Here is a 72,089-nt window from a genome sequence, read left to right as displayed (position 1 = left end):
AGCTTTATGATGTGGGAATGTCATTGTCAAGAACCTGGGAGCCATCTCTGTGAAATGTAAACATTAAGGAAGACAGCAGTCCCACCTCCGGTTTCTGTGGGAGAATAAGAGCCTCACTTGAGGGGCGTCTTGTTCCAAATTGCAAAACTACCTCCTGTCATAAAGATATGAAAAGTCTGTTTTTCCTCTGGATAAAGCCAACTAGCTAATATAGATAGTTACTGCCATTACAAAAAAAAATTGGGATATACTCTGTGGCAAATGATGCTGTCAAGCCCTCTTGCAGACTAGTTATTGCTTATCTGGAAAACATGTATGTAAATGATTGTAAGTGCTTGGCTATTTAAAAGGGTGAGATTTCTTTCTGTCTTTACAGTCTCTTAATGAATTGCCTGTGATGCACATCACACCCTGGTTTAGTGCTTATTCAATAATATAAGGTGTTTTCTTTCTCTTCCACCTTTGTGGAGGAGATTTCTGGGTTGGGAGATTTTATTTGTAATTATATATCCCTAACACTATAATTAGTCTTCCTATCTTCCCTTCTTTCTTCTTCCTTACTTCTTACCTTTTATCTTTCCTTTTGTACCTTCATATATTGAGTATCTATATGTTCCCCAAATTGCATAAAAGAAAAGAGATAATTAACGTTTGTTTAAAATTTAATTCAATTTAGCAAACCTTTATATTGCATTGATTGAGAAATAACTACCATGATAGAGACTTACATGCACAAAGCTGAGTAAGAACAGCCTTTGTCCTCAAGAAATGACAGAGGAGGAAGATAATGAATAAATAATCTTAATGCAATGGGGTTAAAGTCATGATAACATTGTACACAAGATCCTCTGCACCTCTGCAATGCAGTATTTACATGAAGAGATCCTTGCTCCAGGCTCTCTGAATTCAAACCAATCTTACCACTTATAAGACCAATGACTTTGGCCAAACTTCTGTGTGCCTCAGTTTATTATCTATAAATGGGATAATATTATCTACCATGGACAGACATTATGAGAATTAAATGATTTTATGTACATAATGTCCTTTATAAGTTGAAGCCATTTACAGGAGGTTGTAGGAAGAGCACTAATATTTCATCCTGAACAGTGGCTTCCATGGATTCAAGGATAGACAAAGTGAAGGTGTGAGACAGTACTGTGCATTTGGAGAAACATTTTCAGCTCGGGATTTGGGAGAATTAAATTGCAAGGCATAGAGTGGGGTCATCATGAGGACTATCGGCCATATTTTAGAAACCATTCTCAGTATGAGTTCCAGGAGTTTAGCAGGACAGTACAATGACTAGATTTGCAGTTAGACATAGCATAACACCAATTTATTAGAAGATGGATTTTGAATCATTGAAAAGTGATAATAATAAGATAAGACCATTTGCCTGATGACCTTATGCCTTCAGACTCCAAACTCCTAAATATACATTTAAATAACAATAATTAATAGTACAGCCTATAAATCCAATTTCCATTAAGGCTTCTGCTTCTTGGCATTAAGAATATTGTATCTTTTCTGTTTTACATGTTTAATTTATATGTGATACTGTAGTTTGTCAATATTAATGTTAATCATCAAATAGTTGTGTCCAGTTGTTTTATCTCTAAAAACAGATAATTTTTAGGATAATTTTATTGTGTATATTTAAGGTAAACAACACGATTTTATGAGATACATATATATCGTAAAATGATTATTGTAGTGAAACAAATCAACACATCCATCATCTCACATAGTTACCTAATTTTCCTCTTGGCAAAAGCAGCTATAATCTACTCATTTAGAAAAATTCCTGAATACAATACACTATTATTAATCATAGTCTTCACGTTGTGCACTAGATCCTTAGACTTGTTCATCTTAGGTGTCTACTACTTTGTATCCTCTGACCTACACCTCCCCAATCCCTCCGCCACTATCCTGGCCCTGGTAACCACTGTCTTATCCTCTCTGTATATTTGACCTTCTTCTCCTCCTCCTCCTCCCCATTTCTTCTTCTCCTTCTTTTTCTCCTTCTTCTTTTTAGATTCCACATATAAGTGAGATCATGCAATATTTTTATTTTTTTTTGTCTGGCTTATTTCACTTAGCATAATGTCCTCCAGATCCATCTATCTTATGGCAAATGGCAGGATCTCCTACTTTTTTAAGTTTAATAATATTCCATTATGTATGCATGTGTGTGTGTGTGCATGTGTGTGTATAGACACACAACACAGTTGGGTTTTTTTTGTTGTTGTTTGTTTTTTGCTTTTTTTCTTTAAATCTATCCATCCATTGACAGACACTTAGGTTGTTTCTATATTATGACTATCACGAACAATATTTTAGTGAACATAGAAGTGCAGATATCTTGAGGAGGTGATGACGGAGTTTGGATGTGTTGTTCCCTCCAAAACTCATGTGGACTTTTGATCTCCAATGTGGCAGTGTTGGAAACTGATTGAGTCGTGGGGGCGGGTCCCTCATGAATGGATTAATGCTCTCCCTGGGGGAGGGGGGATTAATGAGTGACTTCTCGCCCTATTAGTTCCCGCGAGAGCTCGTTGTTTAAAAAGACCCTGGCACCTCCTCTCTCTCTCTCTCTCTTGCTTCCTCTCGCCATGTGATCTGCTTGTACCCTCCAGCTGCCTGCCGCTTTTCCACTATGAGTAGAAGCAGCCTGAGGCCCATGCCAGATGCAGCTGTCCCAGGATTGTAAGCTAAATAAACCTCTTTCCTTTGTAAATTACCCATTCTCAGGTATTTCTGTCATAGTAACACAAAACTGACTAAGACAGGTGGTCATGTGATTCTTTTGGGTATATTCCAAGAAAAGGGATTTCTGAGTTTTATGGTAATACTATTCTTAATTTCCTTAGGAACCTTCATACTGTTTTCCATAATGGCTGAACCAATCTACATTTGCACCAACAGTGCACAAGTGTTTCCTTTTGTGTACACCCTTACTAACACTTATCTCTTGTCTTTTTGATAATAACTATCCTAACAGGTTTGAGGTGATATCTCATGGTGGTTTTCATTTGTATTTGGTTGATAATTAGTGATATACCTTTTTCATATACCTGTTGGCAAGTTTTACATAGTCTTTGGAGAAATGTTTGTTCAGGTCCTTTGCCCATTTTTAAATTGTGTTATATGTTTTCTTGCTATTGAGTTGTATGAATTCTTTATAAGTTTTGGATATTAATCCTCTTATCAGATATGTGATTTGCAATTTTTTCCCCAATCTATAGGTTACCTTTTCATTTTGTTGATTATTTACTTTGCTGTGTAGAAGCTTTTTAGTTTGATGTAGTCCCATTTATTTAATTTTGCTCTTGTAGCCTGAGATTTCAGAGTGATATCCAAAAAAATCATTGTCAAGGCCAATGTCAAGGAGATTTTCCCCATTTTTCCTCTAGGAGTTTTATGGTTTCAGGTCTCACATTTGGGACTTTTTAAATTTTTTTATTGAAACATTGATTGTACATATTTGTGGGGTACGAAGTTGAATATAAATAAATTTATACAATGTGTGGGATCAAATCAGGGTAATTAGCATATTCATCATTATAAAACTTAATCATTTCTTTGTAATGAGGACATTCTATCACCTCTCTTCCAGATATTTGATAACATGAAGTAAATTGTTAATTGCTGCTGTCTAGCTCAACTCTACACTCGTAGAATTTATTTTTCCTACTGAGCTGTTATGTGTCCATTAACCAACTTCTCACTGTCCTCCCTATCCCTCTCCCTTTCTCCCCTCTAGTAACTGCAGTCCTATTCTCTTCTTCTGAAAGTTCAATGTATTATTTTTTCCTTCCTTCCTTCCTTCCTTCCTTCCTTCCTTCCTTCCTTCCTTCCTTCCTTCCTTCCTTCCTTCCTTCCTTCCTTCCTTCCTTCCTTCCTTCCTTCCTTCCTTCCTTCCTTCTCTTACATTTAGTACTATTTGAGTTGATTTTTGTGTACAATGTAAGATAAGAGTCTAATTTTATTCTTTTGAATCTGGAAATCCAGTTTTCCCAGAACCATTAATTGAAGAGATGATCTTTCCCTCTTTGTTTCTTTTTAGTGCCCTTACCAAAAATTAGTGGATTATATACGTTCAGATTTATTTGGGGGCTCTCTATTCTGTTCTGCTGGTCTATATGTCTGTTTTTATACCAGTAACATAATATTTTGATTACTGTAGCTTTGTAGTATAATTTAAAATTAGGAATTGTGATGCCTACATATTTGTTTTTTTCTTTTTCAGAATTGGTTGGGCTATTTAGGGCCTTTTGTGGTTCTATATGAATTTCAGGATTATTTTTTTCTATTACTGTGAGTAATACTATTAGGATTGTGATAGGAATTATGTTGAATCTGTATATTGCTTTGGGTAATATGGACAATTTTGGACAAGGAAATGGAAACCCTATCAAGATTTCCATTCAATTTTACTGTATATTTATATATAATATATGATTTTTTTCAATATTAATATACATATATATTTGAAATGTAAAGTGTCCTAACTACTAACATTTTCTTGTATTCGTGTCCATACATTTAAGTATGAATATTGTTATTATCAGTGAATATCTACTTGATCAAACTTTTCTCTAAATGATAAGATGACTTTCTGATTTAGGAGAACATAAAGAGTATGAAGAAGGATTTGCACAAATGTCAGATTATTAGGCTTATTTAAGAAATTTACACTACCAATTAGACATGCTGTTTCATTGATTCCACATGTCATAGCCAAGCAACTTCTTATCTATAGCCACATAAAAATAAAGAAGAGCTCTAGTTCTGTCCTTTGCCACATTATGGAGTCTTTGGTCCTACATCTAACCAGCCCCTTTATGTGCAAATGTACAGCTGGTTGATGGCAATCACTCTCCTGCTATGGCATTACTTGTCACATGTTTCCAAGAATTTTTGGCATGCATATATTATCTTAGCCAAATGAGGACACTGTCTGTGGTCATTCAGTAGATATTACGTGACTTTTTTCAAACATTTAGGAGCAGCCACCATTCCTGGTTCCTGTGTAGTCAGTTGTCGGGTCCGCCGCCGGCCTACCCGAACAGCCCTAGCCTCGCTCCTTTTGGTGGGCGAGCGAATTGCCTGGATTCCTCTTTCCCTCCCGTCCCCGTTAGGAGGAGACAGGGGAAGAGAGCCATGAAGAGAGGTAAGCACAGCCGCTGGCCCCAACCAGCCCGTTAAAGGACACTCAGACGTGGTGGGGGTTCTGTCGAGAGGTTGCGTTTATTATCACACAAGCACTTGCTTTTATAGGCAGATGGGGAGGGAGGTTTTAACATAATCCTATCAGCTTAATGGTCAAGAGCTTGCATCCTGTCTCAAGGCCTAGCTATTGTAATCAGGCAGTGTTCATGAGCCCGGAAGCATGTATTTGGCCAATAAGGGCTAAGGCAAGGTTCCGGCAGACACCCCCACCCTACTTCCTCCTGGCGCTGTCTTAGGCTGCCACATTAATACACCCTTGTGGGCCCATAATGGCGCTGCTTGTAATGTCACTTAAGGTGGCGTTAATTTTTAAGGCCTGACAGTCAGCCACCCCTCAGTGAGTATTCACCTACCACATCTTGGCAAAGAAGAGCTTTTCTCTTAAGACAGCACACACACACACACACACACACACACACACACACACACACACACACACACACACACACACACACACACACACACACAACATACAGACATAATTCAATTCACAGATAATCAAGAAACCCAGAACAGCAGACATACATGCTTAAATGCATGCGCATTCTTTATTGTCTTCAGAACACTTCGATTTTTGACTGCTATTTTATGTATTTAGAAAAATTTTGGCCTGGAAAAATGAATAACTAATATAATTAAACTCCTAAATGTATTAAAAATTATAATGAATTCCCTCAATGATTTACAAGTATTATGTCTTTTAAATTATATAAATCTGCTTACTGTGAACATTGTATCTTGTCAGCTTTTGCTAATTCAAAAATGTCTCCAAATCTTTGACTTGCTATATTTTTTTTAAAGAAGAAAGCAGGACAATTGTACATGGTGAAATATTAAACAATAAGGAGTGCAATAAAAATATAATAACTTACAGGAACCCAAATAGAGACATATGGAAAGGAAATGGAGATAAACAAGGAAAATGGACTCAAACAGTTGAAGAATACTGTACAAATACCGAGATATCACAGAAGCAAATAGGTTTGTTTCAAAATGCCCACATTATTAGCAAACAAAAAAAAAAAAAAAGGAAAGAAAAAGAAAAACACGTTGAAAGTAATATAAGCTGTCTTCTGAAATTCATATGTAAGACTGTGACAACTTCAGAAATGTAAACAGTTCTCTTGGTAGTCAAGGTTACTTTCACCTTTTCTACTACCTTATTTTTAGAATTTCATACAGAAAAGGTGGGGTACATTTTTTTTATAAGCAAAGCTAATCTCAAACTGATCAAACAAAGAAAACTAGAAAAAATTAAAGTACATTATGTCTCAGGTAGTGGTGCGTTTTTGTGTTTTTAGTATTAAAATTTTATGCTTGAAAGCATTTTCATTGTTATAGGCTCAGTATTGTAAATAAGATATATTCATCTATCTTGAAACAATATACTCTCTACTCATTTGATTCTTAGAAATTGCAAACTTAATATATTTATATAACTACTACTGAGTATATGTTGAAAAGAATAAATTTTCATATTTTTAAAATTTGAACAATAATAAATTCTTCCATATTATGTTGTGTGGTAATGACTATTTCAAATCAATTGAATTCCTCATATGCTCCCCAGACCTGTTCATTTTACAATCTTCCCTATCTCTGATAGTGACAGTTATATTTTTTGTTTTTTAAGCCAAAAATCGTACTATCATTTTTAATATTTAATTTCTCTCACACTCAATAACTAATCCATTAATCCTGACTCCTTTACCTTTTGAATACATTCAGAATACCACCACATCCAATCATCCTTCTGGAACTAGTCTAACACAAGTCATCACCATCTTTTATATGTTATTGCAATAGGCTCCCACAAGGAGAAGGATTCGATGATTATTTACTGAATAAATATATTAATTAATGAATATAAACTTCCTGGCCAACTAACATTTTTCACTTCAGAAATACCTTACTTTATTTGCATCAAATATTGAAATATCATGTGTTCACTTACATGTAGGTCATCTCTACCACAATAAAAAAGCACAATTACTCCAGATAGCTGCTACTCTGATTTAGTAGTGCTGCTAAACATAATGCTGTATTGCTCTGTCACAGTTGAGGTTAGTTAAAGCTGACAGCAGATTAAGTAACTATTTATCACTGATTGAATTCAAGATGTAGGAGAATTAAAAGCCTGCAAATTCACTCTCAATCAAACATAAGTGAGAAAGCAAGAAGAAAAAACTACAAAAGGCATTCTAATTTTTTCCCTGGCTTCTTGAGGATTATTTGTATACCACATTGCAAAAGAGTATGTTTTCTGTAGAGCTGACAAGGAGATATGGTGTTATTTGTATTCATATAATCTGTTAGTTTAATTTTTTCTTGAGAAATATGAGAAAGTTTTACCCTAAATAAGATATTTTAAAATGTAACACATTTTATATTTAAAATCATTTGTGAAGAATTTGCATTAAATAATTTGCTTCATTAAATAATTGTTGGTTGATTATCAGATTAAACTGTGGTTAGAGAAGTGTAATTTTAATGTTTAGACATTCAGAGAAAAATAAAGTCAAATTTGTTTAATTATATTGCCAACATTACTAAAGTAGAATTTTTTAAAAAAATAGGTTTGAATGAAATAGGAGGTGCAGAGTTGTTAATATTTTGTATAATAAAATTTGAAAATTAAGCCCCCCCCAAAATTAAAGAATATGAGAACAGAAAGAAATTTTCAGATATTCTGAAATCTGGCCTTTAGTTTTGTAAACTGGTCTCCCTCTGCTCAATCTGAAATGGTAGTAGGTTTTAAATACATGTAATTTTAACCCGTTAATATTTGATTTGAAGTCTTGAACTAAAAGCATAGTTTCTGAAATGTTTTTTTCTCGTTTTTCTGTTTCCCAGTAAGATTTGCTTATTCTTTTATCTTTACACTATTCTCCCTTAAATAGAACTTATTCATAATCTTATGGTTATGTTCCTACTACAAGAAAGTTAATCAGCCAAAACTGTTTGTTTGTTTGTTTCTCACTTAAGTGTCCTGTGCATAGTAGGTGTTAAGTAAATATTACTTAAATGGAAATGGCATTGAATGTTTTAAAAAAGTCATTTTGAAGATGGTACTTTTATTTTAGGTAGGGGCTTATTGAATTCAGAGCCACTTTCCTACTGTTGAAGGTGTACCTGTCAGCAGGATGTGTATATCTTAAAAATTGCAGACTGTACTTATACAAACTTAATCACTGAGCCTGCTGTCCTCCCTGTACTATTTGAAGCTTTGAAAGTCAAAAGCGGAGCTGGACTCCTCTAGGTGATCAATGGTTGAATTGCTCAGAGAGTTTTCACGTTCTTTTCACATTTGCTTGGCTAATATTTATAGAAGTGTCCCTTATGCATTTGCTCTCCAGCATAAATAACACAGTTAATCCAATTCCATGTGTTATATGCAAGCTTAAAGAAATAGTAGTGCAGAGGTGTCACTGTGCCATTGTTAAAAAAATAGTTAATGTTACAAACTTCTCAAATAGACTGATTATTTAGCAAAATATACACATGCTACAAGAAAATGTATAATAGGTTTGGAATTGCAATGTCAGTAATAATAAGTGCTAATGTTACTAAGTACACAGACCAGCTGTACAAACTTGAAATTTAAACAAAAGCTTTTTAGAATGTAATCTCAAGCTGAAATGATAAGCAGTAACAACAGTTAAATTTTTATTGAAAGCTATCTCTAATATGTTGTAAATTTAGATTAGGAAGTATTTTTTTTTTTTTTTTTCAGAAGTAATACTCCAAGATTAGGGAAATTGTGGGTGGTAATTGTGTAATGCAAATAAGTGCTTAGCACTGAGTGACCAGTAAGAAGTTTTTTATTATTATTAATTTTTATCTTTTTCTAAGGTCTTAGCACAGTGACTGAAATTTACATGTCAGGCAATTATTTCTGATAATGTCCCAGAGGTTTCTGTTAACATAAAATTGTTTTATAAAAGGAAAATTAATAACATACATTTTAACCATTAGTGTTTTATCTCAATTTAGACTAATTTCTACCTTCTGCACACTGTCTCCCAAAGTCAATTAAAAGGGGCCTGATCTGAAGCCACAGTGATCCCCCAAGCCTCCGATATGCATTGAGTGCTTTGAAGGTATGGGATGAAGCAATTACCATGCACTGTGGAAGCCAAGTGGCAATGGGGAGATATTTGCAGAAATTGCCTTTGCACATGCAAGCCACCCACATCAACTCTAGTAAATTATGGTGTGCCAGCTGCATATAGAAAGATTCAAGATGTCATGCCATTAGCCGCCATATCACATCTTGTGGTTCCCAAGCTGTTTGAGGCCTCCATGAGAGATGGGTTCTGGAGCCCTTACTGTCATTCCAACAAAACTGGACTTGAATAATAATTAATGCCAAGATCCAAAGAGTATCTTGGAACATGATATGATACACAAATATTATTCAAAAGTATGATATTGCTATGATGGCAGCACACCACAGTCAGAAAAAGTGTGATAATACATTTGGTCAAAATTTCAACATTACAGGATTATGAAATGATGAGGAAGAAACAAAACTAGTGCTGACAGGTAACTGTTTTAAGTAACTATCATAATATTTAGAAGTATAAAAGTCTCATTGTGGAAAGAACAATATAAAATCAAAAAATTCATGGAAAAATGTACTCTCATATAATCTGTTGCACTGTTTTCAGAGTTCAAAATTGTCTAACACAACTAGTGAACAAGAGAAACAAAATTATAAGTCTACATGAAATTATTTTTCTCTCCCACCAAGTAAATAACTCAGACCATCATGAACATAAAGAGAAACTGTCATAAATTATGCTTTTGAAAAGTAGCTCTAAATCCCCTTCAAAATTATGTCTAATATAGCTGACTTTTTGAAGCTTTTCTATGTCTGATACATTCCGATGGTCAGAGCAGCAAGGACACAAAATTACCATTAGTTCCAGCTATTAAAGAAAAGAAGCAATAAACTGCCATCTTCATTAATCATTTCTAAATCTCTCCTCATAAAATAGGGGTTATCAGAAGGCAATCATCAGTTTAATAGTTTGAAAATTTCAATTTCTTTTAGTATATAGCACCAGAGAATTGTTGGAAGCAAATACTTTAACTAATATAAAGTGAGCATCAATCACTAATTTTTGTAGAGAAGATTGGCGTCCACATTCAAATCAAAGCCAGATTCAGAATGGCACTCTGCTCGCTATGAGCCCTGAAAGATGATGTTAAAGGGATTTATGATACACATAGAGAAATACATTCTGACAAGTCATGTTTGTGGCTTTTTTTTCCTAAGTACTAAAAAATCCATTTAAATTTTTATCAAATTAGGCACAAATGACAATGGCAAAGTACTGAAAACTGCTCTAAGATATTTACTCTGTGTTTGAGCAAAACCCAACTAAAAGATACCCAGAGGGGACTCTGTGGTTCTAATCCCTAATTCTTAGGGAAGTGAGACTCAATTTTGATATTTTTTATATCATTCCTTTAATGATTTCCATTCCTGGGGCCGAGCCCGTGGCACACTCGGTAGAGTGCTGCGCTGGGAGCGTGGCAACGCTCCCGCCGCGGGTTCGGATCCTATATAGGAATGACCGGTGCACTCACTGGCTGAGTGCCGGTCACGAAAAATAAATAAATAAATAATGATTTCCATTCCTGAAACTGACTCTATTGTTCAAGGAACACTCAGACTTTCAGGACTCAGTGAGGAAAAAATGGCATTTTTAGGTACCCTATTTATCATTTTTGTAGCTAAGGAATGAGGAAAATCCAAGAAAAATACAAAATGTTTTCCCCCTCTTTTTAAAACAAATAACCACATATGTACATTGTAGTGGATGAAAGCACAGACTCTGGGGCTAGAAAGCCCTAGTTCAGAGCTCAGCTCTGTTTGTGTAACTTTAACCAGCTTAGTGAATAATTGGTAAAAGGCCACACACACACACACAAAATGTTTACAATGGGTAATGATAAAATAAAAAAAGAATAAAAAAATGAATTAAAATAAATTTAAGCATATAAAAATAAAATAAAATGAGAATAATAATACTTAACTCAATTCTGGCAGGAATTGATTACCCTTATGAAAACCGAGCAACTTATTCCTAATATGTTCCATTCATTATGATCCTATCATACATAGATCTGATTATTAAAATTATTGCCTCCGTGAAATGTGACTATGACCTTAGAGTCATTTCCTATAACATCAGTAAGAATCCTTCTTTCCCTTACATACATTGCCTCTCTGTCTATATAAACCCCAACTTGACAACAGGTTTTTACTGGATACCAAGATATTGTGGTCGATATTGGTTATACTCATCAATGATCAAATGGCAACGATTTAACTCATGCCTTTCTATTACATACTGTCTTAAGTTGCATTTGAAATTGAAGAAAAGGAGTTTGCCTTTATCCTAGCAACAAATAACTGTGTGTCATTTGGCAAGTTACTTCATCTTTTTAAGCATCATTTGTCTCTCCGAGAAAAGTGATGTGAAAGTAGTTCTCAGTTCCGAGTTATTGTGAGAACTAAATGAGATAACTCGTGTAAAGTATTTCCATAAAAATAATTGCTCTTACTGTCATATCTCATCATAATCCATTGTTTAAAATTGCCCATAATTACGTTTTGATTTCCATAGGTCTAAAATAAAATACATTCTGAATATTGTAAAGTTGATATTAGTCAAGGCCATGAGAAATAAATACTCACACATGCATATTATAAAATCATGAAGAATATGTTCTGTATTTTTAGATCTAAACAAAATAACCACATGGGAAAAGTAAAGTTATCAGAAAATAACTCTTAAATCTCTGGAATTGAATGCAGGATTCTGGAGAAAATTGTGTAATTGAAAGAATCTGTGAAAACTGCCTTTTGTCTGTATCCACACATTGAAACTTGGAATTAGTTTTCAAGTGGGTAGATTTTCTCCCCCCCCCCCCAAAAAAAAGATATTTAAGCAGGATTTTTAAATTATTCCATCATCACATGATTGTTCCTTTTTAAAATTAATAGCTTTAAAATTTAATACCAAATCTCAGAAGCCGTGGAGCAAATTATGCATTATGTGTTTAAGAAAATATTTGAATCAAAATTTGGCATTTTATGTTGTTGTACGTGCCCAACTGTAAATTGAAAATGAATATATATATTTTTTTCAATAAAAAGACTACTCCAAAAACTTTTGATCATCTTGAATATATAAAGTTTTAGGGCTATAGATAAACTATCATAGTCATGTACAATGTTAAATATCACATGTAATACTGTTACTGGACACAGGTCTGGCTGCCAGGCCCTTTTCAAAAGCAAACCACTAAATTGTCAAATGGTGAATATGGAAGTCAGCTTTTATTCAGGAATGCTGGTGTCCTGAGGAGAGATGTTAGGCTCAACCATCTCTCTGGTAAACCTGAAGGAGAGTGGCCAGAGTACAGCTGCTTCAAAACCTTGGATTTATTGAGGGGTTATTAAAGAACTTGAGGGAACTGAACATGGAAAGTGAAAAGCAGGAGGGAGGGGAATGCAATCCGTAGAGGATTCCTGCAAGGAGCCAGATGCAAGGTTTCCCTAAGACTCGATCTGGTTTTAGCTCTTCTCCTTGCTGTTACTTCAGGGTCCTGCTGGAGGGGTGGAGTCTGCATTGCTTTACTGATGTTTTCCTTGGTTTCTCAGGGTCTGGATAGCATGTGTCTCATGGCAAGTCTGAAAGTCCAGGCTGACTGGAAAACAACTTTACCTTCACCTTTATATAAATAATGTCATCTTGCCCCATCAACAAAGTTCAAAATATGAAATAACCATGGGTAAAGAAGGAACTCAGAGACATGCATGCCAAGAAAATAAATTGTTTCCTTTTAAAATCTTTTAGAGCCCATGTGGTTTTAAGTCCTAACATGACTTTAGTCCTGCTCACTCCAACAATACAGAATAATATATTGATGTAAATATACCTTATTTTCTCATGAATTTTTCATGAAATAACTTTATTCAATCTCCTCAATGAAGTTTTGACTTCACTCTGTCAGATTTGAGCTCCTTAGTAAGTTAGCATAGTTTTCCAGAGAACGTCATATTAATTTATAAGTTGAGATACAACATATTTTGAAATATGTACACCGTTATTAAAAATTGTATCCTGCTACTTAAGTAGCTATTCCCATAAATTTAGGACATTGGTTTTTGTATTGTGTGGTTTGTTGTTTTATTTACACTGTAGTTTTGTATGTATGCTCTCAGACATCAACTGTCAATTACTTATCAAATTGTTTTTTAACTTTTTATTTTAAAATTTTTAATTGACAAAGATTGAATATATTCAGGGTGTGCAGCGAAATGATTTGGTACACGTATACGTTGTGTCATGATTACCACAGTCAGATTAACACATTCATAGCCAGCCATGTTATGCATTCCTTAAAGGCTGGTTTACAACAGCCGCCAACATTTCACCCAAAGAATAACTAATCGTTAACAAACTAACAAAGTAAGATGCAGTTTTATACATAATGCCTAAAATATCTAGGTTTCAAATGAATGTAATATAATCTGTAAAGATGTAGAAAAAAATCACAACATGAATTTTAAAAAGATAATAAACACCAACACCATGATGAAGAGATGTTAGAATTATCAGAAGATTTTTAACGCACCATAAAAATGCTTCAGTGAGCACTACAAAAACCCTTGAAATAAATGTAAAAATAGAATGTGTCAGTGAAGAAATAGAAGATACAGAAAAGAACTAAATGCTATATTTAGAGCTGAAAAATACAATAAAAAATTGTAATTTTTAAAAATAGTTAAATTCAACATCAAAATAGAGGAAACAAAAGAAAGAATCAGTAAACTTGAAGATAAAACAATAAAAAGTACCCAATTCAAACAAGAGAGAAAATAGACAGAAAGAAAAAAAAATAGAGCCTCAGGGATCTGTGATACTATAACAAAGGGTCTGGCATTTGTGTTAACAGTGTCTCAGAAAGAGAATAGAAAGTGGGCAGTCTGAAAATGTAATTGAAGAAACAAAAGCTAATAAAATCCCAAATTAAGCAAAAGACATAAACAGAATATAGTGACTCATTATTGTCAAACTTCTAAAAAGTAAAGACAAAGAAAAAAGTCTCAAGAGCAGCAAGAGAGAAATGGTATCTTACCTAACATGTTTCTCATGTTACCTAACATGTTTCTCATGTTACCTAACATGTTTCTCATGTTACCTAACATGAGAAAGCAATTTGAATAATAGTAAATTTCTACAGAAATTATGGAGGCCAGAGCAAATGGTTTAAAGACAGGACTAACGGAACTTGTCTAAACAAAAAGGAAAGGATAAAAAGGACTTATGTAACATCAGGAGGAACAAATAAAAGATGGAGCAAAATATAGATAAATACAATAGACTTTTTATCTCCTCTCACGTTTTCTAAATTATGTTTGACATTTGAAGCAAAAATTATATCCTCTCTTATATGGTCCTCAATGTGTACACAAAGAAATATTTAAAACAATTATATTGTAAATGAGGAAAGGTAAAGAGAGGTACGTTTTCTACACTTCACTCACACTGGTAAAATGTTCACAAGTAGTTCTACTTAGTGAGAAAAAGTCAATTCTAAAAGGTTAATACTGTGTAAATCCTCTTGTAGAACATTCTTAAAAAGACAACATTATGAATATGAATATATTCTTAATTGTAGGAGGGTTATTCATTATTGATAAATACCCAAATTAACTCAGCAGTTCATAAATACGAGAATAAACAATCTCTTGTATAATTATATAATAAAGTCTACTCAGCAATAAAATGCAACAATTAACTGAATCACACAAGAACTTGAATAAACCTCAAAAAAAATTTCTGGGTACAAAAACCTTCACACAAAACAGTATATACTATGTGATTCTATTCTAGAAGATAGAAAACAAACCTATGGTGGAGGAAAAAGGTCAGAATACTACATGGTTATCTCTCAGGGAGAGGAGTTGAACAGAGATGAACTGGGAAGGTCAACATTACTGTATGTTTAAAAATCATTGTAATATGTTGAAAGAAAATCCCTGGATTGGTACCTTCTACTGGTAATTTTAATTCTCTACACTTATTAATTAATTGTGTTTATATTTTAACTTATGTTGATATTAACTTGTTATTAACCATGACACGAGATAGGTTAAATACAAGAGTACTTCAAAAAGTTTGTGAAAAAATACCATTAAAAGATAATACAAGTCTTTCCATGAACTTTTTGGAGACCATTTGCATGGTCTTCTCTGGAAGATTTGTTCAGTAGACCTAACGCTATTTCAGTAATGACCGTCATCTGTCTTTTCCTTGACTTAGTCATTCAGATGCAGTATAAGAAGTGTGACAATACACCCCAGTTCTACCAGGACCGTCCTGATTACTATGCCTATCATCCTGGAATATTCATTTAACTTATTATTTATACTTAACACTCTCAAAAATTTCCTGGCTGAATGATTAACTGTATTGTCACCCTACTGTCACTTATGATTACTACTTTGCCTCCCTATCAAAATAGCCATGACTCTCCTTGGATGAGCAAAACAGTTTAGAGATCTAGTACCTTTGCAAGGCATAAGGCTGAAATTCATTGCCTATTTTGTCTTGTTTGCCTGAGACGGGCTATACAGGACTGTATACGTCCAGCAGCAGTGTCTCTTCTCGGTGAACCAGTTTTATGGCATATTCACTCTATGCCTGTAATATTATCACAAAGGAATGTTAATTAACAAAACAAAAGAATCGACACTTACAGATTTGTTCTGTCATCATCATGTTTGCACCACAAATTGGGTCTGGGCCTTGTGCTTGATGTAATTTCATTATGACAATGGAATTTGCCATGTCTTTTTGCTTTCTAGTTAGTATTATTTTCCTCCCCGAGATAGCTCCTTTCTGGGGAGACTCTTTTAAAGAACAGTTTAAACTTTACTCCGGAAATCAACCATTAACAAATTTACACTGAGAGGTGAATATGTCTGATGGTAAAGCTGGGACAGATCAAGTTATTTCCATGGGAAAAGGCAGTGTGATGAAGGTGCTGAAACTGGAAATGTTCAGATCTGATTTCCTAAAGAAAGATTGGAGTACATGAAGCCTAACTCTGTGAGAAATATCATAGCAAAGAGTTTAGTCGAAGAGATCTGAACTGGATGTAGCAATCAAAGCTCGGAGATTTCAAAGTCTAAACTGTGACATCACCAAAATTTGAGACCATGTAGAAGATTCCTCACCCTAAGAAGAGTAGGGGAAAGACTTTGAATCTGAGGAAAGTGGAACTAACAGAATGAATGTGTGGTAAAGTCTTTTAAAACAAGTAGGGATCAAAAATGGGGCAAAAAATTGTTAGTTAATCAGGGATATAACCTTGATAATAATATTAAAACTCTATTTCAGCACTAAAGCCTTCTTCACCTTTGTTACCCTGACTCTAGATAATAAGATAGAAGCCCAGCAATTGTCAGCAGTAAAACTTCCTACAATATGGCTTTCATCATGCAACAGTGTTCTTGTATTCAAACACACACAAATGAACAAATGTAACTTTAAAGGCTTTTAAATTCCTAATTTACAGATTTAAAATCACATTGCTTGGCTTTCAGACAAAACACCCCTTAAAGTTACTGTCTTCATTTTGCCTAATCTCACTTTTTTTTTTTTGGTTGCTAGACAGTATGGGGATCCCAACTCTTGACCTTGGTGTTATAACACCATGCTGTAACCAGCTGAGCTCAGCGACCAGCCCTGCATTTTTCCCCAGTCTCTAATGTGTTTAGTCAGGAGAATCTCCACATTGTCCCACAAGCTGCCACATTCAATACCATGATATCCATTACCTACAATGCCTGTCTCTCTGTGGTTACCCTTAAAATCTCACTTCTGGTTTCAGTTCTTCCCATAAATATTTTGAATTCATCAAAACTTTCTTAAGTGCTGTAGTCTCTGTTGATCCCAATTCTTCTAAATTCTTATGAAATATATAAATGTATATTATACAAAATATATCAAATTATTTTGCATTTTATTGATACATAATTTATTATACATATTTATGGGGTACAGAGTTGACTATCAGTATTTGTGTACAATATGTGATGATCAAATCAGTATTACTAGTATTTTCATCATTAAAAACGTACTTATTTTTTGTGTCCATTACCCAGTTTCTCCCTAACTTCCCTCCCACTCCCTGTTTCCCACCTCTAGTAACCACGGATTTGTTCTCTCTTTCTTAAAGCTCAATGTATTATTGTGGTCGTTGTTTGTTTTTTTTAATATCTCATGCCTTTTAGTTTTTCTTTCCCAATAAAAGCATAAAGTTCTTGTAGCACATGGCTCATATCTTGTGTTTCATTATCTACATTTATCTATAGTATCTAGCAAAGGTTATGAGACTATACTGTGTGTTTTTATTTTAAAAAGTGCTGCTGTATTTCAAAAGGAGTTTGTAGGTCAATATACAATTTTAGGCTTTAAGTTTGAAGAAATACACTATAATTACCTTTAAAAAACTGGCATGTTTTATGAATATATACAGACTCTACAAAGCTAAGCTATTAGGACCAGAAGTAGCACTGCTAACTTACATTGCTTTTACCTTTTTCTCAGAGTTCTAAAAATATTTTTTTACCTAGATATACCCAATTCACTCTTCTCTTCTACCAACTATATGTTTGCCCTTTATATATTCCCAGGTATGAAACTCAGAGAGAGCCAGCAGGACTTGCTTATATCTCTTTTAGGCAGAGCCAATCACGTAATGTCAATAGCCACCTTAGTCTGAAACATAGTTGAGTGACAAGCCATTTCATAGCTCTTTATGAGTTGAGGTCTCTAGACTTGTAGTTTTGGATAAAGCATTATATAGTTTTGAATAAAAAGTTATATAGCAATGCACAATTATGGAAGCTACTTGATTAGTGGGAAAGGAAGAGTTCTGGGCTTAGTTTTATTCTTAAAGGGTAATAAGGTTTTTCCCTTAATTCACTAAAAGTGGCAGAAAAAAAAAATTCCTTTTCTTGCTCTCCCATCATCTACCTATAAGTGACATGGAATACTTTATCCCATTCTCACCCCTACAAATGTCTGTCATCTAATTTCTGGGCTCTCACACTCACCCTATTATTAAAGATGTGTACCAAGATTGTGCAGATATTTGGAAATTTCCCTATCCCTCTCCCCACATACTTTTATTCAAAGATAGATAGATAGATATACACGTCTCTTAAATATTACATATAAAACTCAGTCAATCACACCCAAAAAAGAGTGGGATTTAGGATAAATTGTTTTAAAATATAGTCCCTTTCTGATAAAATGCAATATAAGAAACACTCAAAAGAAAGGTTCTGTTAGCTTATTGTCATTATGAGTTAAAGTAATTTACATTGAGCCTAAAAGAGATAATGGTGACTACATATTTACTGACTTTTTTTCTTCGTTTGAGACTTCTACATTTTAGTCCAGAGTTCATAAACCTAAGCACGCTTTAAATGCCTAGTGTTATAAAATTTGTTTGGTGTAAAAAAAAATGTTTGATAATATGCTTATTTTCCCCATCCCCAGACTCGCTCTCCACACCACATGAAAACATTCACCTGTTTACTTTGTTGAGAATAATGTAATTTTAGCCTAGTTTTGTCTGCATGAACAACCCACAATTAATTTTATTAGCTGCTATCAATAAATAAAATAATTCTAAGATAATATTTTTACTATAATCCTGAAGAATCAAATAATATATTTTATCAATTTTGTGATTTAAACATTTTCAGACTTTAATATATCAGAAATGTAGATGTGTCCTATATTTTACAGTTTATTTTGGTTTAGTGGATGGGGTTAGTGTGTATTTCCTTCATTCTTAATAATAATTAAAAATAATGGTATGAATTACAACCAATGGTAACTAAGATTTGATAAAAATATATTATTGCAACCAGAAAAAATATCATTAATGTATCTAACACATAGGCTCTATTTTGTAAATATTTCAGAAGTGATGTTGAATGTATTTTGGCAGAAGAGGGAATCATTATGATAAGTAGTAATGGCTTGGAAATATTTTTGATATCTTCTGTTGAAAATAATAACTAGGAAATGTAAAACAAAGTAGTTTTTCTAAATATCAGTAAATCAAGAAAATGGGGTGTAACAGTGTGTAAAGAGCTCAGGAGTGCTTGTACATAAGATGTGTTATATAGAGTAGATGAAAGCCATTACGTTCATTACCTCCTCTGAATAAACAGATGATATGATGTTTCAGAACCATTAATCTATCACCTCTAATGGGCATTAAATCCCAGTTTTGCTAACAAACACCTATGTACTATCATCAAAAATTAATACACCATGGACTGTTTATCCTCGGAATAACATGTCATCAGTAGAAAAAGCTTTTGACATATTTTTCATCTTCAGAGACTGTTCTCTTGAAATGTCTCTCATGAATCAGAATTGTAGCCCATTTAGCCCAGAAGCTTCAAGTAAGTGGCAATGCATAATATCCTTGTCATTTTTGTAGCTATGGTTTCCATCCATGTGTGTTTATAATAAATGAGCTACGCTTGTAAAGTAGGTGGGTGATAACACTGGGAATGTTTGTCTCCTAGCTCTTCAATTCCACATAAAAATTTTCAGTGAAAAGCACTGAAGTGGAAAATTCATACATCATGTTTGTTAATGAACTTGCAAATATGACGTTAAAAATGGAAATTTTTGTGGTGTCAAGTCATGGCTGTGTGGCACTGAAGAGCTTTCCGGATTTGAAGATCCCACAGATGATAGAAAATGCCTCCTCAATTTTCTTTCATGTTATTTAAAATAAATAATGATGCAAAATTTACACTCCTGTAATGGCACACAGTTACCTAGTGCTTAGTATATACAAGGTGTTATTTCAAGCATTTGACAATTATTTAATCTTCAAATAATTATATGAAGTGGAGAGTATTAAGCCCCCCTTCCTACCCCTGCCCAGTTTATGTAAGGGAAAATAATACACAGAGAGGTTCAGTAACTTGCCCAAGGCATCACAGCTAAGGAGTGAAAGAGTTGGGCTATCATAGATAAGTGATTTGATGCTGAGTCTACATTCTTACCCACTATTCTGTATTATCTCCCTAGATATAACAATGTATTCTCTCTAGAAAGTATCTTTTGTTAAACTCAAAAGCATGAAGATATTCATTAATTCTCAACTGGGTATAAATATACCCAAATCATCCTGCATATGAGACATATGTGAATACTCACGGCCAGTTAGTTGTAGGACTGTTTTCTTTTAAATATTCTTTCAAAAATATATTCTGGAGTTTCAAGATGGCGGCGGTTGCGGCGGCTGGCGCGGAGTAGCTGAGGTGGAAAAGGTGGCCACTGGGCCTCAGGCAGCCGGGAAACTTGTGGACCTTCCTCTGGCCATCTCTTAAGGGAGGACTGCTGCTGCTGGCCGGTCGTGGGGGCTCAACGCCACTTTGCCCCCGGCAGGAGAGGCTGCCTCATTTACAGGCAACAGCTTTGAAGTGTGGAGCAGGAAAAGAACTGATTCTTAGCTGCAAAAGTGAGTCTTGAAACAGGGAACACGGCGCCAGGGCTGCTGTGGATGCAGCCAGGATCCCGGAGGCTGGGGCTGCACTGAAGGCGGCCAGCTGCCCTATTCAGGATTCGAGGTTTCAGGCCGGCATTAAAGAAGATTCCTGGGAGCGCCCGAGCGGCGCCGCGACTGAACAGCCTGAGGCGGCAGCGCCGAGAACACGGAAGGCAACAAACCAGAGACAGAGCGAGCGCCCGACCTGGCACAGCACTGTGAGTGATCCCTGGCACAGCTCTGTTCGGGGGGTGAATGCCCACGCGGCTCCCGCCTGCACCACCAGGCCACTCACTGCCCCAGTGCTGCCTCCATTTTCCCAGGTGCGGGCAGCTCTGCCCTGCTCGGCCATCACTGAGACCATTTGCTTGGCCTGGCGCGGGGCTTTCCGGACCCTGCGGGCCGACCTCCTCTCCCACTCCCTCCGCGGTTCTCTGGCGGGGCTGGGGGTGTGGGGCGTCCCGACCAGTTTTGGGAGGGCTAGGAAGTACGGGCGGGCCGACTGTCACTCCACCACACCCTGGACTCCGCCCCGGTAAACTTCCTGTTACTGGGAGGCAGATACCATCTCTGCGACCACCAGTTTGGAAAAAAGCCTAACGAATTTCTGGTTGGGAATAGTGCGGTAGGAGAGTTCCCAGGTCCGCTTGAACCTGCCGGAGAGCAGGCTGCAGGCGGGCACTAGACTCGGTTTATACCGGGGGGATACAAAGGTGAACAAGACCCGAGAAAGATCTACACAGTGCTACAAAGGCACCCAGAGAGACCGGTCGTCTGTGCCTAGCAGAAACCTGGTAGACTTCCTGGGCGAGGCGGTGCTGAGCAGGGTCTTGAAGGCCCAGCTGATAGACGAGGAGTGCAGAAGACACGCCCCAGCCCAGCACAGTGTGCACAGAGGGGGGAGACATGCGGCCAGGGAGGCGGAGTCTCGACAGAAACCACACACCCGGTGGGGTCGCCACTGCACGATCTAACAGCCTGGGCCAGAGCACACGGAACGGGGAGAAGTCCTGTACAGAAAGTGAAAGCTCAACAGAGATCACACACCCTGTGGTACGTGATCCACCAGCCCAGCAGAGTACAACCTGACCAGAAAGGTGGCTCCCCGGAGAAGCCCAAGACCCGAGGCAACCACACACACAAGACACTAGAGGCCAACTGAGCAGTCACGGCGGGAGCCATACCAAATTGGCAACCACAGCAACATCCTAGTTAGTCATTAGTCTTAAACCGGTGGACTGTGAAACCCCCTGCAACAATGAATAAACACCAAAAAAAAGACACCAGAAATACAAAAAATCAAGAAAGTACACCACCAAAAGTTAATAAATCTCATACTCTAGATCCTATAGAACAAGAAGCCCTTGAAATAACTGACAAGGAATTTCGAGTGATAATTCTAAGGAAACTGAATGAGATACAAGAAAACTCAGCTAGACATCATGATGAAATGAGGAAAAGTATACAGGATCTGAAAGAGGAAATATACAAGGAAATCAATGTCCTGAAAAAAAATGTAGCAGAACTTGCTGAACTGAAGAAGTTATTCAGCGAAATAAAAAACACAACGGAGAGTTTAACCAGCAGGCTTGTCGAAGTTGAAGAGAGAACCTCTGAACTTGAAGATGGGCTGTTTGAAATAACACAAGCAGACAAAAAGAAAGAAAAAAGAATCAAGGACATGGAAGAAAATCTGAGAGAGATATCAGACAACCTCAAGCGCTCAAATATCCGAGTCATGGGTATTCCAGAAGGGGAGGAAAATGGAGATTCCATTGAAAACATATTCAAAAAAATAGTGGCAGAAAACTTCCCAGGTATAGGAAAAATCACAGATCTTCAGATCCAGGAAGCTCAACGATCTCCAAACGTATTCAACCCAAAAAGGCCTTCTCCAAGACATGTCATAGTCAAATTGGCAAAACTCAGAAACAAAGAGAGAATCTTAAAAGCTGCAAGAGAGAAGCGTCAAATCACCTATAAGGGAGCCCCAATCAGGTTAACATCAATCTTTTCATTACAAACCCTAAAAGCTAGAAAGGAATGGGATGATATTTTCAAAATACTAAAAGACAAAGATTGCCAGCCAAGAATACTCTACCCTGCAAGGCTATCCTTCCGAAATGAGGGGCAAATAGTATATTTCTCAGACAAACAAAAACTGCGGGAGTTCACTACCACAAGACCACCCTTACAAGAAATCCTCAAGGGAGTACTGGGTTTGGTTCCTGAAAAATAACTACCACTGCCATAAAAACCTAAGAAAAATCTAAACCCGCTAGTACAATAAAAATGGCATTCATGAAGAGAAAACAAGCTAACAAAAACACTATCTACAACCTAAGGAACCAACAAACAAAGAAACCAAACAGTAAATCAGAAAGCAAGGAACAAAAGACACCTAAGACAACCAAACAACCAATAAAATGCTAGGAATAAATCAACACCTTTCAATAACAACTCTTAATGTTAAAGGCTTAAATTCCCCAATTAAAAGACACAGACTGGCTGACTGGATCAAAAAGCAGGACCCAACTATATGCTGCCTACAAGAGACCCACCTCACCCATAAAGATTCACACAGACTAAGAGTGAAAGGATGGAAAAAGATTTACCATGCAAACAGAAAAGAAAAACGAGCTGGAGTGGCTATTCTTATATCTGACAAAATAGACTTTAAACTAAAAACCATAAAAAGAGACAATGAGGGACACTACTTAATGATAAAAGGACTGATCCATCAAGAAGACATAACAATCATAAATATGTACGCACCCAATGTTGGAGCAGCCAGATTTATAAAACAAACTCTATTAGACCTAAAGAAGGAAATAGACACTAATACCATAATAGCAGGGGACCTGAACACTCCACTGTCAATATTAGACAGATCATCTAGGCAAAGAATCAGTAGAGAAACACAAGATCTAAACAAGACTCTAGACCAATTGGAATTGGCAGATATCTACAGAACATTCCACCCAACAACCTCAGAATATTCATTCTTCTCATCAGCACATGGATCATTCTCCAGGATAGATCACATATTAGGTCACAAATCAAGTCTCAGTAAATTCAAAAAAATTGGAATTATCCCATGTATCTTCTCAGACCACAATGGATTAAAACTAGAAATTAATAACAAACAAAACTCTGGAAACTATACAAACACATGGAAATTAAACAGCATTCTACTTAATGACATATGGGTCCAAGAAGAAATCAAGCAGGAAATCAAAAAGTTTATTGAAACTAATGAAAACAATGATACATCATACCAAAACCTGTGGGATACTGCAAAAGCAGTATTGAGGGGAAAATTTATTGCATTAAATGCTCACTTCAGAAGAATGGAAAGATGGCAAGTGAACAACCTAACACTTCACCTTAAAAAACTAGAAAAACAAGAACAATCCAATCCTAAAGTTAGCAGACGGAAAGAAATCATTAAGATCAGAGCAGAACTGAATGAAATTGAAAACCAAAAAACAATTCAAAAGATCAACGAATCAAAAAGTTGTTTTTTTGAAAAGATAAATAAAATTGACAAACCATTAGCATGGCTAACAAAAAAAAGAAGAGAGAAGACTCAAATAACAAAAATTAGAAATGAAAAAGGCGATATTACAACTGATTCATCTGAAATACAAGGAATCATTCGAGACTACTATAAACAACTGTACGCCAACAAATTTGAAAATCTGGAGGAAATGGATAAATTTCTGGACACACACAAGCTCCCAAAACTGAACCGTGAAGACGTAGAAAATCTGAACAGACCAATAACAATAAAGGAGATTGAAGCTGTTATCAGAAGGCTCCCAACAAAGAAAAGCCCAGGACCAGATGGATTCACAGCAGAATTTTACCAAACATTCAAAGAGGAATTGACACCGATTCTTTACAAACTATTCCAAAAGATTGAAACGGACGCAAATCTCCCAAACTCATTCTATGAAGCAAACATCATCCTGATACCAAAACCAGGTAAAGATATAACCAAAAAAGAAAACTACAGGCCGATATCCTTGATGAATATAGATGCAAAAATCCTCACTAAAATACTAGCAAACAGAATACAGCAACACATACGAAAAATTATTCATCACGATCAAGTGGGATTCATCCCAGGGATGCAAGGTTGGTTCAACATACGCAAATCAATAAATGTGATACACCATATTAATAAACTCAAACACAAGGACCATATGATCATCTCTATAGATGCTGAAAAAGCATTTGATAAAGTTCAGCACTCATTCATGACAAAGACCCTCTATAAGTTAGGTATAGAGGGAAAGTATCTGAACATAATTAAAGCCATATATGACAAACCCACTGCCAATATCATCCTGAATGGGGAAAAGCTGAAAGCTTTTCCTTTAAGAACAGGCACTAGACAAGGATGCCCACTCTCACCACTCCTATTCAACATAGTGTTGGAAGTACTAGCCAGAGCAATCAGAGAAGAGAAGGAAATAAAGGGCATCCAGATTGGAAAAGATGAAGTCAAACTGTCCCTGTTTGCAGATGACATGATCCTATATATTGAACAGCCTAAAACCTCTACAAAAAAACTGTTGGAATTGATAAATGATTTCAGCACAGTAGCAGGATACAAAATCAACACACAAAAATCAGTAGCATTTCTTTTCTCCAATAGTGAACATGCAGAAGGAGAAATCAAGAAAGCCTGCCCATTTACAATAGCCACCAAAAAAATAAAATACTTAGGAATTGAGTTAACCAAGGAGGTGAAAAATCTCTATAATGAGAACTACAAACCACTGCTGAGAGAAATTAGAGAGGATACAAGAAGATGGAAAGATATTCCATGCTCTTGGATTGGAAGAATCAACATAGTGAAAATGTCCATACTACCCAAAGTGATATACAAATTCAATGCAATCCCCATCAAAATTCCAAAGACATTTTTCTCAGAAATGGAAAAAACTATTCAGACATTTATATGGAACAATAAAAGACCACGAATAGCCAAAGCAATGCTCAGCAAAAAAAATAAAGCTGGAGGCATAACACTACCTGACTTTAAGCTATACTACAAAGCTATAATAACCAAAACAGTATGGTACTGGCATAAAAACAGACACACTGACCAATGGAATAGAATAGAGAATCCAGAAATCAACCCACACACTTACTGCCATCTGATCTTTGACAAAGGCACCAAACCTATTCACTGGGGAAGGGACTGCCTCTTCAGCAAGTGGTGCTGGGATAACTGGATATCGATATGCAGGAGAATGAAACTAGATCCATACCTCTCACCGTATACTAAAATCAACTCAAAATGGATTAAGGATTTAAATATACACCCCGAGACAATAAAACTTCTTAAAGAAAACATAGGGGAAACACTTCAGGAAATAGGACTGGGCACAGACTTCATGAATACGACCCCAAAAGCACGGGCAACCAAAGGAAAAATAAACAAATGGGATTATATCAAACTAAAAAGCTTCTGCACAGCAAAAGAAACAATTAAAAGAGTTAAAAGACAACCAACAGAGTGGGAGAAAATATTTGCAAAATATACATCTGACAAAGGATTAATATCCAGAATATATAAGGAACTCAAACAACTTTACAAGAAGAAAACAAGCAACCCAATTAAAAAATGGGCAAAAGAGCTAAGTAGGCATTTCTCTAAGGAAGATATACAAATGGCCAACAGACATATGAAAAAATGCTCAACATCACTCAGCATCCGGGAAATGCAAATCAAAACCACATTGAGATACCATCTAACCCCAGTTAGGATGGCTAAAATCCAAAAGACTATGAACGATAAATGCTGGCGAGGCTGCGGAGAAAAAGGAACTCTCATACATTGTTGGTGGGACTGCAAAATGGTGCAGCCTCTATGGAAAATGGTATGGAGGTTCCTTAAACAATTGCAAATAGATCTACCATACGACCCAGCCATCCCACTGTTGGGAATATACCCAGAGGAATGGAAATCATCAAGTCGAAGGTATACCTGTTCCCCAATGTTCATCGCAGCACTCTTTACAATAGCCAAGAGTTGGAACCAGCCCAAATGCCCATCATCAGATGAGTGGATACGGAAAATATGGTACATCTACACAATGGAATACTACTCAGCTATAAAAACGAATGAAATACTGCCATTTGCAACAACATGGATGGACCTTGAGAGAATTATATTAAGTGAAACAAGTCAGGCACAGAAAGAGAAATACCACATGTTCTCACTTATTGGTGGGAGCTAAAAATTAATATATAAATTCACACACACACATACACACATACACACACAAACCGGGGGGCGGGGAGGAAGAAGATATAACAACCACAATTATTTGAAGTTGATACAACAAACAAACAGAAAGGACATTGTTGGGGGGGAGGGGGGGAGGGAGAAGGGAGGGAGGTTTTGGTGATGGGGAGCATTAATCAGCTACAATGTATATCGACAAAATAAAATTTAAAAAATAAAAAAATAAGAAATAAAAAAAAAAAAATATATATATATATATATATATATTCTGTTAGAGTATCCTGTTCGTACAATACTTGGTTTTCTCATTCTCTGGTAGCTGATTTATAGTCTCAGGCCAGCACAGTACTGGATATTCTCAGGCAGCCAGCCTTTGAACACATGCTTCAGCTCACTCAGACAACAAGAGCTCTCACCCACCATCCGGCATTATATTTGGTATTATGTGGTGGGCTATGGTCTTTCCTCTTGTCATTAATATCATGCTCTGGAGAACAGTTATAACTTCTTATGGTTGACAGTGTCCAAGTGATATTAGAGACATGGTGTTAAATGCAGATTTTAGTAGCATAAACACCTTTAGGAATGTGGTGGAGAAAAAAGAAGTTAAAGATCAGCAAATGATTGAGCTTGGGGGAAGCCCTTTGATATAAAAGTGCACTACAAGCTTTGGACACAACCTGGAGAAATGACCAGTAGTTGTACAAATGGAATGTAGAAGGAACTATGGTGGGGAAAATATCCTTTTTTTTTCAAATGCAAATACTTTCATTATTTGAAAATAACAGAAGTGTATTTTCCATAACTTACAAATTCTTCCATTTTTATGAAGATACTTTCCTCCTTACTTACAGAATAATCTTACACTGAATAATAAGCGTGAGTCTTAAGCAAACTAATGCGTTGCATTAGAGCCAAATTTGTATTTAAACTGGTTACACAGCTCTGGTAACACTTGGAAATATATGTGTCTTTGGAAGACATGGACAAGGAAAATAATACGCCAGCGAAATGGAAATAAATTTGAAAATGAAAATGAAAATGTGCTCCTTTATGAAAAACTGTGATGGTTGATAGAAATAAATTATAAAATTCCTGGCTTCAAACCCATAAGGTGACTTTAGATATTCGTATTTATAAACTCAGCATATATTATCCTGTGAGTATTTTTATACTGTGCATTATTTGTGTTAAGATCAATTTCGAGTTGCACATTTACTCTGCCATAATTCACTTTGGTAATAATGATTCCTTATCCCTCATCCTTTTGTAGTGTTATCATTTACCCATTTTTTTAAAATCACAAAGTTATTTGTCCTTCAAATTAATATTTTAAACATGCCTTTACTATTTTCCACATATAAATATCATTTATGAAGCACCATTAAAAGTATTAAAATTTAGGGGTTAAATGAGAACGCTGCAACTAGTATAGGATAGAAAGAATAAATGAGTAAGAGGAAGACTGTTTTTGTTTGTATCTTAAAAACACATTTTACAAATGATTTGATTTCTTTGTTCTTGGTACTGATCTGTTTTCCTTCTCTACATTTTGGCTTCTATATGATTTACAGTTTATGATGACACTAGTATTTCTCAATGGAGTTATTATATTATTATATGCCATTAGAAACACATAATTCTATTATTATCAAGGATAGTCATGCATTGGAGCAGAAATATGGTGCCATATTTCACAGACATATTTGAGTTTGGTGTTTGATACCATTTTAATGTTAGTCTAGCACCATTTTCTGATATTATGTAATGTACTTGGGAAAAATACTGCCAAGCAGCTAAGAAAATATAAAACATTTTTTAATGATGACATGGTTCATCACTTATTGGTGCACATAGAAGGAAAAAATCACATTTCTCACTAGAAGGAAAAGGAATATCTATTATTATGTAATCGTCATGGGGACATGCTTATGAATTTTTAATGTGGCTGATATAAAAACTCAAAAAAAGTTTGATTATATAAAAAATAACTATAGTTAAGTGCCTTGACTCATAATCCAAATTTCCAGGTAAAATTCAGGATGTCATTTAAATCCACCTATGTCTCTATATAGTTGAAGTATATGTGGAGTCAGAATGACAAGATTTTTATCCTGATTTTATCATCAAGTTTCTATATGTCAAAAGCAAATTACTTAACTTGGCATATAAAGCAATTGGTATTAATATTACAAACATGAACAAAATTATGTCCACTAATACAGTTTATTTCATTTGTTTGTTTTTCAAATGTCAAAATATTTTATCATATGGAATAGCATAAAAATTCTAAATAAGAAAATGATCTTATTTCTAATTGTCACAGTCTCTTAAGAATAATGATCAGTTTGAGATTATAAAGGTGAATATTAGAAGGATTAGTAGCAGGTCTTTAATATTTATAACTAATGTTTTATGCCTTTCAGGGTTATGTACATATGCAGGAGAGTATATTAAGCTCATTAAAGTGGCAGGGATGGGTAACTTCATGCATTTCAAGGGTATATACATATGCAAGGAAATTTATTCAATACATTTTAGTGTCTGGAGATAAGAAAAGGAGAGAAATGAGTCTTGTATGTATTAATTATTATTCTGTACCATTAATAGAGATGATAAACATTTTTCTTTGATCCTGAAATATCATGTTAGGAAAGATGTATCTGGGTTACATTTTTTCACAGAGTTAAAAAAAAAATGGAACTATTGTTATTTTTTGGAAAATATATATAATATTTTAGAGTGGTTTGATAATTTTTGATTACAATGATTGATATATTTTCTCAAAACAAATAATTTCCTCTTATAGATTTTAAAAGTTATTTAAAATACAGTTATGATGATAATTTTTGGTTCTGGCCGTTGTGGAGTAGTTGGAATTAGTGCTGTAAATAAATGGAAAATTGGTAAAAATATGTGAAAGAAGAGTCTTCGGCTCAGAGATGTGATTCTTGAGGACAGGGAAGCACATGAGTTTAGCTCCACAGTAACCCCGATTTCTAGCTTGCAAAAATCTCCAAAATTCTTTGGGTAAATGGAATCACAACAGAGAGTGACTGTCTCACTGCATAGTGGAAAAGAAGTTCCATTTTAAAATGGAACAGAAGGCTGAAATTTGTAGAGCCAAGCCTTAGAAGAGAGATGGCTGCTGAGAAGTATCAGAAACCTGTGTCACTGAAAAACCTTGAGCAGCAACAGTTCAGAGAAAGTTTCTCTAAGTTTTAACAGAGAACAGATATTGGGGGGATCTGAATCTTACTGGTAAAGAAAGACTTCAAAATCACTTAGTGTACAAAAGATCATGTAGTTCTGACTAATTCAGAGTAGACAGATCTTGGCGGACACCTTGTTATTCAGTTGACACTCAGATTGCAGAAAGTCAGTGTCTTAGTGATAATGACTCAGACTAACTCAAAGCATTCACAGAAGCAAGTAGTCTGCCAGTAATTTAACTATCTGCCTGAACAAAAACTCAAGGAAGTTTTAAAGAAGTTTTGAGGAATTTTATCTTTAAAGAAAGACAAAATGCTCCAGAATCTCTAAATACTATAAAATAATTTTAATGCAATTAGACATGTAAAGAAGCAGGAAAGTAGAATAGAAAAAAAAAAAAAAAAAAAAAAAAAAAAAGCAACAGAAAAAAATCCCTTGAAGCAGAGCAACAGATAACCTAGATATTGGATTTAGAAACAAGGTCTTTATAGTAGCTGTTATATAAACCCTTTCTTGATCTACTCTCTTGTACTTAGACATACTTTAAATAATCTAAAGCCATTTTAAAAATCTACCCCATGGTAAGGTCTTTCAAATTAAGTCCATCTGAGAGGAGGGAAGAGAAAAAAAAACACAGCTATCTGTTTAGTCACGCATTTTAACTGACTTGGATCAGTTTAAAACAAAAGCAGCTAATTTTTTCAAGGCTGAGGCTATGACTTTCTACATTCCTGCCACCAACACACTCACACAAATACTGGTGCACTCTCAGAGCCACATCCTTTCAAAAGGAGGACCTGGTTTTGCTCAAATATCCCTTTCCTGTATTTAACTTGTATGCAACAGATTGCTAAGCATTCAAAAATCATTTTTGCTGGGACAAAAAAAATGGCTTCATGTTTCAGCATTTGTGATAGGCAGAGTCTTCTAAAACATGTAGCTAAGACATATTTTAATGTTACTATTAATAATACAATAATCATAAAGGCATAATTTTAAAACAGAATTGCAGTGTATTTTTAGAGTAAGAAAAACATGGGTTTGTTCTCATTTCTGTTACCTGGTATGAATTCCAGCATATGCACACATTTGAGTAATAGATTTTTAATAATTTCCATAATCTTTTAATGCCTGGCTCTGTAATTTTTGATAACCCTGTGTATGTTTCAGAGTTACATAAACTGTATTTAACCTAGTATCTTCAAAGCACAATATTGATCTTAGTGATTTTATCATATATTTTGAAATAGTGAAAGATGCACAAAAATTTCTGGATCAAATAGGATCCGAGTTCTTTACTTCAGATCTTTTTGTTATCTGAATTGTCAAGGAAAATAGAGTAGACACTGCCTTGGAGGATGGTGGAAAATATATGGCATTATTGTAGTTTAGGAAACAAAACTTTATGAAGTCTTTCCCTCACATGCCTAAAGGTTATGAAAGTATGTATTGATACATTCTCATCGTGCAAAAATTATCCTAAGACTTTTAACTACACCAATATATAGGCATTGGAATGTCTATCTAACAAAAAGGTTATTGTGGCCATTATAAGACAGAATTAGAAGTTATTGTGGGCACTTGACACAGCAATGAGATCTCATCTAGACTAAGAATGGCTCAAAAAAGTGACAATGAAGGTAGTATCTGAAGGTTGAGTGGATCAAGCAAAGACGTAGAAGAGGAGAAAGACAGAAACATCTTCAAAGGTCCAGAGTTAAAACAGGTGCAGTACCTAAGGAAAATGTTTCACACAGATGCAGCTTAGGTAGGTTTTAGAATTTCATCTTTTAATTTGCTCAAGTATTTATATATCTCTTTATTACTTATCTGAAATTGAACCTAATTTTGACAAGCATGCTTATACTCTCCTATGCACTTACCATTTCATATGCAGATATCTATCTAGATGTAGATCCACATATATTCTATTTTTTATAGGATCCTGAGGGGAACTTGCCTGTTTTGAGTGTTATACCCCTTTAGCACAAGAATATCTGAGATCACTAAACCGCTGTTAGAGATTCAGTTATGGCTTAGGTTAAATATCAACATAGCATACTGGCTTATGCTATCACTATGAGCATCATATTGCTTTGAATTTGCCTGTCTGCACCCTAAAAGAGATTCTGATTTTATTTTTCTGTTCTTCTTTCTTTGACAGTACTTTTTGAAACTTAATATGCAATTTATTTTACTAGTGGCTGCTACCCTTTTGCACTCTTCATTTCTCTCCTTGCTGATTCCTGATCTACATGACTATTTTTGCACCACCTCCAGTGTAATGCAGAAATTGAAAGATAATTAGAAGCTCATGACTGCTTTACTTCTGGACTAAAAGTACTTATCCCTATTTTTGAGTTACAGTGGATGAATTTCAGACTGAAAAGTTCATATGTGAAAAACCATGTGATTTATTTTGTTGGTTGCTATTTTGTGGTCCTAGTAATTTATTAACATGAATAAATAAACAGCAAAAAGTGAATTGAACCATTTTTTTTCAATTAAATTTGTCCACATTTTATATATGCAATCTATTTTCTAACATGTTACTATGAACCTCTCCTTGTGTTATATTTTGTGTAAGAATAGAAGAACACTACAAAGCACAATCTAGATTTGGCATATATGACCGACAAGTAAAGGCATTTGGAAAGCCAATCATTCAAGAGTTAAAAGTATGAAATATATAAAATTATTAGAGACAAGGTAAGGATATCATGGCCTATATAACCCACCCTATATATGTGACTATGCAAATTAAATGTTTTTATTTGGTGAATTTTTCTTTCTTTGATTATTAGGTGTTCTAGTAAAAGTTTTGAATTTTTGTAAAATTCTTAAATTTAATAGTAAAATTGGATTTATTTACTTTTTCTACATCAATCTAATATTCTGCTCTATTTTTCCTAGTGGTCTGATATGTAGTTCAGGCATTAAAAAAAAAAAAAAATGAAGGCTATCTTGACTCTGTAGCTTTGGTATTATTGACCTTGTCGGGTATGAGAAGGATGACAGAAGAGAACACACATTTTTCAGTGGTATAAGCTGATTATATTCAGTCAAGTCGACATTAAAGGATCATTTCTAATCACATTTAGAGTTGAATCTCATGCTACTCTTGGTAAAACCTTTCTGAACCTTATAGCCTTTTGAACTTAAGAAGGAATTGTCTGATCTTTGAGAAAAATGCTTGTCAATTAGACAAAATGGACAGTGGTGAAGGAATGTACCATTAATGCATATAAGCAAGAAAAATCTCTGCTGGGTTTCTGAGTTTTTGCTTCAAGTTAGAGGGACTTTAAGCTACCATGAAAGAAGTGATAGAGCATTGGGCAAATGACACTGTATTCACTGGCTTTTATTCTTTTTCCAACACAGATTACTTTTGACTGTCTCCTTTTTATAATTTGTTTAAAATGGATTTCCCTCTTACTCATGGATTGGATTCTAAAGTCATACTGCCAAGAGAAAAATCACATGTATCCCATAATCTTACAAATTGTCCTTTAATTTTCAAAATCTCAAACCTCAGATTCTGAAAAAATAAGCATTTTATTTATAATTTTTTCCTCCTGAAGTAATGGAGGTCAAAATTTTGTCTGAACCAGAAAGTGTTCTGTCTCTTACCTTTTTATCCCGCTGCTTATCTCTCTCACCTTCAATCTCTGCTTCTACTTCTACCTCTACTCCTATTGTAATTTCTTCTCTCTAAGTCGTGTGATTGCAGATAAGCAGGTTAAATGTGCATGTGATGTGATTACATTGTACTGAAAATAGGACAAAATTGATATAATTCAAGCACTATAATTCAATATTAAATCATTGGGGAAAGGTTACAGTTCATTTGTGAAAAAAATGATATATCTAGTTAAGTGTTGCCATATAGTTTTCCAGCATCCAAAACCTAGTAAGAGATGAATGTAAGATATCAGGAAGAACAGAGGAACACTATGAGTTCTGTTAATTAGGTCTACATTCAACATGCAAATTAAGCTCTCCTAACTGTTGATTTAATTCTCCAATAATTATTATTATTATTATCCCTGCCAATATTCTAGACATTTATCCCTGTACCTTTACCCATGTTCCTATCTTGGTTCTATTTCTTCTTGCAATGGAAGACTGGATGATTCATAATATAGTTCACACCATTTTCTCTATATGTGACTCAGCTAGAAAAGTCACAGAATGAGATCAATAAAATCTCTAAATTTAAAAAATAATGAAATCATAATCTTGCAAGATTCACTTTAACTCTAAAGAAAAAAAAATCTCACTAAAATTTTTGACTCAAGCATCGGAGCATAAAATTGTAATACACAAGAGTAAATCCCTATTAAAATAAACCTTACCAGAAAAAGGATATCTCACCAAAGATTAAAGAGTAATTAACAGTGAAACTTTGCATGTCCAACTTAAAGACAGTCAAAAGTGCAATGAAAATATTCCCCAACCCTCACTCCAAGTTCAGTTTTTTGTGGTCCCACTACTATTTAGTTGCTCACATGATCTGGAATTCAACTGTGAATAAGAGAAAACAAAATGGTTGATAAATATATTTGTATTTCTGCTCAAAAGGCTTGGCCAAGAAACGCTGGCAAAAAAATTTCTCCTTTAAGATTTAGATCAATTCTTCTTAAATTTGACAAATATTTTCCGAGGTTGAAAAAGAGTAGTTGTAAAAACAAGGTAAAACAATAACAAGGCTATTGGGAAGTATTAGTCATCTAAAAATCTAATATCCTACATTAATAAAATAATGAAGGAATAAAAGAATCTCAGTATATGAAGCTCATAGTAACTTCTTTAATGTGAATGGACTTTCCTCCTCTCCTTTCCAAAGATATAGTTAAGTTCACGTTCCTGATATAAAACATCCCTCTTCTTGATCTTTTATGGCTATTTATATTTAAACTCCATAGTAGAATGAAATTAGTTGACATATCTTTTTCAGCGTATTAGGCAAAGTGGATAGTTTAGAGAAACTAATAAATCCAACTGATACTAGTTTTGTTTTTGTTCACTCTATTCAATACCTAATCATTAATTTTTTAAAAAAAGCATCATATTTTAAAAATTACCTAGAAAAGCTTCTCAAAGCCTAGAGACTTTTTGTTAATACCCTGGAATAAGAATTGAGGAATGTTGCCTGTCAGAACAGTGCAAAGTTGACTTTGCACTATGACAGACCGACAAAAAATTAAGGTTCTCATCACCATCCAAAGAGCTTGTGTTCTACATTCTATCCAATATGGCAGATTTACTAGACTAAATTGGTTTAAAAAAATGTTGTATATTCCTTCTGAGCCCATGTTGTCATTTGTTTGTTGATGTTCTCTGGTGTCTTCCCAAGAGTTAATTACAAAGTTTATTGAAAGAAGTATTTCTAATGGTGTACATTTTACTTATAATTTTGTTATTATCATCCATAAACCGAGCTCCATATTTCGTATGCTTGACAATACATTTAAAATCTATTAAATAAACATGACTTAAGTGAAGCTTTTTTATTACCTATAATTTCTAAAGTACGTTATGTATAAAATTCACATAACTAAGTGAAAACAAATATGTGTGGTATGGAGAAAAGAAAATTATTTTCTTTAAATAAAAATTCCATTAATGTGAACAGCATATTTTCTCATATCTGCAAAACAATCCATTAGCTGTTTTCAGTGCTTTAAGCTATTCTCTATTGGAATAATTATGAACATTTTATTTTTATAATTCACTTTTTAAATAATTGCTAAATCATTCATAATGTCCTATCAAAAAGTATTTTTTTGTGGAAATAAATGATCATATTAATTTCCTTGAAATACATGTACATAAATATTCTAATGAAATGTAAGTCCTATGTTTATTTCTACCAAAGAATTTTAATAAAACCTTAAAATTCAAAGTTTTTATTTATTATGCAAATTAGAAAGAAATAGATTCTATTAACTAGTTATTTTATTCAAATCAAAGGATACCGTTCTTTTAAGTAAACATGTAAGCTTTATTATAGTAATCTATTATAGTGAGCTACCATTATAGTACTCTATAGTAATCTGTTATTTATAATAACCTATTATCTATTTAGATAAAATGATGGAGGCTACTTATGCCTCTCCAAGAGTTTAAGACCTATTCATAACCTATTTGAAGAAATTAAGTTACATACTGTACTATTAATGTTACACATAAAAACATATGTATATTATTATAGAAGTGTATGATGATTATATTTGCTTCCTTACTTAATATTAACATTAAAATATTTGAAATGTTTCTAGTTAGCCATGTATAATGTAATGCTTATTTTATTTTATTTGTATATTTTCACCTCAGATGAGAAAATGTGTTAAATGTGGCTAAATGTACTGAAGCATCTGTCCATAGTTATTTGCTGTAAATTCTCATACTATTTTTCTTAGCCTTGCAATGTTCCCTGGCAGATTTATTAGTGTTGGAGTAGCTTCCCATGACAAAGCTGTAGCTAGACAGGAACTCTATACAAATACGGAGGAATACAGAAAATAACTTATTTGTGCAATTTAATACAAAAAATGTAGAAGTTTTACTTTGGAGGAAAGAAGAAAAAAGGGAAATTCACAATTATGCTGATCAGTACTTCACTAACTTTTTATATTATCTATACTCTGTGTGTATGTGTATGTGTGTGTGTGTTTCGCGTTATCTTTAGTGATTATAGCTTGACAGGGTGGTTGTAAAATATTCTATTTTTTTTTTCTCTAGACTAACATAGAAAAATAGAAAAAATATTTGCAACATTAACCTGATCTATGATATGTTTAGTGTTATCTTATTCTCTTGCATAGTTATCTCAATAGCCTATAATAGCCCCTTGAAGTCAGGACATGTCTTACAGAATTGCATATTCAAAAATTACCAGCATAGTAACTTGCTTACAGCAGATGTTCACTGTCATATGATTTTTTTAAAAAAAAATTGGCACCATAAGAACTATAAAAATTGAGGAGGGAAGAATGTCCCTGTCCACAGAACCTATATAATACATTGTGGACATACGGTTATATATGAAAGTTTCAATTATAGCATAAGAATATATGATACAACATTAATACACTAGGACATATACAAGTTTCTAGGCAAAATTCATGAAAAAAAACACACATCTAAGAAAGAAAATTTTTAATCCTGGTATAATCCATTTATTTATAGCATTAAAGTTCCCGGGTTTTAAAGAACAGAACCTATTTGGACTAATTTTTATACAGAGAGAAATTAATGAATAGGTATTTTTCTAGCTTACAGAGCAGACAGGAAGGGGGAGACAAAGTCAGAAAATAAGCAGAGCAGAAAGAAAGGGAATATAGGCAGGTGGAGTACAGCCATGATCACAGCATGACTTAGTCCTGCTGCAGTGGTGAGTAAGTACTAAATATTTGCACATCTACTACCACTAAAACTGTACATCAGACTGTTTGTTGATAGATACCTGGTCCCTGAAATTTGGAGGTTGCTGGCATCTCGACCCTGGAATGGTGCCCTCTCCCTGCTTCTCTGCATCTGTAACTCAGATTCAAAGCACCAAAGAACTACACGTGATGAGCAAGCTGAAGTCCATGCATCCACGTTCTGAGCACAGACAGAGGTGAAAGTGAGTACAGCATTGGAATGTGTGGCTTCCACAGTGATAGGGCTGGAATTTCCCAAAAAAGGTAGAGGTTCAGTTCCTTTGCAACCAAATATCAGGAGATGTCTCAACAACTGTGTTTCTCATTTGCAGGTAACATTTAGGTGCTTTTATCTCTTCTCACACTTGAGGAATATTTATAGTTCTATAACCTAACACTCTAAACAAATGAAATTTTTGTCAGGTTCAAATGAAGAGGCCATGAAGTACTTTAATGCCAAGATGCCAAGGCATGATCCTTTCTTTTAAGGAAAAAAAACAAAAAAACTGGTTCATGCTTTCAAAAAGCACAGTAGGAAAAGCTTACTTTTTCAGTTCCTTGCAGAGCACATTCTCCTGTTAGACCCATTAAATTGTAAGTACTTCAGGAGCAAAGATAATGTGTCAATCACCTTCCTACTTCTATCAATTAGAAAAAGATGAACACAAAAATTTTTGTTTGTGGTCTGGGATTTTATAGAATGATATAGAATATGTCTGTAGACGGTCTGATTTTTTGTAAGTTATTTAGGTTTACCTGTGGTGTAATTTTATTTTGTAAGTACTCCATGGAAGTTTTAAATTAAGTTTATTCTCAGAAAGTTTTGTATTTTAAAATGTAAAATCAAAATGATAAACTAGGCATGGTTTAAAAATGATAAGCCTAAGTTGTTTTGTAATGCCATTTATTTATGCACTTAGAAAGCATAATATAAATATTTATCTCCAAGTAGGAAAAAAATGTCCTTTTTTCTTGTTTTTCCCTCACAGACAAAATGCATGACAAAATCATTACCTAGAAATACCATAGTATATTCATGTAAATGATGTCCATACAAGATAGTAGGTCACAGGTTAAATTAATAACAAATAAACAGAAAAACCTACATTGACAAACAATCTCCTATATATTGTACTTTGCAGACATATCAAAATAGTAGGACTGATTATATGCCAGGATAGTTGCTAAACTCTGTTAAATGTAATAAAAGTTAGAATGAAAATGGAAATTCAGAAACTGCTTTGCATTACTGAAAATCAGTTAGGTCATTCCTTTGGCACATTTGTAGACCCAAATTCTAAAAGCAAATTTGCTCAAGTAACATTGCAGAGCAGCAAGTGCATTTCTGCTGCTTGCTGTTATCCAGGGCCTCCAGCATCTGTGTGATCTAGTGACTCTGTCATCCTCTAGAGCAGAGCCCTGAAAGATGTTAGTCTCAGGAGCCCTTTACACACCTAAAAATTATTAAGGACCCCAAAGATCTTTCATTTACCATATTAGGAATTAGAAATTAAACAGGTAACATTTCAGACATTTATTTAATTCATTAAAAGCAGTAATAAATCCATTGCAAACAAAATAAGTATATTTTTTTATAACGAAATAAATTGGTGTGAAGAGTGGCATTGTTTTACATTGTTGCGAATCTCTCCGGTGTCTAGCTTAATACACCTCAGCTAGATTCAAATATCTGCTTCTGGATTCAATCTTTTGCAATATCTCATGTCATGTAGAATTTGAAATACTGTACACTTTCAGAGAAAGCAAACAATATCTAAATATTATTTAAAGTTAAAAATATGTTTTAAATACTATAAAACAGTAAAAGTATTATTTCAAAATCTCAGTTTTATTTTATTTTATTATTCTTTTTTTTTCTTTTTTTTTTTTAAGTTTTATTTTGTCGATATACATTGTGGCTGATTATTGCTCCCCATCACCAAAACCTCCCTCCCTTCTCCCTCCCCCCCTTCCCCCCAACAATGTCCTTTCTGTTTGCTTGTCGTATCAACTTCAAGTAGTTGTGGTTGTTATATCTTCTTCCCCCCCTCCCCGGTTTGTGTGTGTGTGTGTGTGTGTGTGTGAATTTATATATTAATTTTTAGCTCCCTCCAATAAGTGAGAACATGTGGTATTTCTCTTTCTGTGCCTGACTCGTTTCACTTAATATAATTCTCTCAAGGTCCATCCATGTTGTTGCAAATGGCAGTATTTCATTCGTTTTTATAGCTGAGTAGTATTCCATTGTGTAGATGTACCACATTTTCCGTATCCACTCATCTGATGATGGACATTTGGGCTGGTTCCAACTCTTGGCTATTGTAAAGAGTGCTGCGATGAACATTGGGGAACAGGTATACCTTCGACTTGATGATTTCCATTCCTCTGGGTATATTCCCAACAGTGGGATAGCTGGGTCGTATGGTAGATCTATCTGCAATTGTTTGAGGAACCTCAATCAGCCATTTATCTGTAGTAACTGTATGGATTTGTGGGTTTTTATTTTATACTTTGGGTTTTAATTCTTACTTATTTATGTGATTGCCCAGATTGTTCCAGTTGGTCATTGGGAGCTTTATTAGTTGGTTCCCATGTCCCTTTGGATAACATCCTTATTGTAAGGTTTTGTTTGTTTAACACTTATCAGTCTTACAAGATGCTCCAGGTTCATCTTCTGTCTTTCTTGTCCTGGTCCTATAATCTGACATTTCCTAAGGAGCCCTGGTTCCTTTTACTAGACAATAGTGCTAGAAACCAAAATCTGTGCACTAGGTGAGCTCATTGCTACTGGATTTCCTTGCTTCTAGGTCCTCTAGAAGGGAAATCTATACGTGTATACAACTTGCAAATGTATCCATATCTATAGATATGGATATATGTAGCCATCTACATCCACACTAAGCTATTAGTCTTTACTGATGTCTCTAAGTCTATTACTACATGAATCATTATATCCTCAACTGGTTTGTAGTTTTTCTTTCTTCTAAGGTCTTTTTCTAGTTTTGGTATTAGAGTAATAATGTCTTTATAGAATGAGTGAGGCAGTGTTCCTCTGCTTCTATTTTGGGAAAGAAATCATGAAAAATTGGTACAATTTCTACCTGACGATTTTTGTTGAAATACAGAAGTGAAACCAAGTGGGTCTGGGATTCCATCTATCTTTCTATTATTAATTAACTTTATGTTTTACAGCAGTTTTAGGTTCACAGCAAAACAGAGTAGAAAGTATAGAGTTCTGCAGTAAACCCTTTCTTCACTATTGCACAACCTCACCCATCATTAATATTCTACACCAGAGAGGTACATTTGTTACAATCATCAAACTTACATTAATGCATCATTATCATCCAAAGCCAGTTTACATTAGGATTTACACTTGATAGTGCATATTCTATGGGTTTTGATAGATGTATAATGATATGCCTCTGCCACTGTAGTATCGTGTATAATAGTTTCACCAATCAAAAATTCTTGTCAATTTTCTCTATTTCCTGTTTTCAAATTTATTGATTTTTGTTCTCTCTGGATTTAATTTTCTCTTCTTTTTCTAACTTCCTTAAGTGGAAGCTTAGGTGATTAATTTTAGGTAATATTTCCTTTTGAATTTATATACATTCAATCACAAATGTCCCTCTAAGCACTGCTTTTGCTGAATCTCACAAATTTTGTTAAATTGTATTTTCATTTATCTCAAAATATTGTTTTCTCTTGAGATTTTTTCCTTTGACCCATTTGTTATTTAGAATTTTGCTGTTTAATCTCTAGGTATTTGGGGATTTTCCATCTATCTTTCTGATATTGATTTCTAGTTAAATTTCATTGTGGTCTGACAGCACATATTGTAAAAGTTCCATTTTTTAAAAATCTGTTAAAGTGTGTTTTGGACCCAGAATGTGGTCTATATGGTGAATATTCCATGTGAGATTGAGAAGAATATGTATTCTGCTCTTATTAAATGAAGTAGTCTATACATGTTCATTATATCCAATTGAGTGATAGCGTTGTTAAGTTTAACTATGACTGTACTAATTTTAAGCCTGACGGATATGTCCATTTCTGATAAAGGGGTTTTGAAGTTTCTAACTATAATAGTAAATTCATCTGTTTCTCCTTGTAGTTTTACAAGTTTTTACCTCCCATATTTGCCACACCATTTTTAGGGCACTGACGTTAAACATGATTATGTCTTCTTGGAAAATTGACTCCTTTATCATTATGGAACGCCCCTCTTCATCCCTGACAACTTTAGTTTCTCTGAAGTCTGCTGTGTCCAAGTTATGCACCTACTCCCACTTCCTATTGATTATTGTTAGCATGCTATATTTTTTCTCCATTCATTTTTTAATTTATATATGTCTTTATATTTAAAGTGAGTTTCTTGTGAACAACGCAGAGTTAGATCTTGTTTTTGGATTCATTCTGACAACCTCTGTCTTTTGATTGGTACATTTAGACCACTGACATCCAAAGTGATTATTAATACAGCTGGATTATTATTGGTTTAATGTTTGTCCCCTCCAAAGCTCATGTTGGTACTAAGTTCTGACTGTGATATTTGAAAGTTGTGGCCTTTAAGAGGTGATTGGATCCTCTTCAAGGATCCCTATGTGATTAATCCACATGAATGGATTAATTTTTTCATTGATTAATAATTGCCAGGGAGTAGACAGATGGTTTTATAAAGACAGCAAGTGAGCACATATAAATGCTCTTCCCTGTTCCATACCATGGGATACTCCGGGTTACTAAGGGACTCTGTAGAGACTCCCCACCAAGAAGAAAACACTCATCAGATGTGCCCCCTTGATCTTGGACTCTCTAGCTGTAAGAAATAGCCGTAAGACATAAGTTAAATAAACTGAGAGAAATAAATTTCTTTATTTAGATATTCTATTATAAGCAACAGAAAATGGACTATTATAGGTCATTTTCCAAGGTGCAGAATTCTAGAGTGGTGGTTTTTAATCTCAAGACATCACTTTCTCTGCTTCTTTGCATGTTTTCTAAGGAAAAGTCAAATGTAATTCCTATCCTTGCTTCTCTGTAGGTAAAGTGTTTTTTCTCTGGCTTCTTTCCCGATTTTTCTTTACCTTTGATTTTCTAAAGTTCAAATATAATAGGCCTAAAAGTAATTAAGTGTGCATGCTGTTTTGTGTTCTATGAACTTCCTTGATCTGCAGTTTTGTGTCTGACATTAATTTGGGGAAATTCCGAGTCATTATTTCTTCAAATATTGTTGTTTCTGTTCCTTTCTCTCTTCTCCTTCTGCTATTTCTATTACACTTATGTTGCGTATTTTGTAGTTGTCCCACCGTTCTTCAATATTCTATTGATTTTGTTTGGTTTTAGTCTCTTTGCTTTCCTGTTTTGCAAGATCCATTTTCGTATTCTCAAGTTCACATTCTTTCCTCAGCCACATCCAGACTGCTAACAAGCCCCTCAAAGGCATTCTTCATTTGTATTACAGTGGTTTTAATATCTAGCTTTCTCTCTAATTCTTTCTTACAATTTTTAATTTCTCTGCCTACATTATCAGTTCTTGTATATTGTCTGCTTTGTTCATTTAAATCCTTAGCATATTAATCATAATTGTTTTAAACCTCTGGTCTGATAATTCCAACATTCTTGCCATATCTGACTCTGATTCTGGTGCTGGCTCCACTTCTTTAAACTGTGTGTTTGTGTGTGTGTGTGCGTGTGCGTGTGTGTGTGTGTGTGTGTGTGTGTGTTTAACCTTTTAGTATGCTTTGCAATTCTTTGTTGAAAGAAGGACATGATGTACCAGGTAAAAAAACTGGTAATTAGGCCTTTAGTAATGTAGTGGTAAGGTGAGTGATGAGAACATTCTATGATTGGACATGTAGGGCACATAAGATAAGTCCTGTGCTTAGGTCGCTTTTGGTAAGCCTTTTCCTCTGTACTTGAACTTCACCCATACTTCTCAGTTGATACCCCTCCTCCCTAAGTTGGGACAGGATGGCTAGCTGAGGCTGTAAGTGTTTATTTCCTGTCCCCATGTGTCAAGCTAGAGGGATCTGGAGTTGGGCATTTCCCTTCCTCGTCATAGAAAACTAAAGGAGGTTGGAGTTTGGTATTTCACTTTTCTCACGTAAATTAGGACATAATATACCTCTAGCAAGTTAGGGTTTGGTAAAATATTTTCTCTTGAGAGCAGGCACTGTTAAGAACATAATGCTCTGGTGCATTTAAAAATGGTTCCTGCTTCCCTCTGCCTACTAGAAGCACATGTGGATTTTTTTCCAATGTTCACTGTGAGGGCCCAAAAGAACTCCTGAAGGCAAAACCTACAAAAGTGTGAGGGACACACTGTGATTGGGTCCCCTTGGGGTTTTATCTCTCAGCTTGTTCACACTGATCCTCAAGAAATCTGTCAATCACAGATTAGATTTTCCTTATATGCTGTATTGGAAACCAGAATTGGTGCTTAATATTTTTGAAAAGTTTTAATTATTGAGTTAGTATGTTTAATAGATATAGGGCTCTACAGGTCATCTATAACTATTTTTGTGAGTATTTGTAGTTTCTGTCTTTCAAGAAATCAGTCCATTTTATCTGTTTTCAAATCTGTGGGCATAGAGTTGTTCATAGTATTTCTTATTTTATCCTTGGAAAAATACCAATGGGATCAGTAGTAATGAACCTTCTTTTATTTCTGATATTGGTAATTTGTGTCCTCTCCCTCTTTCTTTTTTTTCTTTGTTAGCATGGGGACAGGCTTTCCAATGTTATTAATCTTTTAAGGTGAATTTTATATATTTTTTCTAATATATTTATTAATACTGTAAACTTTTGTCAAAGTACTATTTTCACTGCATAACACAAATTTTGATAATTTGTATTTTATTTGTTCAAATTATTTTTAAATTTCTGTTGAGAGTCTTCTTTGATCCATGTTATATTCTAATTTCCAAATATTTGGTGATTTTCTGGCTGTTTTTCTGTTATTAATTTTTCAAATCCATGATTAAATCCCTGGTCAACTGAGAACATTTGAATAATTTTTATATTTTTAATTCGTTACTATGTATTTTATGGCCCAGAATGCTATCTTAGTTGGTGAACCTTCCATGTGAGTTTGAGAAGAATGTGTTCCGCTGCTCTTGGACAGAATATTCTATAAATGTTAATCACATTATTTTGATTGACAGTGTTTTTCAGGTCATCCACATGCTTACTGATTTTTCTCCCTGCATGACCTATCAATTACTGATAGAGTGGCATTGATGTTTCCCACTATGTAAATAGATATGTCTATTTCTACTTTCAGTTCTATCCGTTGTTGTCTCAGGTAATTTCACACTTTGTTGTGAGGTGAATATACATTTAGATTTTTTATATCTTCTTGTACAATTGACCCTTTCATCATTATATAATAGCCCTCTTACCCTGATAATATTCTTGCTGTAAAATATGCTATGCCTGAAATTAATAAAGTTACTCCAACTTTATTTTGGTTAGTGTTAATATGGTGCATTTTAAACATCCTTTTAATCCAGATCTTCATATTGAAAATAGACTCCTTAATACAACATATAGTTGGGCCTTTATCTTTTTTTAATCCACTTTGACAGTATCTGTCTTTTAATTGCTATCTTTAGACTGATCGAGTTTAATGTCATTATTTATGTACTTAATCTTTACCATGTTTGTAATTATTTTCTATTTGATGCGTTTATTCTTTCGTAGTTTCTTGTCTCATACATTTTGCCTTCTTTGGTTTAATTGAGCATTTTATATGATTTCATTTGATCTCATCTCTTAGAATATTAATATCCTTCTTTTAAAAAATTTTATTATGGTTGCCCTAGATTTTGCAATATCTCTAGGAGAGAGAGGAATGACTTTCCCCCATGTAGAATAAGGCTCTGGAAAATCTTTATCCCTTGCCAGTAAGCCTTAGTTATGAAGCATACTCTGGCTATATTTTACATCAATTAGTTTTCCCTCACCCTGCCAAAGCCACATCTTCATTCTAAGAAATTAGAAATATTTCTCATGTCTTCATTCTAAGAAATTGGTAAAATTTGGTGGGGTTTCTATATGTAAACTGATCAAATTAAATTGTGGGGGCCTCCAAGACTGTGACCCTCATCATTTTCCCACTCTCATGCTAGTCTGCACTCAGCCTCCAGCAATACATCAAAATTACCACTTCAGTGGTCCTGCCAATTTACAGCTATCAGCAGCTGCTGCTCCAGGTAGTCAGAACTCACGTTTTACACTCTGGATTCAATTCTCTACCTTAGAGGTGGTTGTTTGCCCTCAACCTCAGCTTTCTGAAGGGTCTAAGAAAGGTAAGACTTTGATTTTCAGTCTGTTAAACTTTTGTTCTTGTTGTAAGGAGAAGAGTGATGTTTTCCAATTTCTCTACATGTCATATCTGCAATCAGAAATTAGTGCATGCTTTTTATGACAGCAACTGGAAAAGCAAACTCATAGATATTACATCATAAAAATTGTAGAATTATCTAATATTAAAACTGTGAAATATCTGGAGCTAGTAGTTTGTGCTGTGTCTAATAAATGCTCATTATCATTATATTTACCTTTAAAATGTAAACTATCTCATATAATGACTGTGCGTTCAATGTGGTACCTCAAGCACTTTAGAAACTGCCACTCCAATTGGTCCTCTTCACGTTCTGGTAGACAAGTGAAGAAAGTGCATGGGGAAGACATACATTATCTCAACTACCTTGACCATATTCCTATAGCAAGAACTAGTCACATGGCCCCACCTAGATGTAAGGGGCCTGGGAAATGTTTTCTAGCAGGATTCAAAGGGGAAAAAAATATGACTGCTAGAAAATAAGCTGATATTTTATTTTATTATTTTTGCCTTTGTTTTAGGGCACACTCTCAAGCTCATCTTTTAATTACTAACTCAATTTTATGTTTATATCATCTGCATTTTACTATATCAATTATATTTCGATATTGGTAATCCTGTTACCAATATTAAAATATAATGTTTTATTTTTATATTTTAAAATAAATAGCTTTGCATGATATTTGGTATTTGGCAATTTCCTTATGATGTATGCAATAGTCTCCTGTTTGTTATTGACAATCCAAGTTAAAATCCAATGTTGTTTCATGTCATGGTATAAATTTATTTTCTTTATGAATATTAAATCTGATTTCTTAGACTGAGCCATTTTTTAAGTCTTCTGTGCCTTTTCATAAATCTAGTAATTTATTTCTCTTTTCTAACTTTTACGTAGAGAAACTGGAGTTTTTCCAAGAAATTAGTTGAATGAATTGTATGGGCCACTGCTCAAGTATTTTTATTACTGAGAAATATGAAAAACAAAAAGTTTAAGTTTGTATCACTTTATTTAGAAGTTCCAATAATTCAAATAGCTGTGATATTTAAAATTTTACTTTTTTTCTTATTTTATATTTATTTTACCTTGGTAATTTCAATGAAATTTTTGGAAAACAGAAGACGCATAGCTTCAAATTATTAACTTAAGACTGGGTCACTTTACTTTTTAAAATCCATTATATTTTATGTTAATAAACTTATACAACTTAAACAGTAAATGCCTTCTGGCATTTTATTCTTTTTTTTTTTTTTTTTTTTTTTTTGGAGTAGGGTAGCCATTAACTAATTTCTTGTATAAGAATATCTATATACAATTTTGCTGTATTGGTTGACATTGGGCCTGGTTATATCACACACACACACACACACACACACACGTATGAATATTCATTTTTTTTTCCAAATACAGTTGGCCCTCCGTATCCATGGGGTTCTGCATTTGTTGATTCATGGATTCAACCAATCGTGGATCAAAATATTTTTAAAAAATGGATGGTTGTGTCTGTATTAAACTTGTATAGACTTTTTTTCTTGTCATTATTTCCTTTAAAAAAAGTATAGCAACTATTTACATAGCATGTATATTATATTAGGTATTGTAAGTAATTTAGATACTATTTAAAGTATACAGGAGGATTGCATAAGATATATGCAAATAGGGCACCATTGTATATAAAGGGCTTGAGCATCTGTGATTTTGTTATCCACAGGAAGTCTTGGAACCTTCAAAGATACCCAGGGATAACTGTGTGTGGGGGACGGGGGTCAGGGGGATTCTCTCAAATGTAACAAGAAGCCATACTTAAACTATCAACTTCAGGTTAATAGGCTCCTTGTTTAGGACTCTGTTTTTGTAACATTTCTCTTCTGCTGGTATGGAAGACGCCATTCTTACCAGGCTGTAGAATTGCATTCTACTTAGGAAGAAGGGGAATGAAGTCAAAAGCTAAAAGAGATACAGTAACTAAGACTTTGTCTTTTAAAGGTACATTTCTGCTCACATCTCACTGCAAGACTGTGCCAGTGCCACACTGGATTCAGGAGAGGGTGGAACGTGCACATCCTTAGCTGGGAATATTTTCAAAAGAGTCTGAACGTTGGCTAAGGAATGAGCAGTATATGTCTCAAATCAATTTGCTTAGTCAACAAAAATATATTCCATAGCACATATTCTGCAAAATAATTATAGGAGGATTTTTATGGCAATAAAGATTGAATCCCTGTCTACAAATAATGTTGGAAAAGCTAGTTATTTGATCATAATTTCTAGTGTACACTCTAGTTTCTGATGAAAGAAAAATAAATTGACCTATTTTAGGAAATATAGTGCATGACTACTACTTCATATTCGTAACGTTTTTCCTTTTATGCTATCTCAAAGATACTCTGATATAACATTGGATAATCTGGCTAAACTTTTATAACATAATATGTATTGTCAACTTGCTAATATACATCAATATACTTTTAATTTTATTTTGGATGTATAGCTATGACTTTTAAGGAGAAAAAAATCGTTTTTTTGACAGCTACATTTGTCTCAGAAAGAACTATCTTTTATTTATGTGTTTGTTTCTCTTCTTGCCAGTAGGTTATGCAACATGGTCTAAAGTTTCAATTATTATTTAATGTAGTTCATGTTATGTCCTGTTAAGAAATAAAATAATTTTGTGGATATGCCATTTTTACTTTTAAGCAGTTTGAAGTGAAACTATGTTCAAATTACACAAAAAAGATACCATCTATTTACGAACATTTCTATAACCAACCACTATTTGTGTTTCAGTTGGCCATTGATTTTAAACAATTTTATTAAATAGAAAGTTCCTGTAGATGGTAAAGAACTTTTGCCACCAATGTCAGAAAAAATTATCATATATGGGCATGTATTATATGTTTATATTATGTGTTTTTGACAGAAAAACAACCCCAATTATATATCTCAACATATTATATGTGTGCATATTCTAATATATATTTGAATATATTATATATGTGTATATTCTATTACTCATATACTGTATGTGTATGTTAAAACAATTTGATAGAATGAGAAACTAATATTAAATCATTGATTATTTACTATTATTAGTAAATGATAAGGTAAAGGCCCATATTGAGAGTAATTTTCTTAAACACTGAGTGACAATTATGTTCAAAATGAAGTTTTAACTTCACTAAGAAGGAGCTTTATTTATTTATTTATTTATTTATTCTACTGCTCCCCATGTAAGCTTCTAGTCTCAGTCTTATTACTAGACCCACAACAGTGAACAAACCACTTAAACTCTTTAAATCTTACATTTATATTTTCTAAAATCAGAGTGTCAATTATATTCATCTTTATGTTATTGTGAAATTTATTAAAATCAGCATAGAATACCAAGTACAGTTTATGGCACATAACAATTTTTTATAAATATTAGCCATTACCTATTCTTTTATACCTCGTGTTTTCCTTCTCTTTTATGTTTATACCTTTCATTATTTTTAATTACTATTATTCAAAACTCCCCACCCAGTAGCTATTTATTCTATAGTGAATTAGAAACATTGACACATACACTCAAACTAAGGTTTAATAGACACCTTCACGATCAGCTATCAAAACATAGAAACCAAAAGAAGGTCTTATAATCAAATTCTTATAAACTACAAATTCATAAACAATAATACTGAGAAAGTGAACAACAAAAAATTTCTCTCTGGCAAAAGTCATCATATGTGATAAAATTGAAACCCGATTAGATAAATGTAAAAAAGCAAATGTAGATTTAATTTTCCATGAGTTCTATGAAAATAGATTGGCAAGACTATCCATAAGTATTTATAAAATGCTGAACAATCGGAGGTGGGGGATTGGAAAAGCTGAATAACATTTTTATAACCTGGCATATTTATCTCAGAGAATAAGAGACACACATCAAAAGACCAACTAACTATCCTTTACTGTTTCTTTTCTATTGTAATCCCAACAAGCAGCAGATGGATTAGTGAATAAATATTATAGAAATACAGATTTGTCCTGAAATAAGAAGAAAAATACTGCAAAGCAATAGAACTGTTCGAAACTCAAATGGCTCATCTAAGAAGGTAGTTAAGTTTTGTCACAGGATGTTCAAGAGAAGAATTAAACAGAAACAGTAAATGCTGTATCTGATGTTTTGAATTCTTTCCAACTCAACTTAGATTCTTTTCTTCTTGAAGTCTAGCTTTTAGTCTACTTAAAAAGAAAACAAAAAAATACTCATCAAAGCAAATACATAAGTAACATAAAATTGTTTTGGCAGAGATTAACTGTGATTTGAACTTTGGAAAAAAACATAGTAACCCACTTGTATTGAGTAATTATAGTGTACCAGGTGCTTTCACTATGCCATGACCTCTGCATGTATTATTACTGCAACAACCCCTTCAGAATTAATGAGGCAGGTGTTATTATTGTGCTATTTTACAGATGAGTAAAAACAGAGTCATGAAGAAAAAGTCATTCAATTAATTATGGTACCAGGGTCAAATTCTAAAGTTATGCTTTTGAGGAGTTAAGTGCATTAGGGGTGGGGGAGTAGCATGAACATTAGCAAAAATAGGATTTAACAAGGAAGGTTAGGGACAATCAGGAAGCTGATTAAGTATAGAACGTCTGGCTGTGGAGTAATGAAATTAAAGTGTATAGAGAAGTCAAACTGTAGAGCACCAGAAAAGTATAAAGAGGAGGTTAGGTTGATAAAATAAACAGTGAAGAGACTTTTGAACCATGACAAAGCAGATGAGAACATGATTATACAAAGATTAGAAACAAAATGAAGACTGGACTGAAGTGAAAAGATTAAAAATTATAGCCTTGTTAAGCATTTATGCCACCTAGTCAACAAGTAAATAGAAAATCATTACTATTGGATTCTGAAAAAGAAGTCTAAGTAAAGTGATTTTTGTTGATTAATGAACAATTTTTATTAACAACTTGTCTATAGGGAATGAAAGGAAAGAAAAATATTGTTTTAAAAGAAAATTTCTAGTTGTAATATGTTCATACAATGAATCTGTGCCTCTTTGTACCTTCAGACATAATTTTGGCAATTCTTTGATTTTATGGAATAAGAGGTAGAACCAATTTTATAGCAGCTCAAAAGTTCACCACTGTTATGGACAGTTTGATAACTGTAATATCAAGAACACTGTGCTTGTCACTTACTTGCAGTTTCTTCTAAAATATAGTTTATATAGAGAAACAGCTAAAGAAAATGAAAGAATGGTAGGTCATAAAAGTCAAACAGGATAAGGAATAAAATTTTACACCTCACCTTCAGCCAATCCAACTGAAAAATCAAAGAAAGGAAACATGAAGATTGCTTACCATTGGCTCAATAAAGGATGTCAATGGTTGGAGGTTTATCCTCAGTATAACTAAAGATTATGATGAAACCTGACAATGTATGGAAGTATATTAAAAGCCATAAGTTGGTTACTGTTGTCACATGCTTGCATGCAATTGATTCTGTTTGTAAAGTATGGATATGTGTAGTTATATATAAATAGGAAAGGGAGAATATAGAAAATTATGTATAAACTAGATAATGGGAAGAAAGAAGTCTTTCATAGAACAGTAAGAACAATACAGAGTTCACACACAATATTCAGAAAGAAGGATAATGTAGTCAAAAATCTAATCCAAGTTGTTCAAGGGAAAAAAAAGGCTTGCTTGTTTGGTTTCTTCATCTTCAAGGAGATGGAGTTTCTACATGACCCGAATAATTGGAATGGATGAGCAGACACAAGGAAGTAAGTTGACAATAAAGATTGTATGACCTGAACTTAGTAGAGGTGAGTTTCAAAGGCCAAACCCTAATAAAACCCTCTTGTTGGTAAAATTTAATTTGGTGCTGCAATTTTAGGCCTTATTCAATGCATTGCATGGCTCAAGAATACTAGCCAGGTTCCAGACCAAGGGTCTTCAGAATGATTGCATCACATTTGATATAATGTTTGGGTGTTCTGAATTTTGGATAGATCTAACAGTTATAATTTTACACTATTAAGATGGTGTTCTAAACTCTATCATATTTCTTCTTAAAGAAAACTTGAAGCAGACATTTAAGTAAATGTTTTCCACATAAGATTATGAAGCGTATTGATCTACGTGAAGGTAGCTATTTACATATGGGTCATAACGTCCCTGAACTAAAGGTCACAGAAATTGATATATACAATGGCTCTGTTTTTGATTGATTAACTAGCAATACCCCTTTACTAATATAGTTAATAATGAAAATTAAAAATAGATAGATAGATAGATAGATAGAGAGAGAGAGAGAGAGAGAGAGAGAATTTGGAATTCATAGGTTGATAATTACTGGGGGCAGGAATGTGCAGGGTACATATTCATCACTGTCAGAAACCTCTCCCTAAAGTAATTTTAAAATATTCATTTTCAACTTTCTAACATATTAGAGCTAAGTTTGCTGAGTGAAATACATCTGCTGAAATAAATTTTAAAAAATATGAAAGAGCTCTCTTTATTTCACTATAGGAGTCTGCATTGGGCAAACAGTGTAATTGGATAAGGAGTGGGCAATCAAATATGCAAAAGAGAATGAGAATATGGCTTGTTCCAAATATGCAATGACCGATTTATTATAGAAATGGATATGGATGAGTGACACAAGAAAGAATAGATAGAAGGGATAAGTAAATGGGATAAGGTAGACTGTTAAAAAAGAAAGTTACAAAAATATACGAGCAGGGAGTTGGAGAGCCAATAGATGTCTTATTCATTAATAAATGCAAGTGAGGTATAAAATAGGGAAGTCTGACACAGAGAAATAGTATTCATTCTAGGGATCACTCTCTGGAGTAATCCAAAGAGGCAGATATATTTCTTCTATAGTCAAAATGGTAAGAGTGTGAATGTGAGTACGTGTGTGTGTGTGTGTGTGTGTGTGTGTGTGTGTGTGTGTGTGTGTGTGCGCGCTGAGAGGTGGATTTGATAAATTTTAGTTCTTGTATTTCAGTATGTGATCTTATAGTTTATGAGGATGATCTTCCATAAAATATTATTACTCTACTGGTGGGTATGAGGGAGTAGAAATAAAGGGAGCAGAGGGTAGAGACACTGTATTTCTGCTTGCCCAAGTTTAAAGTTAACAAGCCTGTGTCCCAAAGCTATAATAATGGTCAAATGTACACCATTGTTATATTCAATTTTGCAACAATATAAAGAGTTTTTAAAATTATAATAGGAAGAAAATGGTGAGAATAGAGAGACCTACCATTATTTACCAAACAAGATTATGCTCCTTTAATTTCCATATCTGTATTGTGACAAAGAGAGGTTTTATGATACAATTCACACATTTGCACTACACCTTTACATTGCTAGAGAAAACTGTTAATATTCTTACTGCTGTTCTTCATCCACCTACAATTCTTAAAAAAAATGAACAGTTTCCTGGGGTTATTTAGGATACTGAGAATTACATACATATATTTGGTATTTTCTTTGTACCTTCTAGTCCCACAAAATATAAGATTATTAAACTTAGTCTTATGCTTTCTGTATTAAATTATTTTCCCCATATTTTTAGAGATAGAGAATTCTCAAATCCTATACCCACAGCTAAATGAAGATATTATCATATCATAAGCTCTAGTGATATCCTCTACTAGCTATGAGTGAGAAAAACATCTTTCTGGATTATCTTGCTGTAATTTAAATAAATGATAAGGAAAGAACATAAGGGATATAGGAGACTATCACAAGACCATAGGATTAGTGCTAGGTTGTAATACAAGTATTGTACCCCATGTAAGATTGCACTACTTCCAAACGTGTGCAAACTACCTTTTCTGTTTTTCTAATAAGATCCTAAGATGTTTGGGCCTTCTATTTCTACAAGCCTGTGATTTCTTTTTGTCAAAATATTTGTGGAGCACACACACAAACATACACACAATAATTTTTGGAAAAGCATCAATGTGCTTTTTATTTGGCCATTTCATGCACTTTCAGAAAAATTTTGTCTGTCTAAAGTATTCACTTCTCTGAGGGCAATTTAGAAATGTTACTGATTTCTAGGGTATCCCTACTTTTCTTTACATTAGCTATTCTAACATTGTCTTTGATGTTAAGTGCTGCCAGTTCACCTCCAAAACTTCAAGATCTTATTATCCCCATTGAAATCAGGGAGTCCATCTCAATGGCAGCACCCCCTATAGTCATTCCTGGGCTAAATGGAATGTAGTTGGGAACTGAGTATACAAGGCACACATAATAAATCCATATAAAACTTTTCTACATCCCCAAGCCTTTTGATTTCCTCTTCTGTGCTCGCTTCGGCAGCACATATACTAAAATTGATTTCCTCTTCTATACCATACTATGGAACTCTGGCATCTCAGCCTTATTAAAGAAATCAAGAAAGCAATTCCATTTACAATAGTTACCAAAAAAATAAAATACCTAGGAATAAATCTACCAAGGAGGTGAAAGATCTGCACAATGAAAACTGCAAAAAACTGATGAAAGAAATTAAAGAGGACACAAAAAATGGAAAGACAATTCATGCTCATGGATTGGTAGAAATAATGTTGTGAAAATGTCCATACTACTATGAAAATACTAAAAACATTCTTCCTGGAAAAAGAAAAAGCAATCCTAGCATTCATATGGAACAACAAAAGACCTCCAATAGCTAAAGCAATCATGAGCAAAAAGAGTAAAATTGGAGGCATTACATTACCTGACTTCAAAATATACTATAAAGCTATAGTAACCCAAAACAGCAGGGTACTAGCTTAAAAAAAGACACTTGTACCAATGGAACAGAATAGAGACCCCAGAAATAAACCCACATACTTATAGCCAATTGATCTTTGATAAAGGTGCTAAAAACAAAATACACTAGGGAAAGGACAGCCTCTTTTCAATAAATGGTGCTATAAAAACTGAATATACATGAGTATAAGAATGAAACTAGACTCTTATCTCTCACCATATTCCAAAATCAACTCAAAATGAATTAAAGACAAAAAATTTTATGGTTTCATGTCCTAATATACACCATGAAACCATAGAAGAAAACACAGGGAAATACTCGAGGACATAGGACTAGGTGAAGATTTTATGAATAAGCCCTCAAAAGCATAGACAACAAAAGTAAATCACTAATCATCAGGGAAGTACAAATCAAAACCGTATTGAGATACCATCTCACGCCAGTTAGACTGGCAGTTATCAAAAAGACAGAAAATAGCAAATGCTGATGATGATTCAGAGAAAGGAGAAACCTTATACACTGTTTATAGGATTGTAAATTAGTACAGCCATTATGGAAAACAGTATGAAGGTTTCTCAGACAACTACAGAGAACTACCATATGACCTAGAAATCCCACTACTGTGTATATACCCAAAGGAATGGAAAGCATCATGTTGAAGGGATACCTGAACCCCCATGTTTATTATAGCTCTATTTACAATAGCCAAGATATGGAACCAACCTACATGTCCATCAACAGATGATTGGATAAAGAAAATGTGGTACATATACACAATGTACTACAACTTAGCCATTAAAAAAGAATGAAATTCTGCCACTCACAGCAGCATGGAGAAAATTATGTTAAGTGAAATAAACCAGGCACAGAAAGAGAAATACTGCATGTTCTCACTCATATATGGTAGCTAAAAAAAAAGAGAACAAAATAAACAAATGAAAATGAGCAAAATAAACAATAAACAACAACAACAACAACAATAATAATAATAAAGTTGAATGGTTAAAGGAGAAAGAGTAACTGTGGTTACTAGAGGTGGAAAAGGGAGAGGGGGAGGAGAGAGAGTTAGAGGCTGATTAACAGGCACAAAAGTACAACGAGATAGGAAAAATAAGCCCTCTTGCTGTAAAGTTAACTGGAAATCTACCATCAATGATTTACTGCATGTAACCAAACGACTAGAAAAGAGGATATCAAACATGCACATCACAAAGAAATGAGTAAGTTTGGGGATGATGGATAGGATAATTACCCTGAATAGATCAGCACACATTGTGTACATGTATTGAAATATAATTCTGTACTCCATAAATATGTATAATCAGTGTGTTTCAAAATGTTTAAAATAAATAAGAGAATGAAAAATAAATACATGAATAAAAAATAAAGGCTACCACTAAGGAAGGTTTCACTTACTCTGCTGATTTCACAGCTACTTCCAGCTGTTTGATTCATCTCCAGATGCAAGAGCTAAATTAAGTGCCCCCAAAGATGAATATCTATGGTATTTTTATTTATAGTTCTTTGAGGAACCTTCATATTATTTCCATATGGCTATACTAATATTCCCACTGACAATGTTTAAGAGTTTCCTTTCTCCACATTTTTTCCAGCATTTATTATTTTTTGTCTTTTTGATAGTAGCCATTAAACTGGGATAGATGATATTTCATTATGGTTTTGATTTGCATTTCCCTGATAATTAGTGGTGTTGAACATTTTTTCCTATGCCTGTTGGCCATTTGTATGACTTCTTTTGGAGAAATGTCTATTCAAGTTATTTGCCCTTTTTTTCTGATTAAAAATTTTTATTTTTTATTTTTTAAATTTATTTATTTATTATTATTATGTTTTTTATTATTCAGAGAAAGAGGGAAGAAAAAAAGGGAAAATCCATTCATAGTCACCCATTCAAATTGAGCAGCACTAGTATACACCAGTACACCCATCAGGGTCAGGGTGAGTTAGCCAGGGAGCCAACAGTCCTGCCCAAGAACACCCACTATAACCTAAGAGTGACACGACTCTAAGGTGTTACCCCCAAAATTTAACAGTTTGCCCATGTCCTAACAAACCAATATAATGCCATCAACCTAAGCAAAGAAACAATAAGTGTCATAGGAACTAGGTCACAGAGGCACTCTCATGCAATTTCAACACCAAGTTCAGCCAAAATACCTTCACAGAGACTACACTATGAGGTCTACCTGGATCCAATACTAAAACACCCCATTCAACATCATTATAAAGCATGCCTGCAAGAGGAAAGCCCTCTCTGCTAACCCCACTGCAGAGTACTAGAAAAAGTAACTTCTCTACCAGATGACTAAACACCAATGGAGAGATACTAGAAATATGAAAAAACAAGAAAATATGACACCACCAAAGGAATATAATAATTCTTAAATACCAGATCTTATAAAACAGGAAGTCCTTGAAATGACTTAAAAGGAATTTCGAACAACAATCCTAAGGACTCAATGAGATACAAGAAGACTCAGTTAGACAACACAACAAAATGAGCAAAAGTACACAGGACCCGAGGGAGGAAAGTACAAAGAAATCAATGCCCTGAAAAAGAATGTAGCAGAGCATGTGGAGCTGAAGTTTGCCCATTTTTTAATAGGACTGTTTGGTTTTTGTGCCACTGTGTTGTTTCAGTTCCTTGTATATTCTGAATATTAATTCCCTGTCAAATGAATTGTTTGTAAATATTTGTCTCATTCTGCAGATTGCCTCTCCACTCTATTCTTTCCTTTGCTATATGAAGCCCTTAGTTATTATATGTAGTCCCATTTGTCTATTTTTGCTTTGTTTTCTTTTAAAGTCTGTTACATGAAATCTTTGCTCAGACCAATGTCTCAAAGCACTTCCCCTATGTTTCCTTCTAGTAGTTTTATAGTTTCAGGTCTTCCTATTAATTCTTTAATCCATTTTGAGTTGATTTTTGTATATGGTAAAAGACAGGGGTTTAGTTTTGTTTGTTTGTTTGTTGTTTCTACATATGGATTTCTGGTTTTGCCAAAACTGTTTTTTCGAAATATTGAACTATCTACATATTCCTAGTATGTTCTTGGTGACTTTTTAAAAAGTCAGTTGACTGTAGATATGTGCATTTATTTCTGGATTCTCTGTTATGTTCCATTGGCTCATATGCCTGTTTTTATGCTGGTATCATGCTGTTTTGATTACTATAGCTTTGCAGTGTATTTTGAAATCAGGTAGAGTGTTGCCTTCAACTTCTTTTTGCTAAAGATTGTTCTGGCTATTTGTGGGTCTTTTGTAGTTCTATATGAATTTTAGGATTTTTTCTATTTCTGTGAAGAATATCATTGATACTTCACTAGAGAATGCATTAAATCTGTAGATTTCTCTGGGCAGTATTGCCATTTTGGCAATAATAATTCTTTCAATATATGAACATCCAATATTTTTCCATTTCTTGTTTGTTCTTTTTATCACTAATCATTGTGGAAATTCAAGTAAAACTACAATAAGATATTATCCTACCCCAATTAGAATGGTTATTATCAGACAGACAAAAAATAACAAATATTGGTGAAGATGTGGAGAAAAGAGTGTAAGTGTGAGTGAGAGTGTAACTTAGTATAGCCATTATGGAAACAATATGGAATTTTTTTTTTTTTTAAATAAACCCTAAAAATAGAAGTACCATGGGATCCAGCGATTTCACTACTAGGTATTTATCCAAAGGAAAGGAAATGGGCATGTTGAAGAGGTATGCACATCTCCATGTTTACCAACAGTACTATTCGCAATATGGAATAAACCTAAGTGTCCATCAATAGATGAATATGCTAATTACCCTGATTTGAACATCACACGTTGTATACATGTATTGAAATATTACTTTCTACCTGATAAATGAGTACAACTATGTGTTCTATTTTTTTTTTTCCTGTTTCACAAGGCACTTTGGAGGACAAAATGAAATATTTGAAAAAAATCTGAAAATAATGAAGTAATATTAAAATACGACATGTATTATAATGCACACATTATATCAACCAAATGAAGCAATAATGCTGCATGCATAATAGAACTAACAACCTCACCAATTTTAAGCTTCAGAAAATATAGATATACTTTAATGAGGAAAATGTCTGAAACACAATTGAAACACTGCCTTAGCTGTATTCCTTTTTATGAGTTAGAAAAATACTAAATATGCAAAATGTGATGTCATTTTGTTGTTTTTCTCCAGAGTTAGGGCAGTGTTACTGAAGTTTGAGTAAAGTTTATGCAGATAATGGGGGATAGGCATGGCCTATATCCAAAACATTAAGAGATAATCTTGAACAGAAATAAATGCTTCTCCATCCAAAAAAACAGAAATAAATAAAATTATGCAAACTGACTTAGTGTTATATCCAGCCTTGTTTGGTCCTGAGGATCCATAACCAAACAGTTTTCCCAGATTACTGCAGATATATGTTAGCAATGCCTTGTGATTCTTTTGCTGTATAAGCTCTTTCTCCCTCAGTCATAGTGCATACCTCTACCTCTGGTGGATGTTGAGATTTGATCCCAGTTATGAGCTAATAGCAAAAGGGTGGAATGAGGCTTATGGTGGTTTTTCAGGAGAATGAGCATCCATTATCCAGTAATCTGACCCAGGTGAAGTTATTAGTTTTTAAGCAAAGAATAATAGCTAGTCTCAAAGACATAACCAAACCAATTCCTAATCCCATCATTAAACTGCCATCTCCTGGGACCACTCCTATTACTATTTCAGAATAAGTTGTGGTTCAGTCGGGAGAAAGAAAGTACTTTAAAAATTTGAATGGGAAACGTTTAGTATAAATAATTTTAAATATAAAATGGAATAGTAATAATGTAGGATTGCTAATAAGAAGTATGGAGAAATCTAAGTAATATTAGGAATAGAAGCTATAAAGAGCTGTCATGCCCCCTAGGGCTGAAATAGAGTACCCCAAGGAAGAGGTTCTTTTCTTCAAGGGCTGATATCTAACTGTCATTGGAGAAGATGAAGCTTTAATTCACTGGATGTGGAAAAGTTGCTGAGGTGCCTCTAGGCAGAAATTTCCAGGAATGTGCCCTTGCTCTAGAAGCCAGGTGCCGGAGATGCTGCACATGCAACGGAAGTCGTATGCGTTGCAAGAGCCGCCTTTTCCCGGAGAAGCAACTCATATACTTCAAGATTCAAGTTCTGCAGTAGTCACGCATACTGAAGAAGTCAGGCAGAAGGAGCTCACTGAAGCCAGGAAAAAGAAGCCTCTTCATACCCTTGAGTCCTTGCAGTGCCCTCTAATGTCAAAGCCTAACATCATGCCATCTGACAAAGGACAATTATTTACAGTTTAACTTCATTAATATAGATAAGATAATGAAGTGTATATTTGGAGCTGAGAGACAACAATTGCATATACAATATGAATATGTAATGCATATAATACATATGTAACGTATTATGTAATACAATATTATTTGATAATTAATATTAAAAGATTGAGAAACTTAATCATTGGTTATTGCCTCCCTTCTTCAATAACTAGTGGATGTGTACTTAGGTAGAAGAACAAATTAGTTACAGAGTTATAGAAAAAAAATTATGTTTTCTGCTCATATCTAAGTTGTAGTGTGTAAAAGAAAGTGGAAAAGTGCATTGTTAAGTAAATATACACACTAACCCTGACTTTATAGTTAGATAAAGCAAGGGATCATATTTTGTTAACTCATATCACGCATTATAATGTGGACTGAGAGAATCATTTCATCTGTGTTATTTATTGTTTCCTTGATCATATTTTTCGATATTTTGTTCATGCTGAATCACTCTTGAATATGTTTCAGAGGAGCAGACCTGTACTTTCAGATATTTCAGATCAACAGTCACCCACCTCTGGGACTACAATTGCCTTTTACCTTTATAGTTATATGGAAACCATATAAATAACACTTTTTTCTCCCTCCCTCTATATGCTTATGGTAGTACTGGTCACAGTTTACTTGTTTTATAGTTCTTGTTTAGAATACAGAAAATCACTATGTGCCATCTTTGTAGGAACTTTGAAAAACACTGTGTAACTGAGCATGACATCCATATAACCTACCCTAATATGACATCTCTTGGCCGCCTTCTTAAGAATATCTCAGCTGATTTCCTCTTATGCTTCTCTGTAGATACAGTTTTCCAGAACAATTAAAACCAATTAACTTATATTTATTTGATTTGATCTTTCTTTCTTTCTTTCTTTCTTTTTTTTTTTTTTTGTCCATTTTCTTCTCTATATTATCTTGAGGCCATATTTTAATATTTATTGCTGGGCAGGCCCTGTGGCACACAGTAGCGCTTCCCGCCGCGGGTTCGGATCCGGATCCTATATAGGGATGGCCGGTGCGCTCAGCGCGGTGTGGGCGGCACCAAGCCAAGGGTTGCGATCACCTTACAGGTCACAAAAAGGACAAAAAATATATATATATATATTGTTGTCAATTTCAACGGAAATGTTTTCCTCCTCTTTCTAAGTTTTGTTTTAGCTATTTCATGAAGTTTCTGGAGAACACTGCTTCAGCAATCCCTCTGTCACACAGCTTGACACTTTTAATGATGCCAATGCTGCACTTGACTAAACTAAAAACTTAAAAGGGTTTTTGTCCTTATATGGTGGAGTATCCACAAACACTGACAAGCTGACTTGCAATTTATCCCAGCTGATAAGTAACATCATTAGACCTCAGAATAAATACATTGCATAGTGTGTTTGAAGCACACTCCAAAGACATTACTGCTGATGTTTTATGCAGTTGTTACTGCATATAAACTTTAAAATTATAATAATTTTCATCAATGAAAATATCCATAAAGTGATCTTTTATGGAGATGAAAACAAATAAATAGCACTGAAAACTTCTCCTTCAATACGGAAAAAACTCAGCTCTGATGTTCTAAAACAAAGAAGGCAACTTAAGAGACTGTCCGCTGATATAATAGCATACCTCTCCTTTACATTAATTTTACATCTCCAAGTAAGTGTTATCACACACTGATCCTGTAATCCACGCCCAAAAAACAAAACCAAAGAAAAATAACAATCAATACATGGACAAACCAAAATCAGCTGATGAATTTGGAGGAAAAAAAAGAAAATAACTAAGATTTAGCATAATTGATACTTTAACTTTTCTAAATGACCCTGGAAAATTAGAGATATTGAAAATTTGTTGTTAGAGTTGAATTAGATATCTTTTTATATCTATATTTGTTGTAGAAATCTTATGAATAATTGCACATGCTATAGCCGATCTCAAACGTGCTGCCTTGGAACCACAATGTAGATACATAGAGTGATACTGTATATAACTTTGCAGCTTTTCAATATAAAATTTTACACATAAGTATAATAATGTAAATTGAGCAACATGTTAAGAAAAACTGGTATGTTCCAGTAGTTAAGCATCTATTAAATCATTATAAATAATTTTTGAGTTTTTTTACATTAAAATAATATTATTTTAAAAATAAAAGATACTTCCTCAAAGCAAAATCTAAAAACTTACTGGAATTTAGGATAAACTTAGATGGAGTTTAGGAGAAACATATTAGATGGAAACTTTTTTCCAAAGAAACCTCAAGAGACATAAAAAACTTGCAAAATGTAAAGAATGAAATACATAATTTAGTAGTATATATTTTCTGAAGTATTGAATTGTATACTTATTTCCAGTTTCCCAGGCTCAGTTTCCTTCTGTAAAAAAATAAATTAATTAATTAACATAAGACAAGAAAATAGAATAGATATATATTTAGTGAAATACCAAGTACTATAATAGGTATCTCTCACATGTTGGTTTGGTCAATTCTCACAACTCTATTAATTTAAAATGAGAATCAGAGAATTTAATGTGTCCAACTTTCACATTACTCTATGGCAGTGCCTAGAGGGAGTGGAAATGAATACAATTTAACTTTATGTCTTATCCACCATACACTTTGGTACAATTTGAGGCAAAATATTAAAAAACAAAACAACAACAACAACAACAACAACAAAACCCTGTGGTAATATTTGATGGAATTTAAGAGAAATTACTGAACACCCAGCAAATACGATATTCATGTATAAATATGCTAAAGTTGGTAGATATTTATTAAATAGAGCAACGATCTGTTGAGGATACAATTAATAATGGAAAAACTAATGTTTTCACATGAAAAATAAAATAACTTACTCTATTCTTGAAATAGGAGGTGCTCAGTTTCCCTGGGCTCAGGTTTCAGGACACGCCTCTGGATTTCAATCCACTAGGAAGGTCTCAGTCCCCTCCTGTAGGCACTCCCCTAGAGGAAAGTTATTGTTGCTACTTAGACCTTTTTTTAGTACCAAGGAGAAGAAATTGAGACCACCAGGGGCTGGCTTATGCAAATCCAGTGGCTGAGCATGCTCAGTAGAGAAGAGTTATATAACCTGGGTAGCTAAATGGACATCTACTAGGGGTGCTAAATAGCACAGAATGTAACGTTAATATTTCTGATGCATGTGATCGGATTTCATCAATGAACATGCTCCAAAAAGGCAACCAACTGAGCATGTGCAAGACTATGTTACATAACTGGGAACCACGCCCTTAATTGAATGTTCATTAGATAATGACACTGTAAAAGCTTAATCCCAGCAGAAGGTGGGATTGTTGCTCACTTTCCTGGGGCCGATCAACACGTTGCTGACTGAGGTGTGTATAGTTAACTTTTGTGTTGAGCTTACTTTTAGCAGTTGGCTGCTCACTCTCTTGAGCCAGCCTACACTCTGTACTGAATTTTAAGTATGTATTCCTTACTTTTGTATTAGACTTGGTGTGGGCCCCACTCATTCTCTGGAGCTAGGCTACACTCTCTCTCTGGAATCTGTATCTCTTATTCATTACATTAAGCCTATTCTCACTTTCTAACTGTGACTCTGCGCTTGAATTCTTTCCTGTGGTTGTGTCAAGAACCTGGTAAGAGGACAGGGTGGGCCGAAGCCAAATATCAGGACCCCCAGATCCTACTTTTGGCATCACCCTTACTTCTGCAAAAATTAAATGGTAGTAAAGACAGACTTACCAAATTTGTGATTACAGTGGAGTCAGAGATAAGTAATGAGAAATAATAAATATTTTTAATGTAACATGTAAGAAAAATGTTAGACACATAAAATCTTTAATTAAAACTCCCTATTTAGGGAAGAGAAATGGCAAAGCCTAATTACAGAAGGAAAAGTTTCAAATACACTATCAAATCATTTAATGAAGTCAAAGAAGAACTACAAAATACAAAAGATGAATGACAACTAAACATGAAAATGCACGTCATCAAAGAAAACTAGACACAAAAAATAACTAAAACAATTTCAATGATATAAAAGAAAAAAGTTAAGTAAACTTCAATTTTGTAAACAAAAATAAAGTACAAAAAGAAGAAATTGCAATGATAAGTGAAACTTGCTGAATCTTCTGAAGCCCTAATCAAAAGAATAAATCCAAGAAAAATGTATCTCAAAAAATAAAATGAAAATCTAAGATAAACTTCTGACAAAACAGATCAATTTATAAGGAAACTGAGTTAACTGCTCTTGATAAATATGAGTAAAGTGAAAAATACTTATTTATTAATTTTAATATAATATAAATTGTAGCAAATTTTAACCCAAAGAATGAGTTAGAGGGTTATAAAGAACAGAAAAATAGTGAAATTTTAGTTTATATTCTTTTTTATAGGCTGGTAACTTGCAAAAAATGCTACATATAGAATGCCTATTTGTGCTTAGTAAATTTTTGTTGAGCATTAATTGGTATTATCTGAAGGGTCTTTAGAATTTCAGAAACTATGGCTTTAAAATGATCAAACTTGTATTAAAAATAAAAATAGACAAGTTCTTTGGTTTAATATATATATATATATATATATATATATATATATATATATATATATATTTTAAAATAAATTCAACAATTTTCAAAGTCTTCCAAACACAAGTTTTGTTAGTGCAGACTGAGGGTCAGAAACTTTCTTTTTATAAAAGGCATAATAGTAAATATTTTAGGCTTTGTGGGTCACATAGTCTCTGTGGCTTGAACATAGCCACAGAAAATAGGAACCAGATGGGTATTATTGCATTCCAATGAAACTTTGTTTACTAAAGCAGGCAGGGGGCTGAATGTAGACTGAGGGCTCTGAGGGCTGTAGTTTGCCAAACCATGATATAGGAAGTGATTCACTGATATTTATTTTCTTGCTTAATAATTTTTGTTTCAGGTTATTATGGGAATGGGAGGAAGAATACCAGGACAGTCTGATATGAAAAAGTTACCACCTGGGATTCCTTTGCCTAGAAACCTAAGCGAAAGTCTCCATTGAATGACCAAGTGAAAAAATCCTAAGCCTAAGCCTCTTCAATATGTCTAAAATTGCTTGAATTTTTTTTAACATTCTCAAGATCTTACATACATGTGTGCGGTACAATTTACCCTATGTGAATTCACAGATGTCCGCCTGCTCACTAGGTGTCCCATAAACCAAGAGTTAGGCAATTTTAAATATCTCCCATTATAATCATCAGCTCTTCCCTCTTATTCTTCCTTCCTATTTCCCAAATTGTTGGCCTGTCATTTACCCGCTGAATAGTTACAAATGCAAACATAACAGTCCTGTGCAAATGTACCCAAACTCTGGATAGCCAATTATTTATCTTTCAAGAATTTATCAAAAAGATCTTCCTCAGGACAAAGAATCATAAATTTCCCACCATAACTACTGTGTCTCAGAAGGATGGATAGGTAAGTGACAAAGAGATGACAGAAAATAAAAAATAGATGTATGGATGGATAGACAGATACAGAATGCATTATCTGAGATTCCAATGTTTGCAAACACTTCCCTGGGGAAGTGTTTATACCTATAAAAAAAGTTATACCTTCTCCTTTTCCTGTTTGTCGAATACAAACCAAAAAAGTTCATAGCTTGTGAGAATGGCTACTATTTTTATGTTTGAAATTATATTGCCTTGGAAGTGTACACATGAAAAATTAAACCTAATCCAATTGTGGTTGGCATTTTTCTGTTTTAACTTAGTCAGACTTGACATTTTTGGAGCACGATGAAGTTCTACACAGAATTATATGAGTACACTTCATTACGTTTAGAATGAAAAAGCGGGAGGGTTGAAACAAGGGAATCTACTTTGATAGTATGTTGAAAATTTGACCTTAAATGTTAATTTTCTAAGTGCCATAGAGCTAGCTAACATTATACCTTGGAATAGAATTTCTGAATGTTTGTTATTTTTTGAAATCAGTATTTTATTATTTCCCATCACACATCATGATAATACATAACATCTTATATAGTAACAGTGCAACTCTAAACAAAATTCTTTAAAGTAAATAAATAATTTCCCTAGTAGGTCTTTCTTAAGTATGTTTGAGTTTTCATTCATATTTTCTTTTTTAACCAAAACCTTCCAGAGTTTTTTGATCTAATAATAAAAGTTGGAGTAAGACATTTAAAGAAACTGTCAAGTAGATTAAAAGAAAGCTGGTAAACAGCAATGATAAATTTTGTGAGATGCAATTTTTTGCAAAACAGGAAAAACAGCGTTTTTTTCAGAGGACATATAAGAGATCATCCAAGCAAACAAAAATATGTATACATAAATGAAAAGCTTTATGACTAAAAATATTTATGAAAATAATACAGATGAGCTAGAGCTTTGAAAATAAGTGAAAAATTACAATGTCTTTTGCTTCTAAAAGAATTAATGATGAAATAATCGATTATCAAATGCATACAAGGGAACACAAAAGAAACTGTTCTTTGTTGCATTTACATTTTCCTTTTTCATTTCATGCCAAATTACTACACAGAGTTCATTGAAATTATAGGAAGAAAAAACTCACTTTAAAATATTTTTGAAATATTAAAGTTGATTGCATTTAAAAACAAATACTAGAGCAGCACATTGCAATTGCAATACATTTACTAGGGTACTTTAAAATGTTCGTGGAAAAATAGAATTAAAAGATAATAGAAATCTTTACATGAACTTTTTGAAGACTCCTTGTATAGGACACATTTGATATAAATGCAAGAAAGCAGTCTGTAATTTAATTCAACAGGCAATTTAAAATAAATCACATATTAAATTATTGAATGCGATTGGCCAGATTTGCAGTCAAGATTTGTTTTTATATGTTAAATGTTGCTCTTTGTCTTTGCAGGGGTAAGCAAGTTTGTCTAAAATGGTCCAAAGTGCTCCTTCTGTTTCCCATGACAGTGAGTTGCTGAGAATGAAGTTTTGTGTGAAACGCCTGGCGAGAGTTTTACTCAAACTCACAGTGTTCTATCCAAAGAAGAAGGGATCCCAAATACCCCCAGAAACTTCAAGATCCCAGATGTTCAGCAGCTGCCTTTATCCAGACCCGTAAGCTCTTTTACAATAGATAATATCTAAGCTCAGACTTTTCATTACCCCCAAACAAACTATTTTTACCTACTAATAAGGCCTCTCTCTTGATTAAAACAAGAGCAAAATGGTGGTAGAATTCTTCCCATGCAGCACGACCAGAATACGCCCAGCATGCAGTAGCCTAAGCATGAATGCTTTTCACGGATGCTAAATAATCTGGGAAACTTCCTCTTCGTATTTCTTTGTGCCATGGTGCCATTCTCCCTCACTTATCTTGCCATTATCTATACCTTGTAATTAATACCTACAGTCAAACTCTGTTGTAATTTTTCAAATACTGTAATTGTTTTTCCCTTAAATTCTATCCAATTGCTAATGTACTCAAAATTATAAAAGTAAGTGTTTGGTTTTTTATTAGAAAGTTAATTGAATATAAATTATGCAACATTAACAAGTCAAGTCACGTATGTAATGTATTTATGAATGGAAATAAATTTCAATAATTTACCTGTTTAATTTCTTTATGTGAAAAGCGTTTGGCATCAATTTTGGATGAACTGGAAACTTTTCTGATCAAACATAATTGTTTGCTCTAAAGAATTTCATGTAGTTTAATGAACTAGATTTTTATTATATATGCAAATTATTTTTTCTTTATTCAAAGGATAAGATATTCTTACTAAAATAGCATCAAACTTCTTTTTAAAATTTAAACAGAAATGTTTTCAATCTCATATACATGAAAAGTATTATTAATGAGTAGTAAGTGGATTCTGTGGCAGTGGAGAATGGCTCCTTGGTACTTAGCTAATAATTTACATCTGGAGTCTTAAAAAATATAGTATCTACAAAATACATTAATATTAACTATTACAGCAATAATAAGGAACAATGTTCAAGTCATAACCTTCATATCAGATTATATATCAAGCATTATTTGAAAACAATAACAGCACTAAGGAAACATTAATAAAACAATAATAAAACATCAAGATGTAAAAGGACTTTTATATAATATTCAATTCTGTAGATATTGTGAGAGAGAAAAGATAATTTATCTTTTGAATAGGACAATTTCAAGTAGGGAAGAAAAAAATCAAAATCAAAAGACAAAAAACATAATGGAACAACCTGCTTTATATTTCTCTATTTGTAAATCAATATCTTCATATTATAGTATATGACAAGTGTATTATAACTAAATAATATTTTTCATTTGTACCCACTACTTGTTAACTTATTGAAACTATGGCTTTTTACCTCTTTGTGTAACCTTACACTAACTCAGAGAACTCCCAGTAGTTTTTCACAGGCATATGAAAATGCAAGTAAGTGCCCACGATTACCCCTTTTTCTGCTCCAGCTGGCTTAGAGAGCAGAATGATTGGTCCTGAATTATTATTGGGTTCATGGTTCTATGCTATAGCAATCATCTCATTAAAACCAAAAAACAGTGGATATGTTATTTTCTGTTTAGTTTAATACCAAGATTTAAGCTCTTTAGGAATAGGGACCATGCATTAACTCATCGTTGGATATTTCTCTGACATTATTTTTAAGTTAATTAAGGAGTCCTCCATTCATTTGATTTTTTGAAATGTTTACAGAGATACTTGAATTAAGTAACAGGTAATTAGAAATAATTATTGTATTAATGAAAATTTCCAATCAGATAAAAAGAAAAAAATATTGAGGAGGATAATTAGCCTGTAGATAATGTAAATATTTTGAGGGAAATAGAGAAACTTCAGGCCTCGATGCTGAACAATGGCAAATGCAAAGCAAGTGAAATGGAAAGCAAGAGTACTGAAAAAATATAAGAGCTTTAAAACGTGATTTTGCAACTAAAGAAGTTTTTTTACTATTATGTGACATCAATTATTTTCAGACAAGTACTGTTAAAAAGATACTCCCACTAAAATTAATTTATTGGTCATCAAAACATAAATGAATAAAACAATGTACTCTGAATCAATCCCTGAGTTTACTGTGCAGTATACTATTGACTATCGTTCCTAACTTGGAGGTATTGAGGCCTGATCACTATAAAAGTAAGTAGCTGGAAATACAAGGAATGTAACTTATTCATCCTGACAGAAAAGCAGCTGGCTGTAACTATTCTGTTCAGTTTAATGCATTCATTGTCAAGAGATGTATTTTGATATGTAATTAAAACATCTGGAAATCGTACCAATATGAGGCACTAAAACTTTTATGAATCAATATCTTCTCTTTTTGCAGTGAACTTGAGTTGACTGAATTGTTTGTCAGAAATTAGAAAATTTCTGCCACAGCCAGGAACCTTGTTGCCTTCTTTGTGTAGCCTTAGCTTCAGAGTCTGACAAAAAGTACCATAAAATTTTGCAGGGAAACGGATCAAAAACTTATAGAAGGATAGGACAGATACTTTGACTAAATAGTAATAACTACTGTGTATTGCATAAATAAACAGGAGCAGATTTATACCAGAGAAACCACAAATTAAAAATTAAAAAAAAACTGAAGATAGAAGCATTAAAAGGGGAATATTCACCAGTTGAGATGTGCTTGGGACCAAACTAACGCTTATTATAAATTGCATATATTAGACATCTTTTAAGTCATGAAGAATTGTTTATTTAATTACTAATTCAGTATGAAATGTGTACCTTGTCAGACAACATATGTTTCCACAAATATAAAATGGCAATTATTGAGTTTAAATTACATTGTACTTTGTTTCATTAGCACTGAATCAAGTTATAACAACTGCTTCCTTATGAAGAAAATGTATTTTCTTCATAGTTTTATTTTTTGATTCTTCTTTTAAAAAAACTATAGCATTTTCTTTTTTGATCATGATAAATATCCCAAATATTTGAACCATTGCACTTTCTCTACCTATTGGAAAGCAAGTGCTTGTGACTATGATGCATGCTTTTGCTTTCCACAACATACCCCAATGATTTCAGCTGAACTTTCCTGGTGTAAACTGAAACAAGTGATTTTCTGAGATTATAGATGCCTGTAAAAAATTCTTCTAAAATGCCAAATAAATTCCCTTTCTATCAGTGACTCTGGTGTGGCCTTTACTTCTAGACCATATATACACAGAAGCAGATTTGATGAGTTTTACTACATACTGCCAAACTGATCTTCAACATGTTGCTTGTGACAATTTATAACTCTATCCTACCTGCAGTAAAAGATGTTTTGAAATATATCTCAGCCTTTATATTTTATTTTTCCTTAACTGATGACTGTGCTATGCTATTCTCCACTCCACTTTTAATATGTGTTTCCCTAATACAAAAGTAAGTGGGCATTTAAAAAATATATTTATAGGCTCTTCAGCTTTCTTTTTCCTTCAATTTTCTGTGAATATTTTTCACCCATTTTTTTATGTGTTTGGGGTGTCCTTTAGATTAGGATTTTGAAATTCCTATGATTTATACAAATGTAATTTCTCTTAGGTTTTTGCATCACAATTTTCTTCTTCTCATTTGTGGTTTAATGAAAGTTTCTCAAGGCACAAAATTTTGCTTTCTTTTTGTATTCTAAACTTCACATGTTTTTGATGTTGCACTTTAAGATTCACTCATAGTTAACTATCGATGTTATAGCTACTGTAATTTGAATTTTTATATTTCATATTTTATTTCATAACAGTTATTAATATAAAGGAACATTGCTATTTTTGTTGGTTGATTATATGTATAGTAACTGACTAAACATTTTTCATTACTTCTAATTGTTTTTTAAATTTATAAAGTCAAATAACATTGCCTGCTTTTTGCTGAAATTGTATCTCTGATTTATTTTATATTTTTGTAATCTTGCTTAAATCAATTCATACAATACTGATAAATGAACAAAAGAGATCTTAGTGGATATGCCTGTCTTTTTAAAATTAATTAATTAATTAAGTAAGTAATTAATTATTGTATTTTTACATTCTAACATGTTGCAGAGCAGTTGGGGTAGAGAGGGAGAGAGGAAGGGGAAGAGGGGTAGGGTGGGAGAAAGAGGAAGGGGGGAAGGGGACATGATTGAGGCCTATGGCGCCCTGCTCATTCCTGCAGAGGAGCCCAGGGTGCTTCCAGCAGCAGCTTGGTCATGGCTAGGCTGGATGAAAATATCAGGAGGATGTGGCTAAGGCCCTTGGCCTCCCTACCCCATCTTGGGAGCCCAGAGCACTTCCAGTAGCAGCCTGGTGATGATCACTGGGATGGATGCAGACATCGGGAGGCATGGCTGAGGCCATCAGCCCCCCACTTCCCCAGCTTGGGAACCCAGGGCACTTCTGGCAGTTTCCTGGTGGTCGTGCCTGGGAAGGATGGATATGCCTATCTTAACCTGTCACTTTAATAGGATTGTTTTGAGAATTTTACCACAGCTGGCTTTTGTGGTTTTCTTAAGCATGAGTGTCATATTTTATATACTTTTATATATTTATGATAATCACTATTTTCATTTTATCTGCCAATGTGATATTTTACATAAATATAATTTCAAAAAATGAACCATTATTATATCCATGAAATAAACCTATTTGATCATGGCCCATTTTTCAAATAAAATCACTCAAATTTGCTAAACTTTTACTGAAATTTTAATATTTGGATTAATAACATTTTCAGGTTTTATTTTTTTTATTGTCATCTTTCTTGCCTTCTTTATCATGATTACATGAGTAACATTTTCAGAAAATATATTAAGTAATGTTGATTGTCTCTTCAAAAAAGTTAATATCTGTTATCTGAAGTTCAGCATAATTTGCTTAAATTTATTAGGATTTGGTATATA

Source organism: Cynocephalus volans, chromosome 2 (genome assembly GCF_027409185.1).
Source record: "Cynocephalus volans isolate mCynVol1 chromosome 2, mCynVol1.pri, whole genome shotgun sequence".
In the NCBI taxonomy this organism is placed as follows: Eukaryota; Metazoa; Chordata; class Mammalia; order Dermoptera; family Cynocephalidae; genus Cynocephalus; species Cynocephalus volans.
This window is presented reverse-complemented; position numbering follows the sequence as displayed.